At 42.3% G+C, this 72089-nt stretch overlaps 1 protein-coding gene across 1 annotated transcript; it reads left to right on the top strand.

The window, feature by feature from the left end:
* Positions 1 to 33250: 33250 nt before the first annotated feature.
* LOC136167312 (17-beta-hydroxysteroid dehydrogenase type 6-like) lies at positions 33251 to 42618 on the top strand. Its single transcript, XM_065934861.1, has 4 exons — positions 33251 to 33569; positions 35895 to 36153; positions 39866 to 40029; positions 41741 to 42618. Exons 1-4 carry the CDS (start codon positions 33257 to 33259, stop codon positions 41956 to 41958), a joined length of 954 nt encoding a protein of 317 aa, XP_065790933.1. The 5' UTR covers positions 33251 to 33256; the 3' UTR covers positions 41959 to 42618.
* The last annotated feature ends 29471 nt before the right edge of the window (positions 42619 to 72089 follow it).

The raw sequence follows: 72089 nt of genomic DNA, 5'->3' as shown, positions 1-72089 counted from the left end.
TCTTCTGCTTCTATTAGGTCCATATCTTTTCTGTCCTTTATTGTGCCAATCTTTGCTTGAAATGTTCCTTTGGTATCTCTAATTTTCTTAAAGAGATCGCTAGTCCTTCCCATTTTATTGTTTTTCTCTATGTCTTTGCATTGTTCACTTAGGAAAGCTTTCTTCTCTCCTTGCTATTCTTTGGAACTCTGCATTCAGTTGGGTATATCATTCCTTTTCCCCGTTGCTGTTTGCTTCTCTTTTCTCAGCTATTTGTAAGTCCTCCTCAGACAACCATTTTGCCTTTTTGCACTTCTTTTTCTTGGGAATGGTTTTGATCACTGCCTGCTGTACAGTGTTACGAACCTCCATTCATACTTCTTCAGGCACTCTGTCTATCAGATCTAATCCCTTGAACCTATTTGTCACTTCTACTGTAAAATCATAAGAGATTTGATTTAGGTCACACCTGAATGGCCTAGTGGTTTTCCCTACTTTCTTAAATTTAAGTTTGAATTTGGCAATAAGGAGTTCCTGATCTGAGCCACAATCAGCTCCTGGTCTTGTTTTTGCTGACTGTGTAGAGTTTCTACATCTTCGACTGCAAAAAATATAATCAATCTGATTTTGGTTTGACCATCTGGTGATGTCCACGTGTAGAGTCTTCTCTTGTGTTTTTGGAAGAGGGTGTTTGCTATGACCAGTGCGTTCTCTTAGGAAAGCTCTGTTGGCCTTTGCCTGCTTCATTTTGTACTGCAAGGCCAAACTTGCCTGTTACTGCAGTTATCTCTTGACTTCCTACTTTTGCATTCCATTCACCTTTGATGAAAAGGGCATCTTTTTTTGGTGTTAGTTCTAGAAAATCTTGTAGGTCCTCATAGAACCATTCAACTTCAACTTCTTCCATATTAGTGATTGGGGCATAGACTTGGATTACTCTGATATTGAATGGTTTGCCTTGGAAGCCAACCAAGATCATTCTATCATTTTTGAGATTGCACCCAAGTACTGCATTTTGGACTCTTGTTGACTATGATGGCTACTCCTTTTCTTCTAAGGGATTCTTGCCCACAGTAGTAGATATAAAGGTCGTCTGAATTAAATTTGCCCATTACTGTCTGTTTTAGTTCTCTGATTGCTATAATGTCAATGTTCATGCTTGCCATCTCCTGTTTGACCACTTCCAGATCACTGTGATTCATGGACGTAACATTCTAGGTTCCTATGCAGTGTTGTTATGTATAGCATTGGTATTGCTTTCATATCCAGACACATCCTCAACTGGGTGTTGTTTCTGCTTTGGCTCAGCCTCTTCATTCCGTCTGGAGCTATTTCTCCTCTCTTCTCCAGTATCCTATTGAGCATCTACCGACCTGAGGAGTTAATCTTTCAGTGTCACATCTTTTTGCCTTTTCATACTGTTCATGGAGTTTTCAAGGCAAGAATGCATATAGACTTAGGTTATCAAGATGAAGTAAATGAGAGTTCTCTGCTAACTTTATGATTGTTTTAGAAACAACACAATTAAGCAATTAAAGAAGGTTTGGAAATTAGTTCTTCATAGAATTTCTAGGTCCAATATATGGAAATTGTTCTGCCCGTAGTCTGAGTCCCCGGTCGGGAAAGAAGACTCCTTGAAACAATGCAACTCGCAATAGGGGAATTTATTACTGACTCGAGCCAGGGTCTCCCGCCCTCACCAGGTGTGTGAGGACGAAAGGCCCTGAGACCCAGTGCTCTCGGGTATTTATTAGGTCAAAACAAGCAGCAGGTAGTTGGCGCAAGCAGATTGGTTACACAGTGGGTAGTTGGCGTAAGCGGATTGGTTATACAGTTGCAGGGTAATTTTTGTTGGCCCTACGTGGGGCTTTCAGCTTTCCCCTGATAGGTTCCCTTTTTTCTGGCTAGACATATGTTGATTGGCTGGCTCCAGAGGCCTGATAATTATGTTACCCCAGAAAACCAGGCCTACTCCTACTCTAGGCTGCCTGCCATGGCATTAGCTGTGACAGCCTCACATTTCCCCCCTGTCTTTATACTTTTGTAGAGGAATCTTTCTCATCACCCTGTGAAATTGACTGATATTGTTGTCTCAATACCATAATTTGGATGGTATTTAGGTGCTCCCTAATAATGAGACCAGACGGTTTAAAATGCATGGACCAAAGGTCAGTAACAATATTAATATTATGAGTGGACCCAGGAGGGTGGAAATCAAAGTGGTCAACCAGGGGGAGCACTGAAACCACGATTTAAACTAGCCTTGTTGGGCTTTTTGTTCTCTCTTTCGCTGGGCTAGTCCCTCTCTTACTTTCTGGAGAGATTTTTGTACCACCCCTGAATGGTCGATATAGAAACAGCATTTTTCTGTACATAATCCTCCTTGTTTCAGAAACAACAAATCTAAACCTCTCTTATTCTTAACACTACTTCAGCCAAGGAGCTCAAGGATTCTTGGAGGTGCGAAATGGACTGTTCCCGTGGTTTCGCAACCCCAAGCGGCGCAATAAAAAGAGTCAACTCCCCCACACTTTTCAATTTGGTTCCGATCTCTTCCTCCCCCCGGGCAGACATAGACAGGCACCTTAGTCTCAGGATTGTAGATCACCCAAGTCAGGTTAGCCGGCTGATGGGGGTTGTGGCTGGTTGCTCCTGGGCCGATGAAAACTGTTATCAGCAGGAGAGTTAAGAGGGCTCCCTTCGTACGAGTTTCAGTTTCAAAGGATTTAACGGGTGAGGTCTTGTCTCTCATTTTGCTTGCGCCTTCTTTTGTTCTTCCAGGGTGGCTTGCCGCACGTGATTGCAGTGAACCTAGGGCCTGATCTCGTCGACCTTAACAACAGTAGGAGTGGTAAGGAGAACAACATAAGGGCCTTTTTATCTAGGTTCTAATGTTTTAGATTGGTGTTGTTTTACCCAAACCCAATCACCCGGGCCAATATTATGTGAGGAGATGGTCCCTTTGCTTGGACCCTCGTGTATCTCTCAAATTAATTTTCAAACATGGCTATGCACCTTACTTAATGCCATCAGTGTTTGCTGGAATTGTCCCAAGGTAGGGGGTGGTAGGCATTTTCCCTCGAAAATAGGACACACAGGAGGGGGTCTTTCATACAGAATCTCAAAGGGGTAAGATTCAGCTTATAAGGGGTGTTAACACGCTCGAAAGAGCGCAAAGGGAAGGAGGGTCACCCAGTCCCCGCCAGTCTCTATTGCCAACTTTGTCAAAGTTTCTTTTAGGGTCCGATCCATTCTCTCAACCTGTCCTGAGTTCTGGGGATTGTATTCACAATGTAACTTCCATTTTGTTCCCAGAGCTTGGGTCAGCCCTTGTACAATCTGGCTCACAAATGTAGGACCGTTATCAGAGTCTATAGTCACTGGCAGTCCTTACCTAGGCACTATCTCCTCTAAAATCTTTTTAGCAACCACTGTTGCTGTCTCTCCCTTAGTGGGGAAGGCTTCTACCCATCTCGAGAAGGTATCTACCAGAACCAACAGATAGCGGTACCCGTTCTTGCCTGGCCTTACCTCAGTGAAATCTATCTCCCAGTGTTGCCCTGGCTCTTCCCCTCGGTACCTCGTTCCAGTGTGCTGCCTTTTCCCTGTCCTCATCAGCTGGCATGCTTTGCAAGCCTGGATTATCTCTCGTACAGTTGCATTTTGTTGAGGGAACCTCAGGCAGGCTGTCTGGAGAAGAGTCAAGGTCTTTTTCTCTCCCAAGTGTGTAGTTGTGTGCAAGTGTTCACATAGGTGACGACCCAGGATGGCAGGAAATATCAGGTTGTTGTTTCGATCTCGGTACCATCCATCTTTGTCATCTTTCTGGAGGGTGGTATCCTCGTTGATCCGGCGGCTGCTTTAAAACCCCTTCGATGGCGTGGGGGGTGTGAACCCAGAGTTGCTGTCCATACATCAACTTGTCAGCGTCGCGGACGAGGAGGGCTGTAGCTGCAATGATGCGAAGGCAAGGGGGCCACCCAGGGGCCACCGGGTCTAATCGCTTCGAAAGGTATGCTACCGGCCGCTTCCATGGTCCCCATTGTTGCGTCAAGACCCCCTTTCCTATTCCTTGCTTTTCATCTACAAACAGCTGGAATGGCTTATTTGGGTTAGGCAGGGCAAGGGCTGGGGCTTCTAGTAGGGCCCGTCTGAGTGTCTGGAAAGCCTGTTTCATTGGCTCAGTCCAAGTCCAGTTTGGGGTCTCTTTACTTCCCTCATACAAGGGCCGGGCCTTCTCAGCAAACCCCATGATCCACAGTCTGCAATATCCAACAGTCCCCAGAAACTCTCTCACCTGGCGGGGGGCCTTGGGCTCTGGTATCTGCAATATCGTTTCTTTCATGGCCTGGGTTAGCCACCTTTGTCCCTGCCGGATCTTATACCCCAAATAGGTGACCTCTTGCCGGGCTATTTGTGCCTTCTTTGCGCTAGCACGATACCCCAAGATGCCTAGGGTCTGTAAGAGGTCCCCGGTGGCACGGCTGCATGCCTCCTCTGTGGTTCCAGCCAACATGAGGTCATCTACATATTGTAGCAGAATGACCTCTGGGTGGCTGAGTCCGATATTCGTAGAGGTCCTCACTCAGAGCCTCATTAAACAAGGTAGGGGAGTTTTTGAACCCCTGTGGGAGGCGGGTCCAAGTTAGTTGTACTACTGGTTGGACTTCCCCCTCAGTCCACTCAAAGGCAAATATCTCCTGGCTCTGGGCCGCCAGGGGTAGGCTGAAAAAAGCATCTTTTAAGTCCAACACAGTATACCAAGTGTACTCAGGCAGTAGACTGCTCAGGAGGGTATACGGGTTGGGGACAGTAGGGTGTATGTCACTCACCCGCTTGTTGACTTCTAGTAGGTCCTGGACAGGTCTGTAATCCATACTCCCTGGCTTCTTCACCAGTAGTAAGGGGGTGTTCCAAGGGGATTGGCATCGCCTGAGAATTCCGGCATCCATGAGCTGTCGAATGTGGGGAGTGATCCCCCACCGAGCCTCCTGGCTCATGGGGTACTGTCTCACCCTCACAGGAGTCGCCTCGGCCTTTAGTTCGATGACGACCGGATGTCTCTGTTTGGCCAGTCCCATTCCTGCTGCTTTTGCCCATCCCAACGGGTATTTGTGGACCCACGGTTGTATATCTGGTGCTATGACCTCTGAGGGCTTAGGCACAAAAAGTCTGTATTCATCTCTTAAGGCTAGGGACAAGACAGGTATCGGCTGTCCAAGTCCATCCGTGACTGACATTCCCCCAGGGTCAAAATGGATCTGAGCATTAACTTTAGTCAACAAGTCCCGTCCAAGCAGAGGGGCTGGGCATTCTGGCATCACCAAAAACGAATGGGACACCTGGTGGGTCCCCAGATTTACTTTCCGTTCTGTGGTCCAACAATATATTTTGTCCCTGTGGCTCCCTGCACTAAGCTGGTTTTTTTAGACATTGGTCCCAGTTTTTGATTTAAAACAGAATGTTGGGCGCCACTGTCCACCATGAAGCCAACGGGTTTCCCCTCTACATGTAAGGTTACCCAGGACTCGGGGAGGGGTGCCGAGTCTTGACTCCCCTAGTTACTATTTTTCTCCGAATATAGAACTTGAGTTCCAGGGGAAATTCTGTCTCTTCAGGTCCCTCTTAGGGCACTCCTTTTTCTTGTGCCCCTGTTCTTTGCAGTAAGCGCACTGATCTTTTTTAGGGCCTGCCTTTTTGGTCTCTCTCTCTCTTTTTTTTTTCTGTTTGACGGCCTCGAGGCTCCCTCAATTCTGTTCCAGCCTTTATCCCCGCAAAAAGAATCTGGGCTAGCTCTCTCTGGTTCTTCCGGTTTTCCCTCGCCCTATGTTTCCTATCTTCTTTCCTGATCTTCTCAGCTAGTTCCCTTTCCTCCCGACGAAGTCGTTCCTCCCTTTCTTCTGGGGTCTCCCTATTATTAAATACCTTTTCAGCTGCTTTCAGTAAATCTTGTATTGTCTGTTCTCTTAACCCTTCTATCTTTTGTAATTTTCTCTTAATATATGGGGCTGCCTGATTCACAAACGCTAGTAGAACTGCAGCGCGTGATTCCTCAGCCTGGGGGTCCATAGGTGTATATTGCCTAAAGGCTTCTATCAGCCTCTCTAGGAAGGCTGATGGGCTCTCAGTGGGCTCTTGCCTTACTAAATTTACCTTTGCCAAATTTGTTGGCTTTCTAGCTGCGGCCCGCAGGCCAGCCATTAGAGTCTGGTGGTACACTTGGAGACGCTCCCTACCTTCCGCTCGCTCAAAATCTCAGTTAGGCAGCAACAGAGGAAACCCCTCATCCATGAGATGAGGCTGGGCGGTTGGTCTCCCGTCGACCCCTGGGACCCGTTTCTGCACCTCTGCCAGGATTCGCTCCCATTCTTCCGTGTTGAAGAGCACCTGCAACAGCTGCTGGCAATCATCCCAGGTGGGGTTATGAGTGAACCAAATGGGAAAAGGGCCAGTATTGATAGGTTCACTCTCCATCCAGGTTAGCTGGTCCCACCCAGATGGGGAGTGCCTGTACAGTAGATGAAGGTAACTCTGGGTCCCCATGATCCTGCTCACCCCTATTTCCTCTATTCTTTCTCTGGGGTCGGGGTTCCCTTGTCCCTTCTGATTCATCGGGGGGGGGGGTGGGCTCTTCCCTCGGGGGAACCTGCAACGGAGGAGGGGCATATGGCAGGGGCCTAATTTCTGTCTCCAAGTCAATCAGGTTCCGGTCCGAGGATTCTTGCAAGATTGGTTTTGGGCCCTTATTCTTCTTGGCTTCCTCTGGGGGAGTGGGAGTTTCCATAACCAGGACCTGTACATTAGGAGAGTCAGGAAGTTTGTGAACAAAAGGTTTTAACCATTCGAGTGGATCTTCTACTAGATCTTGCCAGACTATAACATATGGGACTTGGCTCGGGTGGCCCCAGGTATCAGGAGCCATAACTTTTTCTTTCACTGCCGGAATAACACAAGGCTGAAAAGTTTCCTCTGGAGGCCATCCAACTTGGAAGGTGGGCCACTCTGCAGAGCAAAAGGTTATTAATTTACTCTTTGTAACCAGTAGCAACAGATCATACGCTCTAGCCCTGACCTCCGAGAAATGATCAGTCATGACAGAGAGAGTGAGTAGATTTTCTTTGCCTCATAGCAAGAGTCAGAAGAAAGTCACCGAGAATTATCACCAATAAATCCTATCGGGAGTGGTGGCGGCCAGGAGGTTGGGCTTCGTGGAACTATTTGAGTGCCTTAGCCGTTGCACGGAAGTTTTCTTGCTGGGGGCGGGCACCCTAGGGGTTTCTAGCCCGTTCCGTGACCCCCTTATCCTTTCACGGGAGTCTTCCAGTGGCAGGCGCCCTATCAGCTCTTAAGTGCCTGTCCCGTGCCCACACAGACAGGTTTTTATTTGGCCAGATTCTCGGTTTAGAATACGAGAAAAAAGAAAGGAGTTTCACCCTCTCGGGCTCCCGTTACTGGGGCGGACCTGTTGGGAGGCCTTCAGAATCCGCCAGGGAGTAGCCCTGGCCGGGACTCGTCAGTTGCCCCGACAACTGTCAGCCTGTTCACTGAAACTCCCAGAAACAGAAATGAGGCTCCAAGGCTTTATAGGAAGAAGTAGACAACGACACACCAGAGAACAACGAGACAGGAGACAATGCCGGCAGTTATACAGATGCAGAAAAACACATATACAGACACACATCGGCCGACAACACAGATCCTCTGGAACAAGGATCACCTTACCGTATGGCGTCCACTGTTCCCCAGATTCAGGCTTAGGAGAGGAGGTATCCTTCCCGCAGAGCTGGCTGCCTCCCAGCGCGCTCCCTGGCCTCGGCCTCACGCCAGCTGGAACGGCTAGTCCGTTCCCTCATGGAAAGCTTTCCCTAACGCCAGACACCTTCCTGCTTCACAGCAGGACCCCGGATTTACTCTGGTCTTTTTCTGCACCAGACACCTTCCCGCTTCACAGCAGGGCCTCGTCTTTGCTCTGGTCTTTTCTTAAACCTGCCTGAGCACCGGTGGTATTACCTGTCTTTTTTCCTCTTTGTTCCAAAGAGCGTTCTTCCCCGGTCAAGGTATCCTGGACGAGCCCCCAGATGTTCTGCCCGTAGTCCGAGTACCCGGTCGGGAAAGAAGACTCCTCGAAACAATGCAACTCGCAATAGGGGAATTTATTACTGACTCGAGCCAGGGCCTCCTGCCCTCACCAGGTGTGTGAGGATGAAAGGCCCCAAACCCCAGTTCTCTTGGGTGTTTATTAGGTCAAAACAAGCAGCAGGTGGTTGGCAAAAGCAGATTGGTTACACAGTGGGTAGTTGGTGTAAGCGGATTGGTTACACAGCTGCAAGGTAATTTTTGTTGGCCCTACGTGGGGCTTTCAGCTTTCCCCTGATAGGTTCCCTTTTTTCTGGCTAGGCATATGTTGATTGGCTGGCTCCAGAGGCCTGATAATTATGTTACCCCGGAGAGCCAGGCCTACTCCTAATCTAGGCTGCCTGCCATGGCATTAGTCGTGACAGCCTCACAGAAATAAATGACCAACCAAATGAGAAAAGCAGGATCTATTTATTCAAGAACTTGTTTTATACAGAAAGGGAGTCAGCTACCCTCACTTGTCTTTTGACAGACTCAAATGTAGGAAGAGGAATGGGAAAGCTTTAATAGGGACATGAGAGAAGGTTTCAGGTATATCCTGAATCAAGGCTCTTTGCATGGGTCAGGTATAAGTGGGCTAACACACATTGGGGCATCCTGTGTGATTGGTTAGGTGTGCATATTTGGCTTTCTCTGGTTGGTTCTAAATTGGAAGTGGGGGAAAAATTAGGGAAGCTGTCAGTTTTTAATCAAGTCTTGACTCTTTTGGGTGGATCATTATATGGGTTATTTAGCTTCTTGGACTAATACTCCAGACTGCAGTCTGACTTCCTACAAGTATGACCTAAAGCAAGCTGGCTTCCTGGGCTGTTTATTATGGATAAGGGAGTTGGTTTCCTGGGTATGCTTTGGGCAGATTGTGGATCAGAGTTCTGTTTTTGTATATGGTCTCATCATTATTTGCTTGTATATTTTATCTGTCATATAGGACATCCAGGAATACTAAAATCTGAATCCAAGGAAGCTTGCAGAATCATGGAGAGTTTTATGTAAGTATGAAAGGAGCCTGTTTACTGTTGATGTGCAGATTTGCCAATCAGTCTTACCAGGTAAAGATACATGTCACTACAAATGTGGGCCGGGGTGGATAGTCTGATAATTACATCAGTGTTGTGTTGCTTGAAAGCTATCATTTTCATGAACTTTAATTTTTGAGAGTGGTCATGGTCCCTCATCTTCTGTAGGCAACATGGTGAAAAATAGTCTCTAGGCAGATCATATTTATTTGAGTATTTCTAGAAATGTGATGTTCTGCACAATATTAGTTGATTTTCACAATCCCCAGAAAACCTGTTTTGGGTGGAGTGAATTTCATTTCTGGGAATGTCTTCACTCTAATAACAGTAGCAAGAGTGCCAATAGAGGAACTTCCCTGGTGGTGCAGAGGTTAAGACTCCATGTTTCGAATGCAGGGGATACAGAACCTCGTTGGGGAATTAACTGAGCTTCCCACAATTAAGACCTGATGCAGTCAAAAGTCAAAAATTAAAAAAAGAACAGAAAAGAGAGCAACATTAAGAGTTCTCTTTTCCAGAGCTGCACACCCTTGGGCCTTTTAATGGAGGTTTTGGTGTTTCTTTACTGGAAATTCCTTATTGCTGCCTTTAGGAACTAATTTCTTTTTAGCCATTTGGGAGTCCCCCATTTGAATTTCAGGGCCATTAAAGAGGGCACAGTGTAAGGAGCTAAGACATCAGGGGAGAAAGCAAAGGAAGTTTATTTATTGAGTTTCTATTGTATGCTTGATTTATTTAATGTTAGTTTTTCCCATTAGGCAAAAGGACAAAATAATAGCTAACAGTTGTATAGCATTTGGCATGCTCTCAAGGACATATGTGATCGGTACTAACCATATCCCTATTTTACAGATGGAGACATATTTGTTGCTGTCCAGTCACTCAGCTGTGTCCGATTCTTCATGACCCCATGAACTTCAGCACGCCAGGCTTCCCTGTCCTTCACCATTTCCCAGAGTTTGCTCAAACTCATGTCCATTGAGTCAGTGATGCCATCCAATCATCTCATCTTCTGTCATCTGCTTCTCCTGCCTTCAGTCTTTTCCAGCATCAGGGTCTTTTGTAATGAGTCATCTCTTGCCATCAGGTGGCCAAAGTATTGGAGCTTCAGTATCAGTCCTTCCAATGAATGTTCAGGGCTGATTTCCTTTAGGATTGACTGGTTTGATCTCCTTGCAGTCCGAGGAACTCTCAAGAGTCTTCTCCAGCCCCAGTTGGAAAGCATCAGTTCTTTGGTGCTCAGCCTTCTTTACGGCCCAACTCTCACATCCATACATGACTACTGGAAAAATCATAGCTTTGATTAGGCAGAACTTTGTTGGTAAGTAATGTCTCTGCTTTTTAACATGCTGACCAGGTTTGTCATAGCTTTCCTTCCAAGGAGCAAGTGTCTTTTAATTTCATGGCTGCAGTCACTATCTGCAGAGATTTTGGACCCCAAGAAAATAAAGTCTGTCACTGTTTCCATTGTTTCCCCATCTATTTGCCATGATGTGATGTACCAAATGCCGTGATCTTAGTTTTTTGAATGTTGAGTTTTAAGCCAGATTTTTCACTCTCCTCTTTCACCTTCATCAAGAGGCTCTTTAGTTCCTCTTCGCTTTCTGCCCTTAGGGTGGAGACATATGCCGAGCTCCAATTTGTCCCAGTCACAAAGCAGACACCCTGGCCCCATATTCTGTGAGATTAACTCTTATGCTGCAAGCTATTTGTCTACAGGGGGTTGTTCTGAGGGTTAAATGAGATAAACTAGGAGGTGCCTGGCGCAAGTTCATAGCCCAGAACCTCTCAAAGGGAGAAAGCTGTGGAAGTGCTTTGATATAGGGGTCTTTATCCCAAGGGCCACTGGGAGGCGGTATTGCCTTTCAGTTGGTTTCCCCTTGTGTTTTCATCCTTGTACTTGCAAAACCCCTTTGTCCTTCCAGTCTTCCACTATCTGCCATCTTTACATTTACTGCTTATGTCGACTGTCAACCTCTTTGGGTAATCTGTCAGCCCTCCATCACTCTCTTCAAGTTCTTTGCAGACTAGGACACCTACTTCATGGACTTTCAGTCCAGCCCTTATTGTTTTTCTGGTTGTTCTTAGCATGTGAAAGGATGATCTGTTTGGGAAAGATATGGTTCATCCAGTCATTTTTAAACTAATTCATTTATCCTGCAGTTAATAAAAGTTTGTGTTGGACGTTTAGCTAGGCTCTGGGGAGAAAAAAGACTTGGTTTCTGCTTCCAAGAAAGTTATAGTTTAATAGGGGCAATTGATACAAATCAAAAAGTAAAATAAAATGTTATAGATGAATTTTTAACCCAGTTGTCTACTGGTGTCGGTATCTTTTTTTTTTTTTTTTTAAAGACGTGGGCAAGATTGGTGCAGGAAGGAAGGGCTCCAAAGCTTAAATGGCTTGGTGTTCCAGGAAACTGCCTGTGACAGTTCCACATGGTCAGAACTCATTCAAGGAAGGCCCAGTAAGAGATGAGTATGTTAGGTAGTTAGAATAGGGAAAAGGAGTCCAGAATGACGGTGGCTAAAAGAAGTCGAAGGGAAAAGCCCGGGTAAATAGAACAAAGGAAGGTCGGAGGACCAACCGGAGTGAGAACCTCAGGTAAAACAAACAACAGTCCTGGCTGGCCCAATTTACATAAGACAGGCCCAGGGACAGAGAAACATATAAAAAGAGGAGCCAAAGCCCTCTTCTCTCTCTCCCGCGCGATGGGGCCCTCTTCTCTTCACGTCTTTGGGTCGACGTGCCCTCATGCCTCGAAGATGGATTTTCCTGCTATTATCTAAATAAAATAGAGCTGTAACATTGAGCTATAACACTGATTTATTTAAGAGCTATAACACGGTCCAGTCGAGACCTGAGAGCTATAACACGGCCTGTCCTCTGGGAGCTGTGACCCGCCAAGGGGCCTTCAATGTCCATCACTCCAAATTTTTGTTGTGATGAGACAAAGAACCGAGGAACATACACTCACCTGACAAGACCAAGGGGCAAGCGATGGCCAGAGAATTGTGTGCCCAGCTAAACACTATGGAAATAAAAGTCATTTGTCCATTTTAATTCAGTTTTGGTTAAAATTAAAATGAAATATTGATCATATCTGTATTCGATGAGAAGCCTTGGGGATGAATAATGCTGTTGAAACAAGATGAAAATTTGAATTACCCTGTGCTAGTTATTTTCCTCCTCAATAGAATAAGAGAAGATAAGAAAATCTGTTATGTTCACAGAAGAGCATCATAAACCAGGGGAGGCTGTCTAGGTGGAGCCAAGATCACACTTCAATTTATGACAATTTTTATTACTTGTCATCAACTAAAAATTGTAATAAAGAGTACCCTCATTTTTTTTTAGTGACAAAGATTTAGTTAAATCTCACAGGAATGATTCCTTTAACCACAAAGCAAACGACGACTTCAAAGCTGATAAAACGTGTTATAGGACTTTGCAATTGCTTTTTAACCTATTTGATGGATATAATATATGAAATTGAATTTTTTCACTTAAGCTGTACATGAACCCACAATATTAAAAATTTTTTTTAAATTTTTTTTTTTTTAACACCAAAAGCATTTTGTATTGGGATATAGCCAATGAAAAATGTTGTGACCGTTTCAGGTGGACAGTGACGGGACTCAGCCATTCATATACACGTATCCATTCTCCCCCAAACCCACCTCCCACCCAGGCTGGCACACAAGACCGAGCAGAACTCCATGTTCTGTAGAATAGCAAACCCACCAGATTTTCGATGAGTAACCTGCCAATTCACCTACTGAATAGACTTCTTGTTAATTATAAAGTTATATACATTTTGGGTCTACTTCCTCCTTGCAGACTGCTTAAAATAAGGGATGGCAGATTCAAATCGAAACACGACATTAAAGTTTGTCCCTCCCTAGGAATCTGTATTTGTCTGAAGACTGTGGGGACTCTTGGAAGGCTTTTTAGCAGGAAAGAAACTTAATCAGAACTGCTATTTTTAGAAATAAACTCTGGGGACTTCTGTGATGGTGCAGTGGGTAAGAATCTGCCTGCCAATGCAGGGGACAGGGTAAGATCCCTGGTTTGAGACGATTCCACATGCCACGGAGCAACTAAGACTGAACGGTACAACTACTGAATCCTGTGCACTCTAGGACCCATGAACCGCAACAAGAGAAGTCATTGCAATGAAATGCCCACACACCACAATGAACAGTAGCCCCTGCTTGCTGCAACCAGAGGAAACCTGCACAAAGCAATGAAGACCCAGGGCAGCAGAAAATAAATAAAAAAAATTTTAAAAAAGAAAGAAGGAACCTCTCAGTTCAAGCAGTTCAGTTGCTCAGTGTCCGACTCTTTGCGACTCCATGGACTGCAGCATGCCAGGCTTCCGTGTCCATCACCAACTCCTGGAGCCTAGTCCAACTCATGTCCATTGAGTCAGTGATGCCATCCAACCATCTCATCCTCTGTTGTCCTCTTCTCCTCCTGCCTTCAACCTTTCCCAGCATCAGGGTCTTTTCAAATGAGTCAGTTCTTTGTATCAGGTAGCCAAAGTATTGGAGTTTCAGCTTCAGCATCAGTCCTTCCAATGAATATTCAGGACTGATTTCCTTTAGGATGGACTGGTTGGATCTCCTTGCAGTCCAAGGGACTCTCAAAAGTCTTCTCCAACACCAGAGTTCAAAAGCATCAATTCTCTGGCACTCAGCTTTCTTTATAGTCCAACTCTCACATCCACACATGACTACTGGAAAAACCATAGCTTTGACTAGACGAACTTTTGTTGGCAAAGTAACGTCTCTCTCTGCTTTTTAATATGCTGTCTAGGTTAGTCATAACTTTTCTTCCAAGGAGCAAGCGTCTTTTAATTTCATGGCTACAGTAAACTGCAGTCATCACCTGCAGCGATTTTGGAGCCCAGAAAAGTAAAGTCTGTCACTCTTTACATTGTTTCCCCATCTATTTGCCATGAAGTGATGGGACCAGATACCATGATATTAATTTTCTGAATGTTGAGTTTTAAGCCAACTTTTTCACTCTCATCTTTTACTTTCATCAAGAGGCTCTTTAGTTCTCCTTTGCTTTCTGCCATAAGGGTGGTATCATCTGCATATCTGTGGTTATTGATATTTCTCCCGGCAATCTTGATTCCAGCTTGTGCTTCCCCAGCCCGGGATTTCACATGATGTACTCTGCATATAAATTAAGTAAACAGGGTGACAAAATACCACCTTGATGTACTCCTTTCCCGATTTGGAACCAGTCTGTTCCAATAACCTCTGGAGCCCTGTACAGGGCAGATAGAAGGGGAAAGAGCAACCAGAGGCAGCACCATCCCAAGAAAGTGTTGTTGGATTCAGGGCACAAACACTTGTGGCCTGAACTAAGGCAGTAGAGATGGATGTGATTGGGTGGACATAAGTGACAAGAAATATTATGAAGAATTAATGTTGATTGGATGTAGGGAATGAGGGATGGGTCTAGGATTATCCCCCAGGTTTCAGGATTGGGCAGCTGGTTGGAAGGGAGTTGTTTAGCATCTAGTTGGCAATCATTAAATTTGTTGAGTATCTATTGAATACATGTAGGGATAGGAAATAACATGAAAATGAGGAGGGTCAGATTGCACTGAATCATCATCATTTCAGTTTTGAAAAGTTAAATTTGAGTTTCTCTTGGGATATTTGCTAAGCTCTCTATGCTATTCTTCCATAGCCTTCATCACAGTGTGTAATTAAATGTTTATTTGTTGGAATGTATATTTAATGTCTATTTTCCTACTAAAATGATAAGTCCTAAGATTTCAATTATCATGCCAAATTACTCTCCTCTATTAGCTCCAGAGGATTCCCTGCTGGCTCAGTGGTAAAGAATCTGCCTGCCAGTGCAGGAGATGTGGGTTTGATCCCTGGGTTGGGAAGATCCCCTGGAGAAGGAAATGGCAATCCACTCCAGTATTCTTGCCTGGGAACTCCCGTGGACAGAGTAGCCTGGCCGACTGTAGTCCATGGGGTTGCAAAGAGTCAGACGTGATTTAGTGACTAAACAAAAGCAACAACATTAGCTCCAGTAAATAGCACTGGACCTAGCAGATAGTAGGATCTCTATATTTATGGAATGAATGAATGAATTCAAGTGAAAGATGCCCAGCAAGCAGTTGGATATGAGGAGCTAGAGGTCAGGAGAGATCTTGACTGAAGGCAAAGACTTACAAAGTCATTAGAATGTAGATCAGGTTGAAGTTGATGATGACTGATGTCCCCACACAAGGAGGGTGTGTGCATTGAGAAGAGAAGAAGGGCCTGGATAGAATTCTTAAAGATACTGACTTTAAAAATTGGGTGGAGGAAGAGAAGCCAGAGAAGGACAAGGAGAACAAATAGAAATAGAAGCGGGAGAGCTAGGAGATGGTGATTTCATAGGAGCCAAGAAAGGAGAGAGTTGTGAAAGGGTGCTGAAGGGTTTTATACCGATTCCAAAGTGAGGGAGGGATGTGTTTACCCACACCTCCAAACCAGTTCTTTGGATACCAGCTGTGTGTATTACAATTCAACTCAGCCCTGACACTATCTACCCAGCTTCAGGAGACAGGTTTGATCCCTTAGTCGGGAAGATGACCTGGAGGAGGCCATGGCAACCACTCCACTATTCTTGCCTCTGGAATCCCATGAACAGAGGAGCCTGGTGGGCTACAGTCCATAGCGTTGCAAAGAAGTGACTGAGCATGCATGCCCCCAGAAGTAGTGTCAGATTCCACAGATCCAAGTTTCATCCCACAAGACTCCCCCCACCTCAGATACCAATCGCAAGCCCAGGTTGTTACCTGTGCTTCTGACAGACTGGCTTTAAATTGAAGGTTCCCACGACTCCCTCCTTGGGTTTGACTGATTTGCTAGAATGGATTAGATCACAAAGTAGCAGCAGGTCTTTTGGAAACGTGTCTGACAGCCTTAAGGCCCAGAGCCCCAGTTCGCAGAAACTGATCTCGGGTGGGCAGTCTAAGAGCGGGCTCTGCTTCCCCATTCCCTGACTCCAGCAGAGGCTCCAACTTGGAGAATGGGGGCTTTCTGTTTTTAATGTTGATGGTAACAGGTCTGATTCTGCAGCTGAACAAGGCTGGCACTGTTGGGAACTGTAGGCAGGGCCCAGGCGAGTGCAGCGCCCTGAACTCTGACCACAGAGAGAGGCATTGTGAAAGAGGTGCAGAAGGCTGGGAGGGGCAGCATGTAGGGAAGGAAAGGGACCCTGCCCGGTGGGGTTCGTGAAGTCCTCTGAGAGCTCTCCCCGAACAGATGGTGAGAGTGTGTGTGTGTATTTTGGGTTGGGAATAAAATCTGTTTGGAGAAAGATCTTGATTTTGGCCTATAATTTTCTTAAAAGACCCTTCAGCTTTGATTTCCGAAAGAAAATTCATCACCATGACTTTCTCCAGTGCTGAAGCTGAAGCTCCAATGCTTTGGCTACCTGATGTGAAGAACAGACTCATTGGAAAAGACCCTGATGTTGGGGAAGATTGAAGGTGGGAAGAAAAGGGGACAACAGAGAATGAGATGGTTGGATGGCATCACTGACTCAATGGACATGAGTTGGAGTAAACTCCGGGAGTGGGTGATGGACAGGGGGGCCTGGCGTGCTGCAGTCCATGGGGTCGCAAAGAGTAGGACCCGACTGAGTGACTGAACTGAACTGAACAGATGGTTTCCTCTGCTTTTTTGATCTTTATTCTTTTGCAGTTTAAATATTGTTTAGTAGTTGAGAGTGATTTTTTACTTACACATAAGACCCCTTGGATATGTTCTGTAACCTGGGAATCTTGACAGCGTGGAAAACCAGCTTTGTGTATGTGTGTGTGATTTTATTAAAAAAATTTTTTTTCCATCTATTTTTATTAGTTGGAGGCTAATTACTTTACAATATTGTAGTGGTTTTTGCCATACACTGACATGAATCAGCCATGGATTTACATGTGTTCCCCATCCCGATCCCCCCTCCCACCTCCCTCTCCACCTGATTCCTCCGGGTGTTCCCAGTACACCAGCCCCGATCACTTGTCTCTTGCATCCAACCTGGGCTGGTGAGCTGTTTCACCCTAGATAATATACATGTTTCGATGCTGTTCTCTCGAAACATTCCACCCTCGCCTTCTCCCACAGAGTCCAAAAGTCTGTTCTGTACATCTGTGTCTCTTTTTCTGTTTTGCATATAGGATTATTGTTACCATCTTTCTAAATTCCATATATATGTGTTAGTGTACTGTATTGGTCTTTATCTTTCTGGCTTACATCATTCTGTATAATGGGCTCCAGTTTCATCCATCTCATTAGAACTGATTCAAATGAATTCTTTTTAATGGCTGAGTAATATTCCATGGTGTATATGTACCACAGCTTCCTTATCCATTCATCTGCTGAAGCTGTGGAGTAAGTTCGTGAACTTTTGGATAAGCAAAAGCAGCTTTATGTAATTTAGCCCTGATAGTTGTGTTACTGAAACTCTTTGATCTAGTTCTGTCCTGCCCTTACCCTACCCCTATTTCCTAGTGTGAGCAAGCTCTTTGCAGTGGGAGTGGTGAATTTTTTTTTCTCTTTTTTAACCCATGTGACCAGTGAACAAAGGTTTAATAGTACCATTATTCCTTCCCTCTTGTCACATTTCTAATCCTGCGGAGAACAGAGAAGACGTAAAATTCCACAGGTAGGTGAAATGTGATGTTATTCACAAATAAAAATTCCTCAGGTAACATTTTTCCTTTTTCTTTGTGGAATCTCATATACTGATATGAAATGAAGTATGATATATATATGTGTATATATACATTTTATCATATTATACATAGATATATGTTTTTATATGTGCCAGTACATGGCATCACCTACTGGAGTATTTGCTAAATTTTTTCTCACTTGGCAGAGGGATTGAGTCAGCTTTTGGGATGAGACTGAGGTTGGCGAATCTGTTAGATTTTATTCTTGGACAAATGTAGCATCTTCACAAAGAGTGTGTCTATAGTAAAAAATGTGTCTATAGTAAAAGACACATACACACAAAAAAGTTATTAAAATGCAAATGGAAACATAAAAAGAAAAAGAAAATCAACGTGCTGAAAGAGAGAGGGAAAAAATGCTATTTATGAAGTTTAATAGAATTACTGACTGAACATTAAATTTGGCCTTAAACCACTAAGATAATATGGAAAAATTAGATAATATAAAAATAATCAATAGTATAGTATGTACTTAGAAAAGACAAAATCTTTCCTGGTACTAAATGCATGACAGGATTTATCATGTGGGATCTTACACAGTGTATAGATGCACAGTGCTCTTGATAAGAATTTTATGACAGATGCAGAAGTGATTTTCTTCAGGCTGTTTCTTTTCTTCTCTTTTTAATCAAGGTGGTATTTTAATTGTTTTAATTTGAGTGGAGAACACACAGGTGACAGTTCAAGGAATTTTTACAAAATTCTCACTTCTGTTACAGCCACACAGGTCAAGTAATAGAACATCATGAGCACCAGACAGCCCACTAATACCTTTCTCATTCGTTGAACCCTACCTCCTCCCCCAAAGTAACCAGTAATATGATTTGTATTAATATCAGCATAGATTAATTTTAAAAGATTTTTTGTAGCTTTAAAAAATATTTATTCTTATTTATTTGGTTGCTCCAGGTCTTAGTTATGGCTTCGGGATCTAGTTCCTCAACCAAGGATTGACCCTTGGCCCCCTGCACTGGGAGTGTGGAATTTTAGCCACTGCACCATCAGGGAAGTCCCAACATAGATTAGTTTTGTCTGTTATTTTATTTTTTGAGAATTCAATTTGAACTAATTCCTTTATTAAATAAGCTTCATTTGGGAGCTGACTGCCACAAAACTCAGGAGAAAATGCATCTTGCTTTTGCAGAGATCAACATAGTTCAGCAATGCCCAAGCTCCTCTTTCAGAGAGGTGAACCTCAGCTTAAAGGAAGGGCTGAGGGGGCTTCCACACTAAAGGTGATACGGAGAAGACGTAGTAATCACATGGGAGCCAGCCCAGGAGGAAATCGAGCGCATGGCCACCTGCTGATTCCCTGTGCCCTGCCAGGAGAGCGCTGCGAAGCAGCGGCATCTGGGTTCCCAAGCGGGCACCAGCAACACCTCCAAGGCAGACCTGAGGACCCTGAGGATGAGGTTCCAAAGTAGACCCTGCAGAGGCTAAGAATCTGATCAGGAATAAAAGTAGACAGGGGTGAGGGCGTGGTGTGTATGTGTTCAGTCGTGTCTGACTCTGCAACCCCATGGCCTGTAGCCCACCAGGCTCCTCTGTCCATGGAACTTTCCAGGCAAAAATATTGGAGTGGGTTGCCATTTCCTTCTCCAGGTAGTTGTGTCTCTTAAAACTTTGTGTAGATGGAATCATGTAGTGTGTGTTCTTTTGTATCACAGTATTATGTTTGTGAGACTCATTCATGTAACTGTGCGTAGCTATAGTTTGTTTTCGTCACTGCATAGCGTTCCATTGTATGAACATACCTCAAGTTATTTATCCATCCTACTGTTTGTGCATGCGTGGGTTGTTTCCAGCTTTTGGTTATCACAAGTAATGCTGCTGCAAACACATCTTATGGTGTACATATTTTGTTGTTATATACTGAAAATGGAATCTTTGGTAAGACTTCCATAGGGAAGCTGGATCATTATCTTTGGTAGATAATGATAATTTGCTTTTTCCAAACTGAATGTATTTACTTGTTCAATAGCAACGTTTGCTTGTTCTTGTGAACTCTTGTTTTTTAACTTTCATTTTTGGCTGTGCTGGGTCTTTGTTACTTTGCTCAAACTTTTTCCCCGCTAAGTTGTGTTGAGTAGGCGTCACTCCTCACTGTAGCAGCCTCTCCCTGGGGCGCAGGCTCTCGAGCGCAGGCTCTGTAGTTCTGGCGCTCAGGCTTAGTTGCTCTGCTGTACCTGGAAACTTCCCAGACCAGAGATCGAACCCGTGTCACCTACATTGGTGGGCAGATGCTTATTTAGTGCATCCCCAGGATCGGTATCTGAATTAAAGATTTAAAAATTGATCTATGTACTTATTTGGACCGCGCTGGGTCTGCACTGCTGCCTGTGGGCTTTCTCTAGTTGTGGCGAGCAGGGCCTGCTCTCTAGTGATGGTGCGTGGGCTTCTCAGTGCAGTGGCTTCTCTTGTTGCAGAGCAGCGCCTCCAAAGTGAATGGGCTTCCGCAGCTGCAGCTCTCAGGCCCCAGAACGTGTGGGCTTCAGCAGTTGTGGCACATGGGTTTAGTTGCCCCCGTGGCCTGTGGGATCTTCCCATCCAGAAATCAAACCTGTAGCCCCTGCATTGGTGGGCAGATTCTTAACCACTGGACCACCTAGGAAGTCCTCAGTGAATGATCTTGGTGCTTTTTTTCCTGTATGAGAAGATGCAAAAATCTGGGTTCATTAAATTTTTTCCACCTAAGATATCTTGAACTAAGGCATCTGTTTTTCCAAAGTAAAAAATGCCTTATCACATTCTTCATCCTGAATTCTTTTCAGAGTGTACTGCCAGTCAGTGACTGCAGAGGCTAATCACTTGATCCTTGTAGAACTGGATAGTGGGCAACATTCTTTGTTTTACAAGTAATGTCTAGTTTGTATGCCCAGTGTGTGAACAAAGAATGTCACAATGGATCAGTCCATTGCTGGGGTCCTGCCCCAGCAAGATCCAGGGGAATCCTCAGGATGAACGGCGTTGGAGAGAGAGAGAGAGAGAGGAAGGGACCAGACCGGGGTGTGCAGTAGAGTCTGGCCCTGCTTTATTTTTCACCGTAGCCTTTACCCTGAGCCGGGACATATCTAAGGGGCAGAGAAGCATACAGACTTAGTTTAACATTACATCAGCTTGTCATACACGAAACCAGGTGTTCTCTGCATACTTTTTGTTTATGAGAGTCTTTTCCATAGATTTTTTGTACATTATCTTTTGGCCTTGAGTTTAGCAGAAAACAGAAAAGTGGCAGTCTCATGGTACAGCAGGTTGCAACATAGTAGATATACAATCCTGTTAACACAAAAGTCAATGTTTTTGCAGAAATTCTCAGCTAAATTTATCTAAAAAGTTTAGCACACAAACACTCTGCGGCTCCGGAGAGGCAGCCCCTGTTTAGCGCTCCTGGTTTAAATGAACACTTATCTTCTTGTTTTTACACTAGGGCTAAACTCTTATTTTTCTAAATCCTTAACTATAACCACTTTTAGAATAATATTTTTGTGTTCTGTAATAGGCCTTCCTCGCCTCCCGGAGGGCTCTGTGCCTACTAGGACCTTTTTTTTGGTTAACCTCTATGTATGATATCTTCTGGCCTTCAGGCCTGTTGACAATTTATGGCTTGCACCTGGTGTAACTTTAAGCAACTTCAGTAGTCAACCCTGTCTTTTTTGTGGTTAATCTATTTTCTTTCTATTAGGTGTCATCTCCATGGGAACTAAATAGGATTACATTTTTACAGAAGAGAAATGCAAAGGATTGCAAGATATGGCAGCAGATATGGCACAAAACAGGCTCTTAGTCTAAAACTTAATTGCCAGCAAGAAGTCACCAGCTAATCTCTATCTAAAGTATTTTCTATTAGACACATTTGTGGCTGTTTTATTTGTGGAGCTTTTCTCACCCTGCGGAGGGACTTATGCCTAATGATGTCTTTGTTAGCATACTGTGCTTAGGGTGTTTAGAACAATCAAGAGCATCTTTTGCAATGAGAGCACATATTTATCACACAAGCCAGAATGCCAGCAAAAGGGTTTGAATTGAAGCATTTCCTTCATCTCTGGCCCCTTCATAGGGTACCAGCATCCAGGAGATTTATTAATTAGGGTTTTAAGTTGGTCCTCATTCAGTGAAAGAGGACCAGGAGAGCTCTCAGCATGCAACACAAGAAGCTGCAGCAGGGCGAACAAAAACAACAGCAGAAAAAGGGGGGAGGATACAGGGTGGGGTAGAGGCCAGGGCCAACCCGGAGGGTCCCTTGTATCCTGACTGGCCTTGCATGTCAGGTCTTTTCCTCATGACCTCGTCATGGATGGGATCTCAAACGACGGCTCCCGGCATCTCCCCCTTGTTTATTTTTTATTTTTTTTTATTTTTTATTTTTTTTGACTGTCCAGTTGAATTTTATTTTATTTTATTTTATTTTTTTTTTAAATTATTTTATTAGTTGGAGGCCAATCACTTTACAACATTTCAGTGGGTTTTGTCATACATTGACATGAATCAGCCATAGAGTTACACGTATTCCCCATCCCGATCCCCCCTCCCACCTCCCTCCCCACCCGACTCCTCAGGGTCCTCCCAGCCCACCAGGCCCGAGCACCTGACTCATGTATCCCACGTGGGCTGGTGGTCCGTTTCACCATAGATAATATACATGCTGTTCTTTCAAAACATGCCACCCTCCCCTTCTCCCACAGAGTTCAAAAGTCTGTTCTGTACTTCTGTGTCTCTTTTTCTGTTTTGCATATAGGGTTATCGTTACCATCTTTCTAAATTCCATATATATGTGTTAGTATGCTGTAATGTTCTTTATCTTTCTGGCTTACTTCACTCTGTATAATGGGCTCCAGTTTCATCCATCTCATTAGAACTGATTCAAATGAATTCTTTTTAATGGCTGAGTAATATTCCATGGTGTATATGTACCACAGCTTCCTTATCCATTCATCTGCTGATGGGCATCTGGGTTGCTTCCATGTCCTGGCTATTATAAACAGTGCTGCGATGAACATTGGGGTGCACGTGTCTCTTTCAGATTTGGATTCTTCAGTGTGTATGCCCAGAAGTGGTATTGCTGGGTCATATGGCAGTTCTATTTCCAGTTTTTTAAGAAATCTCCACACTGTTTTCCATAGTGGCTGTACTAGTTTGCATTCCCACCAACAGTGTAAGAGGGTTCCCTTTTCTCCACACCCTCTCCAGCATTTATTGCTTGTAGACTTTTGGATAGCAGCCATCCTGACTGGCGTGTAATGGTACCTCATTGTGGTTTTGATTTGCATTTCTCTGATAATGAGTGATGTTGAGCATCTTTTCATGTGTTTGTTAGCCATCTGTATGTCTTCTTTGGAGAAATGTCTGTTTAGTTCTTTGGCCCATTTTTTGATTGGGTCGTTTATTTTTCTGGAATTGAGCTTCAGGAGTTGCTTGTATATTTTTGAGATTAATCCTTTGTCTGTTTCCTCATTTGTTATTATTTTCTCCCAATCTGAGGGCTGTCTTTTCACCTTATTTTTAAAACAGCCAGATGAATTTCAGTTGCAATCTTCTGAGTACTCTGCCGAAGAGCTCTGATGATACAAGGGAGGACAATAGTAATAATAAGGATCAGTGCTATTACAGCAACATAACTGAGACTAGTAGACAAAATATTTTTGGCAGAGATAAAGTTGGAGAAGGTTTCAAAGAAGTCACTGGCAGCTCCAGCGGCAGTAAAATCTAATCAGGAATGCACTATCGTTCTAATCTATCCATGCAATCTGTCTAAATCTAAACTTATGCTAGAGCTATTCCACACCCCTGAAATGTGATTTTTAATTTTTTCCCAATTGTAATCACTCTCATTAACCTTTAAGGGTGTTACACAAACCCACCGGTAGTCTGCATGGCAGGACAGTGCTAACTTTACTTTTAGGGCTTGCAGTTCTATTCCGATATGCACCACCGCTTCCTCCAGAGCATCCACCTTCATCTCCAGTCCTCTGTCCATGACCTCTCGAGCAGCAAAAGCCAAGGAGACACCCTTTGACATAGTATCAACATACTGTGCAGTATGCGCCCGCCGGGTTAATGCAACCGCCGCTGGCAAGAAAGTAGAGCAAGCATAGCAATGAAAACCCTTTTACTTGAGGCCGATGATCCCTGTAGAGAAGCTGTTCTCTGTGCTTGATGGCAAAGCGACTCATTTTGTCCCCATGTGGGTATGGAGGCTTGTTGAGTTGCCCGCACAGGATGTCCTGGGTGTAGGTCATGAGGTATCTGATCTTCGTCCAAAGATAGACTACTGAGATAAGCTTTAGAAACAAAGTTTGTTTGTCCATGAATCCGTGTGTTGTTGATAGACTCACCCTTAGCATCAGTGACTAGACTGATCGAACCTTATAGATAAATCCACATCGGAAGATTTAAAAGAAGAGAATAAAGGGTATTCCTTATTTTGCCTTGTGCTATATTGCAGAGCGACAAGTCCTCTTCCTGAGACTGAAGAAGGTCAGGGTGAACCAGTATGGCCCAGTGTAGTGATAAAAAGCACATAGAAATGACTAAGGATGTTGCAATGCTTGGAGTTGCACACACTGAAAAAGTGACTCTGATAGGACCTGGAGGAAGAGGCAAGGTTCACGGATAAAAGCCTAGAAGGGCAATAATAAAACAACCACCACCCAAGTAATCCTGATAGTATCTAGAAATTACGTAGTGCTTTACATGTGTTAACTCACTTAAACTCTCCCAACACATCACTGAAGGGTCCTTTTCCCATTTTGAAGATGAGCACACAGGTAGAGGACTTCCCGTGGTGCAGCGGGGAAACAATCTGCCTGCAATGCAGGAACTGCAGCAGACTGGGGTTCGATTCCTGGGTCAGGAAGATCCCCTGGAGGAGGAAATAACAACCCACTCCAGTATTCTTGCCTGGAAAAGTCCCATGGGACAGAGGAGGCAGGCGAACTACAGTCCATGGGGTCGCAAAGAGCCAGACACACCTGAGCATGCACAATAATAACACAGGTAGAGAGGTCAATTCACTTGCCCCAGCCTGATTTGAACCCACGTAATCTGACTTCAGAATACATGCTCATATTTCTATGCTATCCACAAAATCAGGGCTGAGGTCAGGGGAACTCATGCAGATTGGAAAGGAATAAAAGGAAAGGTAGGCAGGGTATTAGCCAAGGGTCTCATTGGTATAACAGACTCCAAAAGAAGTGTTCTGAGAAATGGAATGTGTTCTGCACTATATATGTTTTTAATTCAGCTGCACTGGGTCTTCACTGTAGTATATGAGGTCTTTAATTGCAGCGTGAGGGCTCTTAGATAGGGTCTGTGGGATCTAGTTCCGTTTATCAGGGATTGAACCTGAGCCCTCTGCATTGGGAATGCCAGAATCTTAACCACTGGACCCCCAGGGAAGTCGTTGCTCTGCATAGTTGCTGAAGAGGAAAGTTACAGAAGCCTGAAACACCTCCAGGTTTGGATGTGAGAGTCTTCGGCACACACCAAGTACAGTGAGTGGGTGGGGAAGCCCAGTTTAGCAGCGAGCACAACCTTGAGGATTGCCAGCCTCCCGAGGACTTTTCCTGGGTTTTTCCTTTCATTTTCACACCTCTGTCAGATTTTTATGGTTACTCTACTGAGATAGATGACACAGTATTATGGCTAGTTCTTGCTGGGATTTTCAGGTTTTAGAGAAACCAATCAGGGGTAGTAGTCTATATTAATATTTCTAATATCCATACCAATGGCTGGTGACCCTGTGTTCATCTCAGATTCCAAGGCATCTAGAGGGGTCAGTTCATGGGGCCCCAAACCTTCGTGCTCCCTCCTTGGGGCCCTGTCACTGAACAAGCCCTGGGCTGGTGAGGATGGACTCCGAAGACTGATGATGGCGGGAGGAGAGACAACCACCCACCTGGTGGGTGCTGAGGCCGAGATTAAGCCACCTCCACTTTCTCCTGGGGCCCCTGGACACCCCCTACTTCCCCACAGCTTTTCTGCCTTTCTTTCCTCTTCTGCTATACTCTCCCTTTGCTTTCACGCTTACATGGCCCCATCCACAAAAACAAACACCGTTCCCTTAGAGAAGAGCTCAGTCTGCTAAGTGGGGAGAGCAGTGAGGGAATCTCAGGCAGGGGGATGGCCAGATGAGCTCTACGGTTCATTGCAGACGGTCTTAGGATGAAGTCTCCAAGAGAGAATGGGCCAATGACTTTGCTGTTGGTGAGGACAAGGCTCAGAGGAAACACCTACAGAGTCGTGTTTCCATTTGAGAGTCTTCAGTCCGAGGAGGTGCCTCGGTGAAGACAGCTGCTAAGCAGAGCCCAGCCCTCAGTCCTGCCCTGAGACTTCCCCTAGGCTTTCCCCCTCTTTCTCTCAGCCTCTTTCAGACTGTTCTAGTTGTTCAACATTGGGCCTGTTGACATAGCTGGATTTTCCCCCTTATCCTTGGAAACACTTGTTAACTCTTGTCTTTTTGATAACAGCCATTCTAACAGACATGAAGTGATAGCTCGTTCTGATTTTGATTTGCATTTCCCTGATGATTAGTGATATTGAGCTTCTTTTCATGTATCTGTTGGTCGTTTGTAGGACTTCTCTGGAAAAATGTCCACTCAGATCCTCTCAGTTCAGTTCAGTTGCTCAGTTGTGTCCTACTCTTTGAGACCCCATGAACCGCAGCACTCCAGGCTTCCCTGTCCATCACCAACTCCTGGAGCCCTTTTGTAATTGGATTTATTTTTCCTATTGAGTTTTATGAGCCCCTTTTATATTTTGGATGTTAACTCCTTATCAGATATACAGTTTGCAGATATTTTCTCTCATTCTGTAGGTTGCCTTTTCATTTTGTTGATTGTTTCTTTGGTTGTGTAGAAACTTTTTAGTTTGACATAGTCCCACTTAGTTTTGCTGTTGTTGCTTTTGGTTTCACATCCAAAAAAATTATTGCCAAGTTCAACATCAAAGAATTTCCCCTATGTTTTCTTTTAGGCGTTTTATGGTTTCAGGTGTTACGTTTTAGTGGTTAACCCATTTTGAATTAATTTCTGTGAGTGGTGAAAATAGGGTCCAGTTTTCTTCTTTTGCCTGTGAATATCCCACCACCACTTATTGAGGAGATTATTCTCCCTAGCTTGCCAGGTGGCATAGTGGTAAAGAATCAACCTGCTAATGCAGGAGATGCAAAAGACAAGGGTTTGATCCCTGAGTCCAAAAGATCCCCTGGAGGAGGAGTTGGCAACCCACTCCAGTATTCTTGCTTGGAAAATTCCATGGATAGAGGAACCTGGTGGGCTACAGCCCATGGGATTGCAAAGAGTTGGACACAATTGAGCGACTAATTGCACACACTCGTCCTTTCCCCATTGAGTATGCTGGGCTTCTTTATTAAATATTATTTGATTGTATATGTGGATTTATTTCTGGGCTCTTGATTCTGTCCCATTGATCAATGTATCTATTTTTATGCCAGTCTATATTACTTTGATTACTATAGCTTTGCAATATAGTTTGAATTCAGGAAGTGTGATACCTCCAGCTTTATTCATCCTTCTCAGAATTACATTAGTTTTTCAGGGTCTCTTGTGGTTCCATAAGAATTTTAGGATTGCCTTTTCTGTCACCGTGAAAAATGCCATTGGAATTTTGATAGGGACTGCATTGAATCTCTATATGTTTGGGGTAGTATGGACATTTAACAATATGAATTCTTCTAATTTATGAATGTGGAATATATTTCCATTTGTTTGCATCTTATACAGTTTCTTTGGTCAAGTCTTGTAGCTTTTCAGTGTATAGTCCTTTCACCTCCTTGGTTGAATTATTCCTAAGTATTTTATTGGTTTTGATACTATGGTAAATAGAGTTTTTCTTTTTTGGATTGTTCATTGTTAGTGTATAGAAATGCAACTGATATTTATATGTTTCTTTTTTTTTTGACCCTCAAACTTTACTGAATTTTTTCATTCATTATAACCATTTTTTTGTGTGTGGAGTCTTTAGCATTTTCTGTATACAAGCCCATGTTATCTGCAAAGGAGACAATTTTACTTCTTTTCTGATTGGAGCCTTTTATGCTTTTCCTTTCTGATTGCTCTAGCTAGGACTTCTTGTATGACACTGAATAGGAGTGGTGAGAGTGGCACTTGACTTATTCCTAATCTTAGAGGAAGACGTGCCTCCAGTCTTTCACCATTGAGCATGATGTTAACGGTGGGCTTGTCATGCAATGCGTGCATGCTCAGCTGCTCAATCACGTCTGACTCACTGCAATGCTATGCACTGTAACCAGTCAGGCTCCTCTGTCCATGGGATTCTTCAGGCGAGAATACTGGAGTGGGTTGCCATTTCCTCTTGCAGGGGATCGTCCCGACCCAGGGATCAAACCCATGTCTCCTGTATCTCCCGCACTGGCAGGTGGATTCTTTACCACTGTTTCCACCTGGGAAGCCTGTGGGCTTGTCATATGGTCTTTATGATGTTGAAATATATTTCTTCTGTGGGGCTTCCCTAGCAGCTCAGCTGATAAAGACTCTGCCTGCAATGGAAGAGGTCCCCGTTCAATTCCTGGTTTGGGAAGATACCCTGGAGAAGGGCATGGCAACCCATTCTAACATTCTTGCCTGGAGAATCCCCATGGACAGAGGAGCCTGGCAGGCTACAGTCCATGCGGTCGCAAAGAGTGGGACACGACTGAGCGACTAAGCACAGAACATGCTTTTCACGTAGTGACATCAACAGGGCTGTGCTTGAGGAAAGTGACCAGACAGCACTGTGTGGGGGTGAGGAGGGACCAGCACCTTGGACGGTGGGAGGGCTTCTGTGGCAGGTCAAGCAAGAGGTACTGAATGGTGAAGGCTTGAATAACGGCTGTTACCATGGGAGTGAAGGGTAGGGGACAGGTGCTCCAGATACTAGAGCGCTGGACTCTACAGCCTCATCTCTGGTGGGAATGCATGGGGCAATGAAGAGAAAGTGTCAGCGCCTGAAGCCTAAAAATGATACAAATAGAAATTGGGAATCCTGGAGGAGAAACAGTTTTAGGAGAAAATATGATGTGTTCTACCTTGGATATTTTGACTATCTGGTTCAACAGCTGGCTGGAGAGGATTTAAGGAAATTAGATACACATGATAGAGCCTCAGAAAATGGTCAGGTCAAGGGATATAGATATTTGCAATAGTCAAGACATCTCAAGGCTTTTGATTCATGTTCAACGTTAGCTTATGTTTTGGGATTCTGCCTGGCCTGGCATATCTCTTTCTCAAGTTTAGTCTTACTGTGTGGTGGTTGAATAGTAATACGTAGAAAGGCTGAGGGTTCCAAGCTTCCTCCTCACGAGGGACATGGATTCTCATCTTTGACTGGCATCAGGAAATTACCCTTTTAGTCGATAAACAGGCAGGATGAAGCTCTGTTAGTACAGTGCACCAGAGAACGATGACAGGGCAGAACAGAGGCGGTTGGGGAGAGGACACAGGACTCTTATTGGAGAGATCAGGAAACGTGGGGAAGGGGAGAGAAATCGGAGGTAGGGGAGGAGGGAAAGGGAGAGAAAGAAAAGAGGACGGAGGGAGCGTTAAATGTCTCTAGACACTGTTTTCTCCCCTTCACTGGCTCCTCGAGGTCTATTCCCCTCTACCTTCAACAGTTCTGGTCCTAATTGCAAAAAATTATTCTCTGCAACACCAGCTAGGTGTTTCACAATACAGCTCAGTTCTGACGCTAACTACAAGGAGACAACATTAGATTCCACAGGTTAAGGGTTCAGTCCTACAAGCCTACTCTCTTCACCCCTCACTTTGGACACCAGTTGCAAGCCCAGATTATCACCGGTGCTTCTGACGGACGGTAGATTGGAGGATCCAGCAATCCCATCCTTGGGTTTGATTAATTTGCTATAGTGGCTAACAGAACTTACAGAGGGACATTTTCCTTATCTGATGACTGCTTTATTATAAAAGGATATAACTCAGGAGCAGCTAGACGGAAGAGATACCTAGGGCAAGGTCTGGGCTTCCCTCATAGCTCAGTTGGTAAATAATCTGCCTGCAATGCAAGAGACCCAGGTTCAATCCCTGGGTCAGGAAGATCCCCTGGAGAAGGAAATGGCAACCCACTCCAATATTCTTGTCTGGAGAACCCCATGGACAGAGGAACCTGGCAGGCTACAGTCCATGGGGTCGCAAGAGTTGGACACGACTTAGTGACTAAACCACCACCATGGGGAAAGGACCCAGAACTTCTGTGCCCTCTCCAAGCCACCTTCCCTGGATCTCTGAATGTTCATCTCGAAGCTCTCTGAACTCTATCCTTTTTGGTTTTGGTGGAGGCTTCATTACATAGGCATAATTGATTTAAATCATTGCATGCTTAGTCGCTCAGTCATGTCTGACTCTTTGTGACCCCATGAACTGAAGCCCACCAGGTTCCTCTGTCCATGGGATTCTCCAGACAAAAATACTGGAGTGGGTTACTATGTCCTCCTCCATGGGAACTTCCCAACCCAGGAATTGAACCAAGGTCTCCTGCATTGCAGGCCGATTCTTGACTAGCTGAGCTACCAGGGAAGCCCCTTAAGTCATTAGCCATTGGTGATTAAGCTCAATCTCCAACCCCTGACCTCTCCCTGGAGGTCAGGAGGTGGAACTGAAAGTTCCAACCAGTTCAGCCCAATGTAGAATTCTACTGGACAGTCTTTGTTCAAGGACTTTCATCAGCCTGGCTGAGACTTTCTCAGGGCTGAACTGCAGCTTAAGTTTCTTCCTTTTAAATCCACTTTTCCTTCTCTTTCTTGTTTCAGACCTGTATTGGCACCCACTCCTGCACTTTCCACCTTTGGTCTCTTTAGGTATTTTCCCCCAGTGAGTGCCTTGCATGTCTGTTTCTGTCTTGGCATCTGAACTGACACGTAGGGATATTGATAGGACCTACCTCAATGGCCTGTTATGAAAATTCAATGACTTAATATATATGAAATGCTTAGAACAGGACCTGTAATACAGCAGCTGCTTTGCAAGTGTTCGCTGCTTTTACTATAAGTTTATTAAGCTTTTGATCTCAAGTTATATTTTATCCTCACTAGGAAACCTCTCAGTTCCTGGACTGGCTTGGAAGCCTCTCCTGAATGCTTCAAGAGCATCTGGCCGTTACTTCTATTATGGTTGGCCCTCCATATCTACAGGTTTTGCACCTGCAGATTCAACCAACCACAGATTAAAAATGTTAGGAAAAAATTTTCCAGAAAGTTCCAAAAAAGCTAAACTTGAATTTGTTTCATGCCGGCAACGATTTACATACCATTTACAACATATTTACAGCTAATTACAGGCATTTACTTTGTATTTTCACCTATTTCCATATCATTTACATTATATTAGGTATGGTAAATAATCTAGAGATGATTTAAAGCGGATGTTCATAGGTTATATGCAAATACTATCTCATTTTACATAAAGGATGGAACTTCCTCAGATTTTGGTATTTGTGAAGGGTCCTGGGACCAACCCCTCATGGATACCAAGGGATGACTGTGTATCGCATTGTTTTCTTGTCAGTCTTTACACTTATACCCTGAATTCATTGCATAATGGAATCTTGTTTTGTTCACTTTTGTGTATCAGTGCTTACCATTGTGTCTGACTCATAGTGGATGTGAATTGATGTTGTTGAATGAAAATGATTCAGTGGAGTCTTAGAGATGAGTATTATTCATCAAATGGATGAGAGCTGGGAAAGAATTATAGAGAGAATTGTATACTGGGGCATGAAAAGCCTGTACTGTGTGAGTTATTGAAAGGTGCGTATTACAACTAAAGAGTAGGGTGCAATAGAGGGTGGTAAAGGAGGAGGCTAAGAAAGAAATCTGGGACCAGAGCGCTGGGGAGACCTTAAAACCAAGCCAAGGTACGCATTGTGTAGGCCTCGTGATGTCCTAGTGGGCCCAAACCCATCTATTTTAAGAAAACTTTATTTACGGCTGCTCTGGGTCTTTGTTGCTGCACTTGGGCTTTCTCTAGTTGTGGTGATGGGGGCTGACTCTCTGGTTATGGTGCTTGGGTTTCTAGCTGTGCTGGCTTCTCTTGTGGAGCATGGGCTCCAGGCATGCAGGCTTCAGTGTTTGCCACGTGTGGGCTCAGTAGTTGTGGGTCTCAGATTCTGGAGCACAGGCTCATGAGTTGCGGTGCTCAGGCTGAGGTGCCCCATGGCATGTGGGATCTTCTCAGGCCAGGGATCCAACTGGTGTCCGCTACATTACAAAGTGCTTCTCAACAACTAGACCACCAGGGAAGCCCCTACGCTCATCTTTGACTTCAATCTATGACTTTCCCGGTGGCTCCGTGTTAAAGAATCCACCTGCCAATGCAGGAGACACAGGAGATTCAGGAGATTCGAATCTGATCCTTGGGCTGGGAAGATTCTCTGGAGAAGGAAGTGGCAACCCACTCCAGTATTCTTACCTGGGAAATGCCATGGACAGAAGAGTCCATGGGGTCCAATAGAGTCGGAAACGACTGAGGACTGAGCATGTACATGACTTTATGAGTCATATGTTAGTTCAGCCAGAAACTACAGATTGCCCCCGAAAGGTGGATGCGTCTCTAGAACTACGTATAGAAGCGTAGGCATCTCTGGACATTCATTTCAACAATGCGTATGATTGATCTATATTCACAAACTGCTTTGGCTGCAATGTCTCACCAAACTGTTGGGTCTCCTAACTGATCTCTTTGCCTTCATCACACCGCTGTTTAATCCACCCTTCATTCCCACTGTGAGACAGATCTTTCTAAAGCTAAATCTGGCCCCCTTAGCCTGCAGTTTAATACCTTCTAATGGCACGCCCTTGTTGCCCCTAAGATAACATCCAGATTCCTTAGTGTGGCTTACAGGACCCCTCCTGGTCTGGCCCTTCACCACTTCACCTTCCATTTCTTCTTCCATATGCTCTCTACATCACCTGAACTGCTTGTAGGGATCAGAAAGTTTTATGCTGCTCACCCTTCCATTCACGTACACATCATTGCTGCCCAGAATGTCATTTCATCCTTATTGACTTTTTGAACTTTTTACCTATTTTTTGGGAAGTATTTCAAAAATCATCGCCTCTGTGAAGCTAGGTCTAACTTAGCAGGCAGTGGGGCATCCCCCCTTATAGATCCATCAGACTGTGTGTACTTCTGCTTGGCACCTGCCTCATTGCAATGCAGTTGTTTGGTTACTTCCCTGACTCCCCTCTCTCTAGACTGTGGCCAGAGGGTAGGACCATGTGTTAGTTAATTCAGAGTCCTAGCACATAGTGCAGTGGTTGGCACATAGCAAATACTGGTTAAAGAAAAAAGGAAGGGATAAAATGAAAGCTGTTGTTTTTCTTTTGAAGGAGGTCCTCTCACCATGTGGCTGCACCTGGCGGTCCTCGTGGGCCTCTTCTACCTCCTGCGCTGGTACCGGGAGAGGCAGGTGGTGAGCCACCTCCGGGACAAGTTCGTCTTCATCACGGGCTGCGACTCGGGCTTTGGGAACAAGCTGGCCAGGCAGCTGGACCTGCGAGGCCTGAGGGTCCTGGCTGGGTGTCTGACGGAGCAGGGGGCCAAGCAGCTGAGGAGCCAGACGTCAGACAGGCTGCAGACGGTGATCCTGGACGTCACCAAGACTGAGAGCATCGCTGCGGCCACCGAGTGGGTGAAGGAGCGTGTGGGGGACAGAGGTATGGGGAAGTGTTTTCTCCTTTCATTTACCCAGGCATGAAGACGTTAACATTTTATGTGCATATATATTACACATATATAAGCTCAAAAGCAGGGCTTGAAAGAATGGCTTTGTCCTTTGAGACAGCTGTGATCTTTGGCAGTGTTTCTTCCCTTAACAATGTTTGTATTGAAAAATGAACCCGGTAGATTTCAGGCCGTTATCTCACTTTGTAAGTGAAGTATTTACAACCACAATTCTTTTCTTCACAATTCTTTATGTTTGAAGAATTTTCAAGGGGTTCTTAAGAATTAGCTTCTTCTTCCCTTGGCTAGCATCTAAAATACAGACATTCCTAGAAGCCAGCCTTTGATCGTCTTCTTTTTTTAAAATAAAATTTCATTTTATTTTTTCTAATTAATAGACTGTATTCCTTAGAGCAATGATAGATTTACAGAAATGTTGGAAAGCACAGAGTTCCCATATGCAACCCCCCTCTTATAGTTTCTCCTATTATTGACATCTTGCATTGGTGTGGTACATTTATCACACTGATAAACTGATATTGATACATTAGCATTAATGAAAGTCTACAGTTTACATTAGGATCCACTTTGTGTTGTATGGTTCTATAGGTTTTGCCAAATGTGAAATATCCTGTATTTACCATTATAGGATGATGCAGAATACTTTCAGTGCCCTTAAAATCCTCTGGCTCCACGCATTCATCTCTTCTGCGCTCCCCACCTCCTCCCCAATCCTGGCAACTGTGCAGCGTTTTCCTCTTTCCATGTTATTTTTGTGCAGTCACTCCATCATGTCCGACTCTTTGCAGCCCCAGAGACTGCAGCACGCCAGGCTTCCCTCTCCTTCACCATCTCCCGGAGCTTGCTCAAACTCATGTCCATCGAGTCAGTGATGCCATCCGACCATCTCGTCCTCTGTCGTCCCCACTCTTTCCATAGTCTTGCCTTTTCTCAGATGTCACGCAGTCGGAATCATATTGGATGTAGCTTTTTAGACTGGCTTCTTTCATTTAACAATATGCGCTTAAGGTCCCTCTGTTTTTCTCTGACTTGAGTACTCATCTAATTTTATTACTGAATAATATTCCACTGTATGTACTACAGTTTGTTCATCCATTCACTTACTGAGAATATCTTGGTTGTTTTGAAGTTTTTGGCAGTTATGGATAAATCCTCTTTTCTAAAGTTCACTTTCTCTGAATATTATCCAAATCTTCTTTGATCCCCTTCTTCCTTCTCTACTTGTTTTATGATTCTTTAGGTCCTGATAATTGGACCTCCTAGATATCTGTTCATCCAATGAGTTCTAAAATAGTAATAAAATTATTTTTTTGGAATGAAGAATTTTTTTTTTTTAATTTGCTTTAAATTAGAAAACTGATTTTAAAATATTACTCCTACCTGAGGATGTTCTTGACTCCAGAGTCAGAAGTTATGGTTAGTTGTAGCCTCTGTGCTGTGTATAGTGGTTTATTTCTACTGTACTGCTACTATTATTGTTACTGTTTTCCCACCTGTTAGAGAATGTGCTCATCAAGGGCGTGGATCTTTCGTGACCATCACCGTATCCCCGTTTCTAACATATTGTCTGGTACATGGTAAGGGCTCAACAAGCGTTGAATGGATCTCATTTATGCATAGTTTAATCTATTACCTTTATGCCCTTGATTTCTAAATTATTTCTTGTTCATCACACCTGAATTTCCAACTACTTGCTGGCTTTCTCAACTGGAAATTCTATTGGAAGCTCAAACTCACCATGTCTGAGAGAGAACTCTTATTGTCTCATCTTAACCAAATCTGCTTTTCATTTTGGTCCTTGAGATTGATTCTTCTCCTCTCCCTCCAACCCCAGAACTCAAGACAGAAAGTTATTCTTTCAGTCCTTTGGAAGTACTTTCTGTCTCACCCTTAAAGTGATAATATAGCCATTTAATCCAGAAAGAGCCTTTTTATTAGACTCCCTTCCTTAGTGGGCCTTGGACTTCATTACCATCTAATTGTGTATATTTTTTGATGCTATAAATGCTAAAGTTCAATTCACATTGGTTGGCAAATTCCCTCAAATCTAAAGCTATCATTAGGGTTCTGTTTATCCTCCCTGGATCCCTGCCTTCTCTTTGTTTTTGGCTTAACCTTCTTTTATTTTCTTACTGATAGACATGTTTAAGGTTGAAAGAACATATTTTGATTTGTTTAAGATTGAAAAATGTATTTTTTCTAGCATTTTTAGCTGCTTTCAGCAGAAAGATTGACCAACGCAGCAGTCTGTCATTTTTGTCCAAAACCAAACTCCTCTTTGATTTTTATTGCTTCAGGGCTCTGGGGTCTGGTCAACAATGCAGGCGTTTTTCACTCACATGGCTGCGCTGAGTGGCTGAAGATGGAGACCTGCAGGGATACCCTTAGGGTGAACCTCATTGGTTTGATAGAGGTGACCCTGAGCATGCTTCCGCTGATAAGGAGAGCACAGGGGAGAATTGTCAATGTCTCCAGCATTCTGGGAAGAATTGCTTTCTTTGCAGCAGACTACTGTTGCTCCAAGTATGGAGTGGAAGCCTTCTCAGATGTCCTGAGGTAAGACTCTAAAGTTAAAACAGTCTAGAAGAGTGGGATGGGGAGGGAGATGGGAGGGAGGTGTGGGAAGGAGGGGACATGGCTGATTCTTTTTGATGTTTGTCAGAAAACCACAAAATTCTGTAAAGCAGTTATCCCTCAATTCAAAAACTAAAGTGGCAAAGAAACCCCCAAACAAACAAAAGCAACCACTGATCTCTTAAATATGTCTTAGTCACCACTACCTACTAGTCACTAGTCACTTTCACCTATGTTATCTAATTTCATCACTTCCAAAATCTGGTATGTTTACTAGATATGATTTATTAGATAATAATTAAATACTATTGTTTACTAGATATTGCTAGTCTGTTTTATACAGAAAGCCGAGGCTCAGATTTGGTATCTATTCAAAGTTCACCTGCAACTGCGATGATTTGGCAGACCCGTGTTTCGACTCCAAGTCCTTGTCTCCTGTCACCACACCACATTTTAACTCTCAAGATATATCCTTGATAAAATTTTATTTCTGAAGAGAGCATGACTGTCCTCTTTCCTCCTGTCCTCGTCTCTTCACGGCAACTCTTTCTGGTGCTCATCTGCTTCCAGTTAAATTATTTCATCCCTTTATTCTGTATATCTTCTCTTTATCTAATTGTTTCTTTTCTTTCCTATAACTTTAGTTTGCCACAACCCTCTAATGGCCCTGGCTCTACCTCCTGGCTTTTAAAAATACCTCATTTCAGCTTCCTGCTCCTCTATCAGCAATTCCTTCTTTATATAGTTCCCTTTGTATTTTAATTTCTGAGACAGAGAATCCTGTTGGGCCTGAGACCATTTTTTTTTGTGTTCCGTGTGACACAGCATGGTGTGATTTTTTTTTTGCACTTGCTATCTGTCAGGCACTGCTGTGGTTATTTTACATCTAATGAATCATTTAATTTTCATAGCAACCCAGTGAGGAAGAAGTTATTTTTATCCTTATTGTATGTCTAGGGAAACTGAGGCACAGCGGTTCAGTAATTTGCCACGGCCATCTCGCTAATAGCAGGCTGAGCCACTGTCCAGTCCTAAGAGGGCTCTCCTCCCATCAAGGACCCTTCCTGGTCCTGCCCGCTGTAGACATGAGGATGCAGTCACACGGTACAGAAGAGTGTGCACTCTCCTTTAGCAGAGGCTGACTCTAGGGGCAGCTTCTCTTAGAACCAAGCTACGAATATTACAGACACCATGAGTTAACTTCCTATGGCAGTTGTAAGAAGTTTCCACGAGTAATTTACGGAGCATGGTATCTTACAACAGCACACATTTATTCTCTCACAGTTCTGGAGTCTAGGAGTCTGAAATCAGCATCACTGGGCCAACGTCAGTTGTCGACAGGGCCGTGTTCTTCTGAAGGCTCTAGGAGAGAATCTGTTACTTGCCTCCTGCCTCTGGAGGCTGCTGGAATTCCTTGGCTTGTGGCCACATCAGCCTCTGCCTTTATGGTCACTTTGCCTTCTTTTCCTCTGCCTCTCTTATAAGGACAGTTGTGATTGCATTTAGGATGCCCCCAGGTCACCTGCCACAGTCTCCCTAGCTTAAGATCCTGAACTCAGTCAAACTTGCAGTCTTTGCCACATAAAGTAACATTTACAGGTTTCAGGGATTAGGACCTGATATGTTTGGGAGTCATTATTTAGCTTACCACATGCCATGACTGGTATATATCTAATACAATGTGCCTATCGTATTATCTGCTTAGGGAAGGAGTGGGCAAATAACCGAGGTGATTACATGAGTTGTTACTGTATGGAAGGCATCTTTCCTGGCTTCCTGCCTATCCAACATTTTGACCACCTCCATGGGGCCACGGCCTGTCAATTTATGACCGCTCATGACTCTTGGACTCCTTGAATCATTCCCAGGCCAAGAGCGAAGACATGCCCTTCCAACCTTTAAATCATTATTTAGTTCCTTTAGGAAATTCCAGCTTTCCTTAATTATGCTAAGGATAAACAGACAAAGGAAGTTTTGTCCCCCATTTGAGTTAGAGTTTTAAAGGGGATGGTGATGTGGTATGTTGGCAATGTATGAGAAAGCTGCACGGGGAAGTGAAATGCAAAGGGCCAAAGCACCCCTGGCTTGCCTAGCCCCTCCTTCTGCTCCAGTGCACACTGGCACCTGGAGAGTCATTTTCTGAAGCTCTAACTTGAATGGTTTTAGGCTTTGGATTGATAAGGGAGGGTTTTCCTTTAGAGCAGTGGTTCTTAACTTCTAGCATGCCTCAGAGTCACCTGGAAGGCTACTTTGGAGAGATTGTCGGTTCTTACCCCCAGAGTTTCTGATTTAGTAAATTTAGACTTGGACTCAGTAATCTGCATTCTCAGTGCTTCATTCCTAGATGCTGAATCTATTGATCTGTGGTCCACACTTTGAGAACCATTCATTGCTTTAGAGGATCATGATGCTTTGTGTTTTATTTTCTTATGAAACACTGCTCCAAACATTTCTCCTCGACATCAGCTTGGGTTTCATCTTCTCTAGCAAGGTGCTCCAACATCTAGAGCAGGGAGCACCCCTCATCACTGTCCCGGAGCCCTGAAAGCATACCTCACAGGGTGTACAATGCCGTCTTACTTCACTCGGTGAAGGCAGCACTTCGCGTAGTGCCTGATACACACACAGCCCCCTGATGAATATTTTTGGAAATGTTTTTTGAACTAAGCCGAATATTCTGGAGTGACCAGTGACTTGTCAATTTAATGCCCACGTCATATTCCACTAATGGTCTCTTGCAGTCTTTGAACACACTGTATCTTTTCACAGCCCCCTGCTTCTGTGTGTGCAATTCCATCAGTATGGTATTCCACTCCACTCTTTCTTCACTTGGAAATTTCCTCTTTATCCTTGGAGGCTCAACTGAAACATTTTCTCCTTACTGAAGCCTTTTTTGACTCCCTCAGAAAATCTACATCCTCTTTTCTACTTATGTAGCCCCCTGAATTGGAGAAGGCAATGGCACCCCTCTCCAGTACTCTTGCCTCGAGAATCCCATGGATGGAGGAGCCTGGTAGGCTGCAGTCTATGTGGTTTCGAAGAGTTGGACATGACTGAGCGACTTCACTTTCACCTTTCACTTTCATGCTTTGGAGGAGGAAATGGCAACCCACTCCAGTATTTTTGCCTAGAGAAACCCAGGGACGGTGGAGTCTGGTGGACTGCCGTCTATGGGGTCGACAGAGTCCGACACGACTAAAGTGACCTAGCAGCAGCAGCAGCCCCCTGAATACCTTGCCTTTATAATTCTTTTGACTTGTATTGCAATTATTTGCTTATTTATCAGACTCACTCACTGTGGGCTTTTCAGGGGTGGTGAGCAGAGTCTTAATTTACTGAAATTGTGCATGCAAAACACTTAGCCTGGTAGATACCATAAAAACATTAATTTTCCTTATTATTCCTCGTATTCTTCATTTTTCCAGTGTATAGCACATGGTCGAAAGTAAACAACTCTGTTAAATAAATGGATGTGGAATTGAATGGTTATGGTAGTTTGTGCAATCATATCCCAATTATTGCACCTAGGGATGTGTAAAATTTTATTTTATTCCCCTCCATTTCTTTATCCTTTAAAATATTCAGCAAAGGTGTTTTTATAACTATTTTGTTTTGTTTTCTCCCTGAAAGCATTGAAATTGTGATATCTGTCGATCAGAGGAGTTAACTTGAAGATTTCCTTTTTTTCCCCTAGGCGTGAGCTTCAACATTTTGGGGTGAAAGTCAGTATGGTTGAACCTGGCAGCTTCAGAACAGCAATGACAGATATGCAGAAGTTCTTAGAGACAATGAAACAAACCTGGAATGAATCCCCTGCGCATATTAAGGAGACCTACGGACAGAAGTTTTTTGATGCCTGTGAGCTTTTCTTTTAATGGCATGATGGATAATCTTGCCTGAAAAGGGCAAAGGCGGTTGGTCAAGAGTGATTGGGAGATCTTCTAAGAATAAATCACCTTCCATAAAGCCTTCCCAAGACAAGAGGGAAGGTTCAGGAAGGTCCCAGTGCCTTCGTAGTTGGTGTGGTGATGGCTGCTTGGCTGGGGAAGAGGCCGTACAAGCAGCCTCAATCCAGAGTTTGCCCTGCCTTGTCACCTATGGGCCGGGACCCCGGAGCACCAGGGAGGTCTTATGTGGCTGGAGGCGTGGAGCCTCTGGATTTTGTGAGGGGGTGCCCCTCCACAAATTGAAGGGGCTGGTGCGGGAGGCCTGCTTAGCTGAGCATTCAGTATTATCTGCTCTTTGGGTAGCAGCCTAGCCACGAACTCCACATTTTATAATGAGAGGCCGGAGGGTGCATGTCGGTGGGGAGAGGTAAGTGGGTCAGGACAGGATTTCCAGGGCGCAGTCGGCCACTGCCAGAGGCTGGGCCTCATGTGCAGGCCGTGGGGGTTTTGCAAGAGTGAGAAGGTTCATTTCATGGCATGGAGGAGGATTGGTTTTGGGGGAAGGGGGAGGGCGGTCCTTTAAGTAGAAGGAAGTCATGCACACTAGTGTGGGGTGCACCTTCATTGGGAAGGGGTACATTTTCTTCACATAAAGAATTTAGCAGCTTGCCAAGGCCAAAGGGAGCAGCTCTCTTTTCCCGTTCGCAGAAAGGCCCTGGGCAGGTAGCCATAGCCCTGGCCTTGACTCTGGGTGATGTCTCAGTGCAGAGAAGGAGAAGGGGAATGTGCACATGGAAGACTCCTGACCTACAGCCCTGTCTTCTGGGCACATCAGGCTTAGGAGGGAGACTCCACAGAGGGGGAAATTGGATCAGGGAAAGGCTGGTGGAAAACTTCCTGAGCCTCTCAGAATACAAAGCTAGGCATCTACGATTCTTAACAAGTCAGGCGGCCAGGGGCTCTTCTGAGCTCTTCTCTACCTAAACTTTTGAACTCTTAGAGAATTTGTCTCCCCTTGTGGGTACACATATTTGACAATAGAAATCAAAGGAAAAGAGAATTTACTAAGAAGTGGTTTTATGTAAAAGGAGGGATATATGTATCTAATGATTTAAAGGAGTTGAAATTGTTCATCTATTTGTCTCTAGATCAGAATAATTTAGATCAGTGCCATCCAATAGATATATGAGAACCATATATATAATCTTAAATTTTCCAGTAGACACTTTTTAAAAAGAAAAAAAAAATGGTCAAATTAATTTAAATACATTTTACTTTAACCCCATATATGTATCCAAAATACTATCATTTAGCATTTATTATCAATATAAAAGTTATTGCTAAGATATTTTATATTTTTTTCCCTATTAGTCTTTGAAAATTGATGTGTAGTTTACACTTAGAGCACATCTCTTAGAGATCCCATGGACTACAGCCCACCAGGCTCCCCCATCCGTGGGATTTTCCATGGATTTGCTCCCTCCATGGGGCAAGAGTACTGGAGTGGGGTGCCATTTTCTTCTCCAGGGGATCTTCCCAATCCAGCGATCGAACCCAGGTCTCCTGCATTGCAGGCAGACTCTTTACCGTCTGAGCCACCAGGGAATCCGTAAACAATAAGATTGCTACCCACCATTTTAAACAATAAGATTGGTAACCACCATTTTTCTTTTTGTTTACAGATCACGACATCATGAAACAAGGGATGATGGGTTGTAGCACAAACCTAAACCTGGTCACCGACTGCATGGAACACGCTCTGACATCTGTGCATCCGCGCACTCGATACTCAGCTGGCTGGGATGCTCAGTTTTTCTTTGTCCCTCTATCTTATTTACCTACATCCCTGGCAGACTACATATTGACTAGATCTTGGCCCAAACCAGCCCAGGCAGTCTAAAGAAAAATGATTTGATGGCCGTTGAAATGAAGACAAAAATCTGCAATTGATGGTGTCTCCTAATGCATGCTGATCCTAATGCATTATCTGTAATTTTTCTAGCAATCCAGTTTCTTGCTTAAATTCATTTATCTGACAGCATCAGAGGACCAACATGTTAATGTTATAGATAATCAAAACTTACTCCCTTTAGGTGCTAAATCTGTACTATTTTAGTCATTTTTGGATGACAATATTTCCAAAATGCATCAATCTTCCTTGACTTGTTAGAGTATACTAAAAAGTTTAGCTTGCTTTGATGCTATTTCTTTATGTAAGTGAATAGCTGTTCTGTGCTGTGATCAGCTGTTACTCAGGGATTATTGAGAATTGTGGGTCTGTTAATTCTTACTTGAAATGGGTCTGTACTTTGGTACTTTTAATAAGTGATTAATTTCGTCTTCTTCCTATTAGCCAGCTGTTTTTGGATTTTCTCCTTTATTTAAAGAGAACTGATTACTAATTTTTAAAAATTTAAAAGTAATGTAGTTATTAATTTAATATAGTTAAATTTAAAAGTAATATATGCTTAGTTAAAAATTCAGTTATTACTCAAATGCTTAAAAATGAAAATATAATTGTTTCCCACCTGCATTGCTGTTCCTCAGAGATGAGTGCTTTTGACTTCAGGTATTTCTTCTGGTATATATCACTGTATTTTTTAATAATATACTTGATACCGTTATTTCTTGCTTTATTAATTTTAGACATTTTTGATTAATTTCCTGTTAGGATAAATAAGAATTACCTCTTTTTTTTTTTCTTGAGAATTTAGCTCTTTACACCACTTTCCTGACCATTTGTTTTATTTCCATACTTCTTTCTTTTTTCTTAAATTTATTTTTTATTGAAGTATAGTTGTATTACAATGTATTAATTACTGCTGTTCAGCAAAGTGACTCAGTTATTATATATATATTTTTTCTTTTTCATGTTCTTTTCCATTATGGTTTATCACAGGATATTGAATGTAGTTCCCTCTGCTGTACAGTATGATTTTGCATGTTTTCAACAGAGGATTGGATAAATACAATGGAATATTACTTAGCCATAAATGGTACGCATATATATATAATGGAATATTACTCAGCCATAAAAAGAGTGAAATAATGCCATTTGCAACAACACTGATGAACCTAGAGATTATCATATTGAGTGAAGTAAGTCAGACAGAGAAAGACAAATATGATATTATTTATATGTGAAATCTAAAAAAAAGGTGCACTTGTAAATCCATGGCTGATTCGTGTCAATGTATGACAAAAACCACTACAATTTTGTAAAGTAATTAGTCTCCAACTAATAAAAATAAGTGGAAAAAAAATTAAGAAAAGGTACAAATGAACTTACCTACAAAACGGAAATGGAGTTACAGTTGTGGAGAATAATCTTAAGGTTACAAGGGGGTGAGGGAGGGAGGGACAATTGAGAAGAATGAGACTGACAGATGGTCAGTCCTACACATAGAAAGGAGAGCGAATGAGGACTAAGTGGCACAGGGAGCCCTGCTCAATCCTCCTGTGATGTCCCACGTGGGAAAAGAATCTAGAACAGTGGGTATCTGTGCATGTGTCACAGGTGCACCTTGCTGTGCATCTGAAACTAAAATAATGCTGTGGATCAGCTCTACTGCAGCAACAATTTTAAAAGATCTTTTCCGAGTCGGGCAGTTTTGGAGAGGATGCTGTGCTGTGCTAAGCTGCTCAGTCGTGTCTGACACTGTGACCCCAAGGGCTGGATGGAACTCAGGTCTCCCACACTGCAGGCAGATTCTTTACTGTCTGGGCCACGAGGGAAGACCAAGAATGCTGTGGGTAGCCTATCCCTTCTCCAGGGGATCTGCCTGACTTAGGAATCGAACCAGGGTCTCTGCATTGCAGGCGAAGTCTTTACTGTCTGGGCCACTGGGGAAGAGTACAGGCCAGTTATGCAAAGTGTCCCCCAGTTTGGATTGTGTGATCCAGTCTCATGGTCAGATCCAGGTTATGCCTTTTAGCAGAAATGACATAGAAGTGCATCACTGTGTCCCTCTCAGTGCCTCCCATCAGTAGGCACACAGATAAGTTTATCTCAGTACTGGTGACGTTAAGTCTGAACCCTTGGTGAAAGTAGTCTGCCATGTTTCTCCACTATAAAGCTAATTTTTCCCCTATGTAATTAATAAGTAATTTTTGTACACTAATAAAAATGTTAAAAATGTCATACAGCTTGGAGATTTCACAGCAAATATAAACACCTAATATGTGTACAAAAGAGTAAAAGTAAAAACAATGATCAAAAGATCATGATCTTGATATTTCAGAAACACAGAAAGTTATCACCAAACACCTTTTGAGTTTTGGCACAGTTTTTACATTGTATTTTCCATTAAAAGAAATGCTTATGTTGAAAAAAAAAAAGTAATTTTTCAGGATATTTCAACATTATATAAATGTCCCAGTCCTCATCAAATTTTTATCTGCTCATTTTAGAATTATTTATAATTCTTTTAAAATCAGGTCTTACTATGCTGGTTGCAAATGGTGATTTTTTTAGCTCCATCCTTTCATCTATGTTTACAAGTTGAAATTCCATTCCCTTTATTTTTTATTTATTGTAAGAATGGATTCATGGATTCTTATTTTATTCAATTAGTTATAGACTTTTTATGTCATAATATGTTTCATATTTTTATAACTCCTATATCCATATCACTTAAAAAAAGCAATCTACTTGTTGGAGTTCAATATTTACTTGTGATTTTTTTTTGTTTTTAAACTGAAAATATATTTAGAACTTCTAAATATTTGGTTATTTTTCCTTCCCATTCAATGTTGTTTACTATTCATTTGGGGCTTCCCTGGTGGCTCAGATAGTAAAGAATCTGTCTGCAATGAGGGAGACCTGGGTTTGATCCCTGGGTTGGCAAGATCCTCTGGAGAAGGTAACTGGCTACCCACTCCAGTATTCTGGCCAGGAGAATTCCATGGACTGTGTAGTCCATGGGGTTGCAAACAGCTGGACACCATGGAGTGATTTTCACTTTCGCTTTTTCATTATTCATTTGAAGTATAATTTGGCTTATTCTTTTCCTGTTAGTATTTAATTGGGCATCTTCCCCCACTCCTGCATCCTTATCGATATAATTTTATTTTTTGAATCCATAAAACATTAACATGATTCTAAGGTCGAACCTGAATTATTTTGAAGAAATCTCAGATATCATAGAGAGACTTAAAATGTTACCATTTGTAATAGCAACAACAAAAATTTAAGGTACCTAGGAATAAATTTAACAAAAGAAGTATAATATCTTCACATAGAAAATTATAAAATTTTATTGTAAGACATTAAAGAAAGTCTTTGTAAGTGTAGAAAGATACAATATTCAGGAACAGGAATTTTTGAACATCAGGAAAAGGTATAGGTGTATCAACTTTCCCACAAATAATTTATGAGTTCAATGTGCTTCCAGTCCAGTCAAAATTCCAACAGCATTTTATTCAAATTGGTAAGCGTGTTTTTAAATTTAACTGGAAGAGCAGAAAAGCATGCAGAACCACGAGGATTTTGGTGAACAAGGTGAGGAAAACTTGCCGCCCCAAGCATTAAGATTTGATATAAAACAGTAATAATGTACACAAAGCAAAGACAGACAAATCGATGTGAAGAACAGAGTGAGGAGCTGAAGCACATGTGAAAACTCGGCATGACAGCAGTATCATAACGAGGTAGCGGAGAAACGATTCAGGGACGGTGGTAAAATAACAGCTTTTTCTTAAAGAATACATTAAAATTAGATCCCCACCCCACATACAATAATGAATTCCAGAGGAACCAATACCTAAATGTGAAAAGTCAAATTTTAAAACTGTCAAAACCTTGAGAATATATTATGTTTTTAGGATAGGAAAGGCTTTTTATATAAGATAGACACACAAAAGCACAATCATAAAAGGAAGAGCATCAAGTCTGCCTATAGTTAAAATTCTTCCCAGGTGGCACTATTGGTAAAGAACTTGCCTGCCGGCCCTAAGATGGCAGAGGAATAGGACGGGGAGACCACTTTCTCCCCCACAAATTCATCGAAAGAACATTTGAACACTGAGCAGATTCCCCAAAACCACTTCTGATGCTGGCAGAAGACATCAGGCATCCGGAAAGGCAGTCCATTGTCTTCAAAAGGAGATGTTTTATCATCAGTGCTATATGGATGGAGAAGTCTTGAGGCTACTGTAAGAGCAAGACTGAAAACAAGAGGCAGAAGGCTTAGGTCCAAATACTGAGACCAGAGAACTCCTGACTCCAGGGAACATTAATCGATAGAAGCTCATCAAATGCCTCTATACCTAAACTGAGACCAAACACCACCCAAGGGCCGACAAACTTCAGAGCAAGACACACCAGGCTAATCCTCCAGCAACACAGGAACATAACCCTGTGCTTCAATATACAGGCTGCCCAAGGTCACACCAAGTCCATTGACATCTCAAAACTTATTAGTGGACACTTCATTGCACTCCAGAGAGAAGAAATCCAGCTCCACCCACCAGAACACCGACACAAGCTTCCCTAACCAGGAAACCTTGACAAGCCACCCATCCAACCCCACCCACAGCGAGGAATCTCCATAATAAAGAGGAACCACCAACTGCCAGGATACAGAAAGGCCACCCCAAACACAGCAATCTAAACAAGATGAAAAGGCACAGAAATACTCAGAAGGTAAAGGAACTGGATAAATACCCACCAAACCACACAAAAGAGGAGGAGATAGGGAATCTACCTGATAAAGAATTCCAAATAGTGATGGTGAAAATGATCCAAAATCTTGAAAACAAAATGGAGTTACAGATAAATAACCTGAGGACAAGGATCAAGAAAATGCAAGAAAGTTTTAACAAAGACGTAGAAGAAATAAAAAAGAGTCAGTATATAATGAATAATGCAATAAATGAGATAAAAAACACTCTGGAGAGAACCAACAGTAGAATAACAGGGGCAGAAGATGGGGTAAGTGAGGTAGAAGATAAAATGGTAGAAATAAGTGAAACAGACAGGAAAAAAGAAAAAAAAATTAAAAGAAATTAGGACAATCTCAGAGACCTCTGGGACAATGTGAAACGCCCCATATTCAAATCATAGGAGTCCCAGAAGAAGAAGACAAAAAGAAAGGCCATGAGAAAATACTTGAGGAGATAATAGTTGAAAAGTTCCCTAAAATGGGGAAGAAAATAGCCACCCAAATCCAAGAAACCCAGAGAGTATCAAACAGGATAAACTCAAAGAAAAACACTCAAGGCACATATTAATCAAATTAACAAAGATGAAACACAAAGAACAAATATTAAAAACAGCAAGGGAAAAACAACAATTAACCCACAAGGAGATCCCCATAAGGATAACAGCTGATATTTCAATAAAAACTCTTCAAGTCAGAAGGGAATGGAAGGACATACTTAAAGTGATCAAAGAGAAAAACCTACAGCCCAGATTACTGTACCCAGCAAGGATCTCATTCAAATATGAAGGAGAAATCAAAAGCTTTACAGACAAGCAAAAGCTGAGAGAATTCAGCAGCACCAAACCAGCTTTCCAACAAATGCTAAAGGATCTCTTCTAGACAGGAAACTCAGAAAGGGTGTATAAACTCGAACCCAAACCAATAAATTAAATGGCAATGGGCTCACACTTATCAATAATTACCTTAAATGTAAATGGGTTGAATGTCTCAACCAAAAGACATAGACTGGCTGAATGGGTACAAAAACAAGACCCTTATATATGCTGTCTACAAGAGAGCCACCTCAAAACAAGGGACACATACAGACTGAAAGTGAAGGGCTGGAAAAAGATAGTCCCTGCAAATAGAGAACAAAAGAAACAGGAGAAGCAATACTCATATCAGATAACATAGACTTTAAAAGAAAGGCTGTGAAAAGAGACAAAGATGGACACTATATAATGATCAAAAGATAAATCCAAGAAGAAGATATAACAATTATAAATACATATGCACCCAACACAGGAGCACCACAATATGTAAGACAAATGCGACCAAGTATGAAAGGGGAAATTAACAATAATTCAATAATAGTGGGAGACTTTAATACCCCACTCACACCTATGGATAGATCAACTAAACAGAAAATTAACAAGGAAACACAGACTTTAAATGATACAATAGACCAGTTAGACCTAATTGATATCTATAGGACATTTCACTCCCAAACAACAAATTTCACCTTTTTCTCAAGCACACACGGAACCTTCTCCAGGATAGATCACATCCTGGGCCATAAATCTAGCCTTGGTAAATTAAAAAAAATTGAATTCATTTCAAGTATCTTTTCTGACCACAATGCAGTAAGAGTAAATGTCAATTACAGGACAGAAACTATTAAAAATTCCAACATATGGAGGCTGAACAACATGCTGCTGAATAACCAACAAATCACAGAAGAAATAAAGAAAGAAATAAAAATATGCATAGAAATGAATGAAAATGAAAACATAACAACCCAAAACCTATGGGACATGGTAAAAGCAGTGCTAAGGGGAAGGTTCATAGCAATATAGGCTTACCTCAAGAAACAAGAAGAAAGTCAAATAAATAACCCAACTCTAAACCTAAAGCGACTAGAAAAGGAAGAAATGAAGAACCCCAGGGTTAGTAGAAGGAAAAAAATCTTAAAAATTAGGGCAGAAATAAATGCAAAAGAAACAAAAGAGACCATAGCAAAAATCAACACAGCCAAAAGCTAGTTCTTTGAGAAGATAAATACAATTGACAAACCATTAGCCAAACTCATCAAGAAACAAAGGGAGAAAAATCAAATCAATAAAATTAGAAATGAAAATGGAGAGATCACAACAGACAACAAAGAAATACAAAGGATCATAAGAGACTCTTATCAGCAACTATATGCCAATAAAATGGACAACTTGGAAGAAATGGACAAATTCTTAGAAAAGTACAACTTTCCAAAACTGAACCAGGAAGAAACGGAAAATCTTAACAGACCCATCATAAGCATGGAAATTGAAACCGTAATCCGAAATCTTCAAGCAAACAAAACCCCAGGACAAGATGGCTTCACAGCTGAATTCTACCAAAAATTTAGAGAAGAACTAACACCTATCCTACTCAAACTATTCCAGAAAATTTCAGAGAAAGGTAAACTTACAAACTCATTCTATGAGGCCACCATCACCCTAATTCCAAAATCTGACAAAGATGCCACAAAAAAAGAAAACTACAGGCCAATATCACTGATGAACATAGAAGCAAAAATCCTTATCAAAATTCTAGGAAACAGAATCCAACAACATACTAAAAAGATCATACATCATGACCAAGTGTGCTTTATCCCAGGGATGCAAGCATTCTTCAATATCCACAAATCAATCAACATAATACATCACATTAACAAATTGAATAATAAAAACCATATGATTATCTCAATAGATGCAGAGAAAGCCTTTGACAAAATTCAACATCCATTTATGATTAAAAACCCTCCAGAAAGCAGGCATAGAAGGAACATACCTCAAAATAGTAAAAGCTATATATGACAAACCCACAGCAAAAATTATCCTCAGTGGTGAAAAATTGAAAGCATTTTCCCTGAAGTCAGGAACAAGACAAAGGTGCCCACTCTCACCACTACTATTCAACATAGTTTTGGAAGCTTTGGCCACAGCAATCAGAGCAGAAGAAGAAATAAAAGGAATCCAGATTGGAAAAGAAGAAGTAAAACTCTCACTGTTTGCAGATGACATGATCCTCTACATAGAAAACCCTAAAGACTCCACCAGAAATTACTAGAGCTAATCAATGAATATAGTAAAGTTGCAGGATGTAAAATCAACACACAGAAATCCCTTGCATTCCTATACACTAACAATGAGAAAACAGAAAGAGAAATTAAGGAAAGAATTCCATTCTCCATTACAACGAAAAGAATAAAATATTTAGGGATATATCTACCTAAAGAAACAAAAGACCTATATATAGAAAACTATAAAACACTGATGAAAGAAATCAAAGAGGGCAGAAATTGATGGGGAAATATACTGTGTTTTGGATCAGAAGAATCAATATAGTGAAAATGAGTATACTACTCAAAGCAATCTATAAATTCAATGCAATCCCTGTCAAGCTAACAATGGTATTTTTCAGAGAACTGGAAAATAACCTCACAATTTGTATGCAAATACAAAAAACCTTGAATAGCCAAAGCAATATTGAGAAAGAAGAATAGAACGGGAGAAATCAACATGCTTGACTTCAGGCTCTACTACAAAGCCACAGTCATCAAGACAGTATGGTACTGGCACAAAGACAGAAATATAGATCAATGGAACAAAATAGAAAGCGCAGAGATAAATCCATGCACCTATGGACACCTTATGCTGGGACCCTGATGCTGGGAAAGATTGAAAGCGGGAGAGGGGGACGACAGAGGATGAGACGGTTGGATGGCATCACTGACTCAATGGACATGAGCTTGAGTAACCTCCAGGATTGGTGATGGACAAGAAAGCCTGGCGTGCTACAGCCCATGGGGTTGAAAAGAGTCAGAGACGACTAAACGACAGAATGGAACTTACTGAATCCTTATGGACTGTAAGACGCTAGGCTCCTTTGTCCATGGGATTCTCCAGGCAAGAATACTGGAGTGGGTTGCCATTCCTTTCCCCAGGGAGTCTTCCCAATCCAGGGACTGAACCTGGGTCTCCTACATCTCCTGCATCGGGCAGGTGGGTTCTTTACCTGCACCACCTGGGAAGCCCCCATGCTCGTGTGTAGTAACAGTTTAAAAAAAATGTTGAGTGTAAATAATAAACTTTTTTTCAATATAGAGTAGTTATTTTAATCTACTTCTATATATTCTCGTTTTAGTGTATACTGTTGGAAATTTTAGTGAGGCCAAAGATTGTTTTAAAAAATTTGTTCAAGTTGATCATTGACAGACGGACTTTTCTGTCTTGTCAACTGATTGAGGAGTAGAATATTTAGAGGGCACCAGCATTATAAAATAGCTTAGTCCCTGGGAAGGAAAACATCAGTAAATATGTCAATAAAATGTGGATCTCTAGGACCTTGCCTAAGTTATTTAATAACCCAGTAGTTATTAAATAAATACTTGCTGAATGAAACAAATATAGGAAATATAAAATTATGTGAAAATTAAAGGCTTTTTTTCTGATGCTTTGGGAGGGAGATTTTCTTGAGAAGTTAGCAATTCTAGCAGCAAGAGTCAGAATTTAAATTGTTGACTGGACACAGAAGAGTAAGATCTCTCTATGCTTGGTTAGGAGTCTTCCCCCATGGACCACACTATTGAGTAATGTTGGAAGCCTCGGAACATTAATTTAGATCTGGTGGACAGGGTAAAAAAAACAGTGATGTTCCAGGAAATGGCTTCAGCAAAATCTATAAATCATTAACTTCTTATCTACATGGAAGGCTCTGTCTGAGACACATACATTATTAAGTCAAAGACAGGGTCGCATGTATAGTGTTGGGAAGAGGAAAAGTTGTCTTACCCTTCCCTTCTTTGGATCTTTTCCACTGATCAAATAATTAAAATGATATGAGACATATTAACTGAAGAAAATTGAATTGAATTTTATATGTGTGAGAATCCCACAGGCATGAGAGGTTCAGAGACAGAAAGGTAAAATGAGATATGTTTGCCATCCTGAGCTAAGGAATGGAATAGGGCCTTGGGGCTTCCAAGGACAAGAGAGTTATTAATAGTACACAAGAGCAGCCGATGTTAGTAATTAGAGGTTTGCTTGGCCACATATATGGGGTTACTTAGATAAAAGCTATATCTGGTAGGGACTTCGCTGGTGGTCCAGTGGTTAAGACTCTGAGCTTCTACTGCAGGGGGACACGGATTCCATCCCTGGTTGGGGAGCGAAGGTCTTGTATGCCATGTGGTATGGGCAAAAGATGAAAAACAAGTTGTATGTGGTAATAATTACTTTTCTGGAAGAAAGTTTCCCAATTTAAATTCTCCTAGGAAGTTAGTTCAGTTCAGTCACTGAGTTGTGTCTGACCCCTTGTGACCCCATGGACTGCAGAACACCAAGCTTCCCTGTCCATCACCAACTCCTGGAGCTTGCTCAAACCCATGTCCATTGAGTCGGTGATGCCATCCAACCATCTCATTCTTTGTCGTCCCTTTCTCCTCCTGCCTTCAATCTTTCCCAGCGTCAGGGTCTTTTTCAATGAGTCAGTTCTCCCATTAAGTGGCCAAAGTATTGGAGTTTCAGCTTCAGCATCAGTCCTTCCAATGAATATTCAGGACTGATCTCCTTTAGGATGGAGTAGTTGGATCTCCTTGCTGTCCAAGAGACTCTCAAGAGTCTTCTCCACACTTCTCCACAGTTCAAAAGCATCAATTCTTTGGTGCTCAGCTTTCTTTATAGTCCAAATCTCACATCCATACATGACTACTGGAAAAATTATAGCTTTGATTAGACGGACCTTTCTTGGCAAAGCAATGTTTCTGTTTTTTAATATGCTATCTAGGTTGGTCATAGCTCTTCTTCCAAGGAGCAAGTGTCTTTTAATTTCATGGCTGCAGTCACTATCTGCAGTGATTTTGGAGCCCAAGAAAATGAAGTCTGGCACTGTTTCCATTGTTTCCCCATCTCTTTCCCATGAAGTGATGGGACCAGATGCTATGATCTTAGTTTTCTGAATGTTGAGTTTTAAGCCAGCTTTTTCACTCTCCTTTTTCATTTTCATCAAGAGGCTCTTTAGTTGCTCTTCACTTTCTGCCATAAGGGTGGTGTCATCTGTGTATCTGAAGTTGTTGACATTTCTCCTGGCAATTTTGATTCCAACTTGTGCTTCACCCAGCCTCGCATTTTGCATGATGTACTCTGCATAGAAGTTAAATAAGCATAGTGACAATATACAGCCTCGACGTCCTCCTTTCCCGATTTGGAGCCAGTCTGTTGTTCTATGTCCGGTTGTAACTGTTGCTTTCTGACCTGTGCACAGATTTCTCAGGGGGCAGGTAAGGTGGTCTGGTATTCCCATCTCTTTAAGAATTTTCCACAGTTTGTTGTGCTGCACACAGTCAAAGGCGTTGGCTCGATCAATAAAGCAGAAGTAGATGTTTTTCTGGAATTCTTTTGCTTTTTTTCTATGATCCAATGGATGTTGGCAATTTGATCTCTGGTTCCTCTGCCTTTTCTAAATCCAGCTTGAACATCTGGAAATTCATGGTTCATGTACTGCTGAAGTCTGGCTTGGAGAATTTTGAGCATTACTTTGCTAGCATGTGAGATGAGTGCAATTGTGCAGTACTTTTAACATTCTTTGACATTGTACTTCTTTGGGATTGGAATGAAAGTGGACCTTTTCCAGTCCTGTGACCACTGGTGAGTTTTCCAAATTTGTTGGCATATTGAGTGTAGAACTTTCACAACATCATCTTTTAGGATTTGAAATAGCTCAACTGGAATTCCATCATGTCCACTAGTTTTGTTTGTAGTGATGATTTGTAAGGCCCACTTGACTTCACATTCCAGGATGTCTGACTCTAGATGAGTGATCACACCATCGTGGTTATCTGGGTCACTAAGATCTTTTCTGTACAGTTCTTCTGCATATTCTTGCCACCTCTTCTTACTATCTTCTGCTTCTGTTAGGTCCATACCATCTCTGTCCTTTATTGCACCTATCTTTGCAGGAAATGTTTCCTCATATCTCTAATTTTCTTTAAAAGATCTCTAGTCTTTCCTATTCTATTGTTTTCTTCTATTTTTTGCATTGATCACTGAGGAAGGGTGTCTTATCTCTCCTTGCTATTCTTTGGAACTCTGCATTCAAAGGGGGCATATCTTTCCTTTTCTCCTTTGCCTTTCACTTCTCTTCTTTTCTTAGGTATTTGTAAGGCCTCCTCAGACAAGGGAGAGGCAATAGTTTCTCTTGAACCTGGACTTCCATTGCCTTTCATTCAAAATAATCCACATGCCAAAGTATCATATCTTGGGGAAGTGTATTGTGAACTCCCACAATAGTATGAAACCTCTGTAAAATTAAATTTGTGTGTGTACATATACATATATAAATTTATGTAGGGTTGTGTGTGAAGTGATTCTAATTGTTTTGAAAGAATTAATATTGTTAAAATGGCCATACTACCCAAAGCAATCTACAGATTAAATGTGATCTCTATTAAATTATCCATGATATTTTTTACAGAACTAATACAAATAGTTTGAACATTTATATGGAGCCACTAAAGACCCAGAATTGCCAAAATAATCTTGAGGAAAAAGAACAAAGCTGGAGGCATAACCCTGCCAGACTTTAGACAAAAATAAAGAACCATAGTAATCAAACCAACAGGGTCCTGGTACAAAAACAGACATATGAATCAATGGAACCAGATAGAGAGCCCCCAAATAAATCTATACACCCATGGTGAATTAATTTTCAACAATGGAGGCAAGAATATACAATGGAGAAAAGATAGTCTCTTCAGCAATTGTTGGGAAAGGTGGACAGTCACTTATAAATCAATGAAGATAGAACACTCCCATACACCATACACATGCGTACAAAAACTCAAAATGGCTTACAGACTTCAATATAAGCCCATAAATGATACCATAAAACCCCTAGAAGAGAATGTAGGCAACTTTTTTCTTGACATTAATTGTAGCAATGTTTTCTTAGGTAACTCTCCCAGGGCAATAGGAATAAAAGCAAAAATAAACAAATAGGACCTAATGAAACTTATAAGCTTTTGCACAGCAAAGGGAATCATAAACAAAATGAAAATACAACCTATGAACTGGGAGAGCATATTTACACATGATGTGATTGACACGGATTTAATTTCCAAAATAAACAAACAGCTGGTTCAACTCATCAAAATGAACCAAAGAGCCCTATTGAAAATGGTCAGAAAACCTAGGGAAACATTTCTCTGAAGAAGAAAAACAGATGGTCAGTAGGCACATGAAAAGATGCTCAACATCGCTAATTATTAGAGAAATACAAATCAAAACTACATTGAGGTATCACCTCACACGGGTCAGTATGGCCATCATCAGAAAGTCTAGAAATAATAAATTCTGTAGAGGCTGTGGAGAAAAGGGAAGCCTTCTACACTGTTGGTGGGAATGTAAATTGATACAGCCACTATGGAGAATAGCATGGAGGTTCCTTAAAAAAAAACACAAAAGTAGAGTTGCCATATGATCTAGCACTTGTATTCTTGGACATATATCAGGAGAAAGCGCTAATTCAAAAAGATTCATGCATCCCAGACTTCCCAGTGGTTAAGAATTTGCTTGCCAATGAAGGGAACATGTGTTTCATCCCTGGCCCAGGAAGATTCCACATGCCACGGGGTATCTAAACCCGTGAGCCTAACTACTGAGCTTGTGCTCTAGGGCCCCCAAGCACAACTGCTGGAAGCCTTCATGCCTCATAGAGCCTGTGCTCAGCAGCTGGAGAAGCCACTGCAACCAGAAACCCAAGCCCCTCAAACAGAGAGGAGCCTCTGCTCACTGTAGCTAGAGAGAAGCCGGAGCAGCAATAAAGACCCAGCGCAGCTGTACGTAAATAAATATTTTTTAAAAGTCTCATTTGGCTTAAAGACAAAAACAAAATAAAAAAAAAAAACCTAAGAAAGTACTAAAAAAATATACATGCACCTCAATGTTTATAGTAACACTATTTACAATAGCTGAGACGTGGAAGCAACCTAAAAGTCCATTGACAGAGAAATAGATAAAGAAAAAGTGGCACACACACACACACACACACACACACGAATATTACTCAGCCATAAAAAAAACTGAAATAAAGCCATTTACAGCAACATGGATAGACCTGGAGATTATCATACTAAGTAAAATGAGTCAGAGAAAGACAAATACCATTATGATATCACTTATATATGGAATCTAAAAATGATGCAAATGAACTTATTTACAAACAGAAAAACATTCTTGACATAGAAAACCAATCTATGGTCGCCAAAGGGTAGGGAGATACAAATTTGGAGTTTGGGATCAGCAGGTACAAACGACCATAGATAGGATCAGTTCAGTTCAGTCACTCAGTCGTGTCCGACTCTTTGCGACCCCATGAACCACAGCACGCCAGGCCTCCCTGTCCATCACCACTCCCGGAGTTTACTCAAACTCATGCCCATCGAGTTGGTGATGCCATCCAGCCATCTCATCCTCTGTCGTCCCCTTCTCTTCCTGCCCCCAATCCCTCCCAGCACCAGGGTCTTTTCCAATGAGTCAACACTTCGCATGAGGTGGCCAAAGTATTGGAGTCTCAGCTTCAGCATCAGTCCTTCCAATGAACACCCAGGACTGATCTCCTTTAGGATGGACTGGTTGGACCTCCTTGCAGCCCAAGGGACTCTCAAGAGTCTTCTCCAACACCATAGCTCAAAAGCATCGATAAACAATAAGGTCCCGCTGTATAGTACAGAGAAAGTGAAAGTGCAAGTCCCTCAGTTGTGGTCGACTCTTTGTGACCCCATGGGTAGCCTGTCCCTTCTCCAACAACCTTTCAACACCAGCTCTGTTCTGTACATAGACCCAACTTTGTAAACTTTTATTGAGTTAGAAACTGAATTTCTATTTCAATGCAGTTTAGTTTTAGGAGGAAGAGTAATGTGCTTTGTTACAGCAGAGAAGTTCTTCTATTCTGCTGGTCTGAGTGAAAGGTTGTTGCTGAACCACAAAAGACACAGGGATTCTTGGCCTCCGGAGGAGAAGAAATCAATCCATGGCCAGAGATGAGGCTTGATTGTTCAGAACTTTTGTGTAATAAAGTTTTATTAAAGTATAAAAGAGATAGAGAAAACTTCTGACAGAGACATAAGAAGGAGACAGAAAGAGTACTCCCCCAGCTAGTCTTTAGCTGGATGTTATATAGCTTCTAGCAGTCTGCTAATAAAGAAAGGAAATGTCTCAAAACTCAGAGAATGGCACAGGGACCCTCACCCACAGATGCATTTTGAGATAATCTTGGCACCAGGTGAGTCATCCTGGGCCATAAAACGATTGACATGAATCTTGAAGAAAGGCAGATTTCCATACAAATATATAGTTTCATTAACATAGATTAGGAGAACAATGTATCAGTATAACATACTGGTTCTGGGTCTTTAGGCGGAACTGACTTGAAGACAGAGTCAAGGGTAAATACATAGTACATTAACATAGCATAAGACAAACATTTCCATAAGAAAAATGCATCGGTTAGCTCAAGGTTTGAGAAAAGTTAAGTTCAGGTGGAACCAGCTGTCATTAGGCAGCACAGAATTTTCAGAGAAACTGCTTTTTAAATTTGTATGGAGAAGAGGAAAAAATATAACACGTTTGTTTTCTCCTGCCATTTAAGAGAGAGAGAAAAAAAAATGTCTGACACTTGCAGCCTATTTCCTCCGTTTGGAGACCCCTGGCCTTCCTGCCTGTTAGCCTCTCATGAGGATACACTGTACACTGTACAATACACACTGTATGCATTGTAGCCACTTCTCACTAGCCATAGCAGCTGAAAGGAGAATACATGTGCAACATAGCATAGTGGTGAAGAAACCATCTGCCAATGCAGAAGACGCAGGAGATATGGGCTCAATCCCTGGGTCGGGAATATCTCCTGGAGGAGGAAATGGCAACCCACTCCAGGATTCTTGCCTGGAAAATCCCATGGACAGAGGCGCCTGGCAGGCTACAATCCATGGGATCGCAAAAGAGTCAGACACGCCTGAACACATATGCTTCATGTACAACAAAGTTTCCCTAAAGTTTAATAGCCTTACTTTAAAACGTTGTTTCGAGATGGCTTGTATCATGCTGATATTCCAAGTTATAAAGGTTTAAAAGGCACAGGAAAGCTGGGACACAGGAAGTACAGGATGTAATGACTTTGAAAGCGTGAGTTGCAGAAAGAAAGCTGGATGCACCCTCATCCATCATTATTCAGTGTCTGGATGTATGTTTATAATAGCGCCTTTTTTTGTCTGAAGCAGTGGGTCGCAAGGGCGCTGCAGGGGATGTCAAGAGAGATTGTTCCCTGAATATAATAGTTGCTTAATAAATATTCATTGAATGAGAAAGCAGAGACAGGCACTTCAGAGCTTTGCTGATATGAAAAGTTGTTCATTGAGATTGCTGCAGGTTTTTGGTGTGGGCGGAAGTGGTAATAAGATGGTGGTTTTATGTGGAACATGTAGGACATGGAGGCAGTTGAATGGAAAATAGTGCCATAAAAAGTTTCTGATGTGATTATGTAAAAAAAGTTACTCAGAGCTGAGGACCCTTGAGTCTATGCCCAAGGAAATCTGATGTCCCCTAAACTTTTCTTTCACTTTTCTTTTTTCAAGTTGGTGTCCATGTAACAATGCTGAGTTCCTTTAGGCCAGGTACTGGGACCACAGAGGCCAGGAGGCAGAATTCCTGCTTTTGGAGAGCATATTGTTGAGACTATGGCAGGCTTGTGTGGTGCCTATCCCATTGTGTGGTTGTGACGATGATTGAGACTAGGACTGTAGGGCTCAGAGAAAGAAGCCACTACTTTGGAGGGGTGGGAAGAAAGAAAAGAAGTTGGGGGAGATTTTCTCAGAGAATGTCACAGATAGATGAGCTAGACCATGAAGCAGAAATTTGCTGCCAAAGAAACTGCGCGTGTATGTGTGTTAAGTTTTAAAGAGAAAGGCCTTACAAGCCACAACTGGTTAAGCATGAAGTGGGTGGTCAATGAAATGTGAGGTCGTCAAAGATCACATTCAAGGATTTGGAATCAGTTAAAATTTATGCTGAGTCATTCTCCCTGTGGCTGGAGGTTCTTTGGGCTGGTCTTTTCCTGAGAGGGTCAGGGAAAGAAAGTGAAAACAGAGTATCCCGATGGAAAGAGGAGTAGGTAAGAGAAATTTCTACTCTCATTTGAAGAACAGAACATGAAAACTAATAGACAACAGACAGAAGGGAAGAGGCCTAAGTGCATGTCATGCTCTTTCAAGACAGCCTGTCCTTGCCGAGCCCCCTCACCCCACGTGCCAATCCCTGCTCCCTGACCCCCTCCCATCCTCTTATGAGTTCTTGCAGAGCTAGTTTCTGGCTTCACCCTGGGTGTTTTGCACTGTACATCTTCTTGTGTGCATTTATTGTGCTGCCCTTGAGAGCTAGCAACTTTTGCATTTCTCACGGTCTCTCTAGGAGCTTCCACAGGCTCTGGGAAGATTATCCTGGCCTCTGAACGGGCCTTCCGTGTCTAGCTTTCACTGCTCCGACCTTCTTTTCAGAATATTTTTTTGGTGGCAACCTCAGTTCTCTTGCTCATAAACTTCATGCATACTTCGTCTGTGAAAGAGTAAAAAAGAGCCATTAAAAATCAAATGGTAGAAGGATGACACTTAATGAATGGGAGATGTTGTGATGTATGGTTAAGTAACATGTAGATTATGTTTCATATGACCCATATTTTGTTAAAAATACAGGCCAGGGACTTCTGTGGTGGTCCAGTGGTTAAGAATCCACCTGCCAATGCAGGGGACATGGGTTTGATCCCTGCCCCGGGAAGATTCCTACGTGCCATGGGAAAACTCAGCCCGAGCGCCAGCCATAACATCTGAAGCTCATGTGCTCTAGGACCCACACACGGCAAAAAGAGAAGCCTCCACAATGAGAAGCCCGCACACCACAGCTAAGAGTAGTCCGCACTCGCCACAACTAGGAGAAAACCCACACACAGCAACAAAGACCCAGTGCAGCCCAAATAAATAAATAAATAAAAATAAAATTTAAAAACTAGGTCAAATGACTGAAAGCGTATAGATCAAGATGAAAGGCAGCTCTGCGGCTTTTTGTGAATAGGCTGCAGCTGGTGCTTTTTCCCTTCTCTAATTCTGCTGACTAAAGATACTGAAACCTTTACTCAGCTTCCCTGGCATTGCTCCTGCTCCTCAGGATAACATTTTTTTCCCAAAGAGACTGGCCTCCTCGCTCTCCCTGTTAATACCCAGCTTGTTTTTCTTTTTTTAAATCTCCATCTGTGCCCTGCTATCCCTCGTGGATCATCTTCCCTTTTTTTTCTTTCTTAAGCCTCTCAGAAGCCTTTTCTGACCCAAACTTCTTCCTCCTTAGATTGTTTCCTGCGGTACCTGTAGTCTATATCACACACTTTGGAACTGTACAAGGAATGGAACTTGTTTAAAGATGAATGAGAATGCATAAAGCCGCTAGAGTTCATCAGTATAGGATATATACACAGAAAAGTTGCTTTTGTTGATTAACCAGTTGTGGTGGTTCTCTGTCCTCTAGCTCTGGTAGTGTCTGTGTATTTGCTCCACTTAAACCGCAAAGCAGAACATCTCTCCAAATTTTCCCCAGAGTCCACTTACAAAAGAGTAGTGGTGAGAAATGTAGCTTTTACTGAGGATTCTTGTGGGAGAGAAGCCAGAAGTTAGTTATATGCCTCAAAGCAAGGAATTTAAAATGCATAATTGACTTTAATTTGATTTCCTCAAACCTATTCTCTACTACATTCATTACAGGGGCTTCTCTCCCTGAAGCTCTTTTAGCTGCACCCAGCCTCTTGACTTCATCCCATTGCTCTGAGTTTTCCCTGAAAATATCAACTTCTCCACCATGCAGACTGATTTAGCTTGGCCCCACTTCCTGTCCCACTTGGCCCCACTTCCTACCCCATGTGGCAAGTCCAAGTCCCTCTTACTCTTCAGCAAACAAAGGGTTCTTCAGTAATGCAGATCTGTTCTCTTTATGGGATTCATATACCCGCTTTATTTCTACTTCTTGCCCACTTTATTCCTATTACCTCAGCACAATTATTCATTCTCAAAAATGAATTGGTTTGGACAACAAATTATATGTTCTAAGTTGTAGGTAACTTTTCATCCTTAAGTAGCTAGTTCTTTAGCATCTACTTGGTTTCTACCGCACAACTACCACACAGTTGCACTAATCTCACACGCTAGTAAAGTAATGCTCAAAATTCTCCAAGCAAGAGTTCAGCAATACATGAACCGTGAACTTCCAGATGTTCAAGCTGGTTTTAGAAAAGGCAGAGGAACCAGAGATCAAATTGCCAACATCCGCTGGATCATCGAAAAAGCAAAAGAGTTCCAGAAAAACATCTATTCCTGCCTTATTGACTATGCCAAAGCCTTTGACTGTGTGGATCACAATAAACTGTGGAAAATTCTTAAAGAGATGGGAATACCAGACCACCTGACCTGCCTCCTGAGAAATCTGTATGCCGGTCAAGAAGCAACAGTTAGAACTGGACATGGAACAACAGACTGGTTCCAAATAGGAAAAGGAGTCCGTCAAGGTTGTATATTGTCACCCTGCTTATAAAACTTATATGCAGAGTACATCATGAGAAATGCTGGGCTGGAGGAAGCACAGGCTGGAATCAAGATTGCCAGGAGAAATATCAATAACCTCAGATATGCAGATGATACCACCCTTATGGCAGAAAGTGAAGAGAAACTAAAAAGCCTCTTGATGAAAATGAAAGAGGAGAGTGAAAAAGTTGGCTTAAAGCTCAGCATTCAGAAAACTACAATCATGGCATCTGGTCCCATCACTTCATGGCAAATAGATGGGGAAAGAGTGGAAGCAGTGGCTGACGTTATTTTTTTAGGCTCCAAAATCACCGCAGATGGTGATTTCAGCCGTGAAATTAAAAGACGCTTACGCCTTGGAAGGAAAGTTATGACCAACCTAGATAGCATATTATAAAGCAGAGACATTACTTTGCTAACAGAGGTCCGTCTAGTCAAGGCTATGGTTTTTCCAGTGGTCATATATGGATGTGAGAGTTGGACTCTGAAGAAAGCTGAGAGCCGAGAAATTGATGCTTTTGAACTGTGGTGTTGGAGAAGACTCTTGAGAGTCCCTTGGACTGCAAGGAGTTCCAACCAGTCCATCCAAAAGGAGATCAGTCCTGGGTGTTCATTGGAAGGACTGATGCTGAAGCTGAAACTCCAATACTTTGGCCACCTGATGTGAAGAGTTGACTCATTGGAAAAGACCCTGATGCTGGGAGGGATTGGGGGCAGGAGAAGAAGGGGACGGCAGAGGATGAGATGGCTGGATGGCATCACCAACTCGATGGACATGAGTTTGAGTAGACTCTGGGAGTTGGTAATGGACAGGGAGGCCTGGCATGCTGCGATTCATGGGGTCGCAAAGAATTGGACATGAGTGAGCGACTGAACTGAACTGAACTGGTTTCTCAGAAGAGACTGATGGCTCTTTTAGGCAAGGGACCCAATCTTCTACATGTCTGTGTCATTGTACCTGGTAGTAGCTCAATAGGTACTTGTTAAATTGGATAACGTGAGTCAAAGTGTTTGAGCAGAGCTCTGCAGGTGTGAGTTGGGGCAGAAGGTACCTTCCCTAAAGAGAACATTCATGCTGGGGAGCCCTGGTGAGAGATCAGGTTTAATGGAAAATGTGGGGCCTGTAAGAGGCAGGAACCACATGAAGATAAATGAGATTGTGTGTGTGTGTATGTATGTGTACATGAATGTAGACAGATTTCACTACAGTGGCATGTAGTAGGTCTTCAGTGAATGTTCATTTCATTCTGTCATTTATATCTCACTAGATTTTTCTCCCCCAGCTTTATTGAGGTATGTGTGCGTGAGAAGTAACTTCAATAATGTCTGACTCTTTGAGACCCTGTGGACTCCAGTCTTTCAGGTTCCTCTGTTCATTGGATTCTTCAAGCAAGAATACTGGAGTGGGTTGCCATGACCTCCTCCAGGGGATCTTCCCGACACAGGGATCAAACCTACATCTCTTAGTCTCCTGCATTGGCGGTGGGCTCTTTACCACTAGTGCTACCTGAGAAGCTCATGGTATATACATGCAATAGAATATTACTCAGTCATAAAAGAATGAAATATTGCCATTTGCAACAATATGGGCTCAGAGAATATAATGTTTAGTGAAATAAGTGAGAGAAAGATAAATACTATATGATAACACTTATATGTAGAATCTTAAAAATAATACAAATGATTGCATATACAGAACAGAAACAGACTCTCAGACAGAAAAACATGATTACAAAAGCTGAAAGAGCAAGGGGAAGGACAAATTTGGAATATGGGATTAACAGATACTGAATACTATTTGTAAGATAGATAGGGACAAAGGTTTGTTTGTTTTTATTACCTATTATCCAATATCTTGTAATAACCTATGAAAGTGAAAGTCGTTACTCTGTCGTGTCCGACTCTGCAACCCCATGGACTACAGAGTCTATGGAATTCTCCAGACCAGAATACAGGAGTGGGTAGCCTTTCCCTTCTCTAGGGGATCTTCCCAACCCAGGGATTGAACCTGGGTCTCCCACATTGCAGGCAGATTCTTTACCAGATGAGCCACCAGGGAAACCCTAGAGTTCAATTATAAATGAAACCATTCAGACAGCTTCCTCTCCCTCTTAGTCTCCCAAAGGAAGAGAATATAATGTATAACGGAATATAATCTGTAAAAGACTGAATCACTGTTCTGGGCACCTGAAATTAGCATAATATTATAAATCACCTATACCTCAATTTAAAAAAGAAAGTAAGCTATTAGAGTTAATAAATAAGTTCAACAAGACTACAGAATGCAAGATCCATATACAAAAATCAATTGTATTTCTTCACAATAGAAATGAACAATACAAAATTGATTTAAGAAAATAACTCAATTGACAATAGTACCAAACAGAATAAAATACTTCGGAGTAAGTTTAATCAAACAAGTGTAAAACTTGCACACTAAAAACTACAAAACATTGTAGAAAGAAATTAAAGAAGATCTAAATAAATGTAAAGACATTACATGTTCATGAATGGAAGACTTAAGATTCTTAAGATAGTTCAGTTCAGTCGCTCAGTCGTGTCCAGCTCTGTGTGATCCCATGGACTGCAGCACGCCAGGTCTCCCTGTCCATCACCAACTCCCAGAGTTTACTCAAACTCATGTCCATTGAGTTGGTGATGCCATCCAACCATCTCATCCTCTGTCGTCCCCTTCTCCTCTCACCTTCAATCTTTCCCAGCATCAGGGTCTTTTCAAATGAATCAGCTCTTCACATCAGGTGACCAAAGTATTGGAGTTTCAGGTTCAACCTCAGTCCTTCCAATGAACATTCAGGATTGATTTCCTTTAGGATGGACTGGTTGGATCTCCTAGAAATAACCCCCAAATTCATCTATAATTTCAATTCATTCCCCCTTAAATTCCAAACTGTCTTCTTTGCACAAACTGACAAACTTATCTGAACATTCACATGGAAAGTCAAAGGACTCTGAATATCAAATATAATATTGAAAAGGAAGAACAAAGCTGGAGGATTCATACTTCCTGATCTCAAAACTTAATGCAAAGCTGCAGTGTGGTATCAGCATAATGATAGACAAATGGATCAAGGAAATAGAATTAGAGACTTGAAATAAACCCTTACATTTATAGTTAACTGATTTTCAACAAAGATGGCAAGACAATTTAGTAGGAAATGAACAACCTTTTCAAGAAATGGTGCGGGAAAAATTGGATATACACCTGCACGAGAATGAAGCGGAACCCCATTTTATACTGTATGCAAAAGGTAACTCAAAATGGATCAAAGTTTAATTAGGTCCCATTCTGAGTTTATTTTTGTGTATGGTGTCAGGAAGTGTTATAATGTCATTCTTTTACACATACTGTCCAGTTTTCTCAGCAACACTTACTAAAGAGGCTACCTTCTCTCCATTGTATATTCCTGACTTCTTTGTCAAACACGAGGTGCCCACAAGTGCATGGGCTTATCTCTGGGTTTTCTGTCTTATTCCTTTAATCTATATTTCTGCTTTTGTGCCAATACCATGCTGTCTTGGTGACTGTAACTTTGTAATATAGTCTTAAGTAAGGGAGGCTGATTCCTCCAGCTCTGCTTTTCTTTTTCAAGATTGCTTTGGCTATTCTGGGTCTTTTGTGTTTCTTTAAAAAATTGTAAAATTTTTTTGTTCTAGTTCTGTGGAAAATGCTATTGGTAATTCGATAGGGATTGCATTGAATCTGTAGATTATTTTGGGTAGTATAGTCATTTTCACAACATTGATTCTTCCAGTCATAGTATATGGCATATCTCTCCATCTGTTTGTGCCATCTTTGATTTCTTTCATCAGTGCCTTATAGTTTTCTATACATAGGCCTTTTATATCCTTAAGTAGGTTTATACCTAGGTACTTACTCTTTTTCTTGCAGTGGTGAATAGCTTTGTTTCCTTCATTTCTCTTTCTGATTTTTGGTTGTTAGTGTATGGGAATGCTAGGGGTTTCTGTGTATTAATTTTTTATCCTGAGATTTTAAAATTCATTGATTAATGCTAGTAATTTTCTGGTGGCTAAATCCTAATTCTTTAGGCTTTTCCATGTATAGTATGGGCTTCCCAGGTGGCTCAGGGGTAAAGACCACCTGCCAATGCAGGAGTGACAGGAGATGCAGGTTCAATCCCTGGGTCAAGAAGATCCCCTAAAGAATGGAATGGCAACCCACTCTAGTATTCTTGCCCATGGACAGAGAAGCCTGGTGGGCTACAGACCAGGGGATTGCATAGAGTCAGACAAGACTGAGTGACTGAGCATGCACACACGCATGTATATATCATGTCATCTGCAAACAGTGACTGTTTTACTTCTTTTCCAGTCCAGATTCTTTTATTACTTTTTCTTTTTTGATTGTTGTGGCTAGGACTTCCAAAACTATGCTTTGATGAGTGACAAGGGTGGGCACACTTGTCTTGTTAGAGGAAATGCTTTCAGTTTTTCACTACTGAGAATAATGTTTGGTGTCAGCTTGTTGTATATGGCCTTTATTAATGTTGAGGTAGGTTCTTTCTATGCCCACTTTTGAAGAGGTTTTTTAAAATCATGAATGAGTGTTGAATTTTGTCAAAAGTTTTGTTTCATCTATTGAGATAATCATATGCTTTTTGTTTTTCAATTTGCTAATATGGTGCATCACCTTGATTGATTTGCATATATTGAAGAATTTCTGCATGCCTGGGATAAACCCCACTTGATCATGGTGTATAATTCTTTTGGTGTGTTGTTGAATTCTGTTGTAGTGTTTTGTTGAGGATGTTTGCATCTATGTTAATCAGTGATATTGGCCTGCAGTTTTCTTTTTTTGGTAATATTTTTGTCTGACTTTGGTATCGGGGTAATGGTGGCCTTGTAGAATGAGTTTGGAAGTGTTCCTCCCTCTGCAATTTTTTGGAAGAGTTTGAGAAGAATAGGTGTTAGTTCTTCTCTAAACATTTGATAGAATTCACCCGTGAAACCATCTGGCCCTGGGCTCTTGTTTGCTGGAAGATTTTTGATCAGTTTTGATTTCAGTGCTTGTGATGGGTCTGTTCACATTTTTTACTTCTTCCTGGTTCGGTCTTGGTGGTGGTGGTGGATTACTAGCTAAGTCATGTTCAACTCTTGTGGTCACATGGGCTATAACCTGCCAGGATCATCTGTCCATGGGGTTTGCCAGGCAAGAATACTGGAGTGGGTTGCCATTTACTTCTCCAGGGGATCTTCCTGACCCAGGTTTAGAACCTGGGTCTCCCACATTGCAAGCAGTCTTCAATCTTGGACTGGTGAAGTTTTCTAAGAATTTGTCCATTTCTTCCTGGTTGTCCATTTTATTGGCATACAATTTCTTGTAGTAGTCTCTTATGATCCTTTGTATTTCTGTGGTGTCTGTTGTAACTTCTCCTTTTTAATGTCTAACTTTATTGATTTGAGTCTTATCCCCCACCTCCTTTTTTTTGATGAGTTTGGTTAATGGTTTATCAATTTTATCTTTTTAAAGAGGCAGCTTTTAGTTTTATTGATCTTTGCTATTGTTTTCTTCATTTCTTTTTCATATATTTCTGCTCTGATCTTTATGATTTATTTTTTCACTAATTTTGTGGCTTTTATTCTTCTTTTTCTAGTTGCTTTTGGTATAAAGCTAGTTTGTTTATTTGCTGTTTTTCTTCTTTCTTGATGTAGGATTGTATTGCTGTGAACTTCCCTCTTTGAACTAGTTTTGCTGCATCCCATAGGTTTTTGATTGTCAGGTTTTCATTGCCATTTGTTTCTGGTTTTTTTTTTTTTCTTTCTCTTATTTTCTCTTTGATTTCTTCACTTATAACTTGGTTATTTAGAAGTATATTATTTATTCTCCATGTGTTTGAGTTTTTTACAGCTTTTCCACTGTAATTGATATCTAATCTCATAGTGTTGTGATTAGAAAAGATGCTTAATGTGATTTAAATTTTCTTAAATTTACTGAGGCTTGATTTGTGACCCAAGATGTGATCTATCCTGGAGAATGTTTCATGTGCACTTGGAGAAAAAGTGTATTCTGCTGCTTTTCAATGGAATGTCCTATAAATATCAATTAGGTCCATCTGGTCTAATGTGTGATTTAAGGCTTGCATTTCCTTATTAATTTTCTATTTGGACAATCTGTCCATTTGTGTAAGTGGCGTGGTAAAGTGTCACACTATTCTTGTGTTACTGTTGATTTCCTCTTTTATATAGGTTAGCATTTGTCTTATACATTGAGGTGCTTCTGTGTTGGGTGCATAAATATTTATAATTGTTACATCTTATTCTTAAACTGGGGCTTCCCTGGTGGGTCAGTTGGTAAAGAATTGCCTGCAGTATGGGAGACCTGGGTTTGATCCCTGGGTTGGGAAGATCCCCTGGAGGAGGATATGGCAACCCACTCCAGTATTCTTGCCTGGAGAATCCCCAGGGACAGAGAACCCTCGTGGGCTGCAATCCCTGGGGTTGCCAAGAGTTAGATACGACTGAGTGATTAAGTGCACACACACTCTTAGATCGATCCCTTGATCCTTATGTGGTGTCCTTCATTGTTCCTTGCTGGCGTTGTTCAGTCACACAGTTGTGTCTCTTTGTGATTCCATGGACTGCAGCGCACCAGGCTTCCTTGTCCTTCATTATCTCCCAGAATTTACTCAAACTCATCTCCATTGAGTTTGCCATCCAACCACCTCATCCTGTTGCCCCCTTCTGCTCCTGCCCTCAATCTTTCCCAGCATTAAGGTCTTTTCCAGTGAGTCCACTCTTTGCATCAGGTGGCCAAAATACCGGAGCTTCAACTTCAGTGTAAGTCCTTCCAATGAATATTCAGATTTGATGTTCTTTAAGATTGACTGATTTGTTCTCCTTGCTGTCCAGGGGACTCTTGAGTCTCTTGTAATTATCTTTATTTTAAAATATATTTTGTTTGATATGAGTATTGCAGCTCCAATTTTCTTTTGATTTACATTTGCATGGAATATCTTTTTCCATCCCCTCACTTTCAGTCTGTATGTGTCCCTAGGTCTGAAGTGGGCCTCTCTCTCTTTTTAAAATGCTTATTTATTTGGCTGTGTTGGCTTTTTGTTGCAGCAGGCAAGATCTTTGTTGTGTAATGTGGGATCTTTCATCACAACATGTGGACCCTTTAGTTGTGGTGCATGGGCTCTGGAGCACAGGATCTCAGTAATTACAGCACATGGGCTTGGTTGCTCTATGGCCTGTGGGATTTTACTCCCTGACCAGGGATCAAACCCACCTCCACGGCATTGCAAGGTGGATTCTTAACCACTGAGTGACCAGGGAAGCCCCTGAAGTGGGTCTCTTGTAGACAGTATATATACAAGTCTTATTTTTGTATCCATCCAGCCAATCTGTGTCTTTTGGTTGGAGCTTTTAACCCACTTATATTTAAAATAATTATTGATATATATGCTCCTATTAATATTTTCTTAATTTTTTTGCATTTATTTTTGTAGATCTTTTTCTTCTCTTGTTTTTCCTTCCTAGAGAACTTCCGTTAGCATTTGTTGTAAAGCTGGTTTGGTGGTGCTGAGTTCTCTTAACTTTTGCTTGTCTGTAAAGCTTTTGAGTTCTCCTTCAAATCTGAATGAGATCCTTGCTGGGTAGAGTAATCTTAGCTGTAGATTTTTCCCTTGCATCACTTTGAATATATCCTGCCACTCCCTTCTGGCTTGCAGAGTTTCTGCTGAAAGATCAGCTGTTAACGTTATGGAGGTTCCCTTGTATGTTATTTGTCTTTTTTCCCTTGCTGCTTTTAATATTTTCCTTTGTGCTTAATTTTTGTTAGCTTGATTAATATGTGTCTTGGCATGTTTCTCCTTGGATTTATCCTGTATGGAACTTTGTGCTTCCTGGACTTAATTGATTACTTTCTTTTCCATGTTAGGGAAGTTTTTGATTAAAATCTCTCCAAATATTTTCTCAGACCCTTTCTCTTTCTCTTCTTTTTCTGGGACCCCTATAGTTAGAATGTTGGTGCATTTAATATTGTCCCAGAGGTCTCTGAGACTGTCCTCAATTCTATTCATTTTTTTTTTTTTCTTTATTTGGTTCTTCAGCAGTTATTTCCACCATTCTATCTTCCAACTCACTTATCTGTTCTTCTACCTCAGTTATTCTGCTATTTATTCCTTATATTTTTTACTTTCAGTAATTATGTTGTTCATCACTGTTTGTTTATTCTTCATTTCTTCTAGATCCTTTTTAGATGTTTCTTTCATCTTCTCCAATCTATCTTCGACATTTTGGATCCTTACTAGTAAGGTTCTGTATTTCTTTTCAGGTAGTTTGCCTATTTCCTCTTCATTTATTTGGTCTTACGGGTTTTTACCTTGATCCTTCACCTGCATGATATTTCTCTGTCTTTACATTTTGTTTAATTTTCTGTGTTTGATGTCTCCTGTGCTCAGGCTACAGGGTGTAGTTCTTGCTTCTGGTCTCTGTCCCTGGTGGGTGAGGTTGGTTGGGGGCTTGTGTGGGCTTCGTGGTGGTGGGGTTTGCGTCTGAGTCCTGGCAGATGGAGGGAACTTTCCCTCCATGTCAGGTGATGTCATGTGACATGTCAGGGCCACGTCAGGTGATGTGTTTTGGGTGTTTGTGGGCTTAGTATGACTTTAGGCAGTCTGTCTGCTGACTGCTGAGTTTGTGTCCCTGTCTTGTTTATTGTTTGGGTGAGGCATTCAGCGCTGGGTGCTGCAGGCACTTTAGTGGAACCAGGTCTTGAATTTGGAAGGAGGCCGTTGTGGGAGTTCTCGCTGATTAATATTCTCTGGGGCCGGGAATCTTTGGTGGTCTAGTGTCCGGACTTGGTGCTCTCACCCCAGAGACTCAGCCCCGACATTTGGCAACCAAACCGAGACCCCATACGCTGTTTGTCATGGCAGTAAAGGGGATTTGAAAAATACAAAAAAGCAAACACGCACAAAAACAAAAAAGAAAACATGAAACCCAGGTAAATGGTAAAAGAAAAATCAGCCAAACAGAAACAACCAGAAAGAAAGACAAAGGAACACACGCACACAGAAGAACCAAAACTGAGCCGATGAAAGCAAAGTACAAGAGAGCAACCAGATGAAAAAGAGAAACCAAAGTGAGATTGGCCACTTAAAAAGAAAACCAACTAAAACGCAAGTGGAAAACAAAGCCAAAGCGGAATGCCAACTGAGGAATAAAGCCAAGAAAACAAAGCAGACAGAAACGATTTAAAAAAGAAAGAACAACAGAAAGGCAAAGTTAAAATAGAAGTATATAGAAAAAAGATCTGTATGTGGTAAACAACTACAGCAACAAAAAGAACCAAAACAACAACAGCAAAAACACAGAACAGCAGAAAGCCAAAGTAAAAGTGGAAATACATAACATAATGAAAAGCATGATTAAAAAATCCTCTACACTTAAACAGAAATAATAATGAAAGCGACCACCACAACAGGGGAAAAAACCCAGGATCAACAATAGAATGAATCAAAACATAATAGTAATAAGTGTTTTCTTAGGGTTACGCCCATCAGTGTCCTTGCCCCCGCCGTGAGCCGCAGCCCAGCTCTGCCTGGCTGGGAGCCCTCCCCACGCTGGGGAGAGCTGGCCTCGGGGCCCGCTGTGGGGCCTGTGGGGACAGCTTGGGCATTAATCAGGCCCTGCTCTTGTGTGCGCTTGCCTGCAGTGTCCACAGCCGCCAGAGCCAGAGTGTTTTCTTTGTGGGAACATGCACTGTCCTTTCACATTTTCCATAGACACAGAATGTACCTAGTTAATCATGGGGATTTAACCTTCAGTTTGTGCAGCTGATGGGAAGCTCCTCAAGCCTCTTCCTTAGCTACTCCACGGCCAGAACTCAGCTGTTCTTTTAGCACCGCCTCTGGATGAGGGCCAGCCGCGGGAGTCTGCTCCTGAGGCCGCCCTGGAGGACTGGGGTCTGCCCCAGTGGGGATAGGGCATGCAGGGGGCATGGCTGCCTGAATCGTGGGGGGGCCCAACGGCGCCAGGTGTGCAGGGAAGCTGGTGACCATGGTGCAAGAGGCTCTACAAGGAGCCTTTTTTAGCCTCTGGCAGCAGGCGTGCAAGAGGCAGCGCTGGCTGCTCCTTCTTGGGCTCCAACCCTTGCACACGACTCAGTAGTAGTGCCCTGCTTTCGTGACAGTTCGGTTTTCCTCCAAAGGCATTTCTTGTTGCAGATTTCCTCCATCCTGTTTCCTCGAGTCATCTCCCTGCAGCCAACAGCAGTGCTAGCCCCAGGGTTGCTCTCTAATACCCACGCTCTAGCTTCCAGGCCCTGTGCACACCAGTATACATGTGTTCTAGTCCAGGGTACGTACAGTTCGTGGGGTACAAACTGTCTCTGTGGTTCTTACTCTAACCAGACTGTCACAGATCAGCTGCTTCACCCTCCTCCAATAGCCTCAAATGCTTCCCCTCTGTCCCAGCCAATTTCCCCAGATGCAATAATCCATTCCCTGATTCAGCTCCCCCACCCTGGGGTTCAGGTTCTGTCCTGCTTGCTCTTCTACTCCCTTCTACTCCCTTATTTCTCTCGTCCTACCCAGTTATGCATGGATCCATATGGCCCTTTCTGGTGGTCAAGGACCATGGCTATTATTCAGCCAGTGAGAACTGTTGTGTCTGTAGACAGATTCCTGATGCATCTGTGGAGAGAGATACACTCCATGACCACCTACTCCTTTGCTCTGCCATTTTGGAACTCCTTATAAT

Source organism: Muntiacus reevesi, chromosome 4, assembly GCF_963930625.1.
Source record: "Muntiacus reevesi chromosome 4, mMunRee1.1, whole genome shotgun sequence".
Classification (NCBI taxonomy): Eukaryota; Metazoa; Chordata; class Mammalia; order Artiodactyla; family Cervidae; genus Muntiacus; species Muntiacus reevesi.
This window is presented reverse-complemented; position numbering and strand designations above follow the sequence as displayed.

Bases quoted from the DNA above. Each gene is read 5' to 3' on its own strand.
- LOC136167312 (XM_065934861.1), top strand. From the start codon at position 33,257: ATGTGGCTGCACCTGGCGGTCCTCGTGGGCCTCTTCTACCTCCTGCGC. The intron at 33,570-35,894 runs GTATGGGGAAGT...TTATTGCTTCAG, and splicing joins GGAGCGTGTGGGGGACAGAG to GGCTCTGGGGTCTGGTCAAC. The intron at 36,154-39,865 runs GTAAGACTCTAA...TTTTTCCCCTAG, and splicing joins GCCTTCTCAGATGTCCTGAG to GCGTGAGCTTCAACATTTTG.